Consider the following 68385-nt stretch of genomic DNA (forward strand, 5'->3'; position numbering starts at 1 on the left):
ATATTCAAAAAAAAAGCCTTGATGGCAACAGTATAAAAACAAGCCTAAGGAATGACAGACCTGGACGCGGAGAGACGGTCGCGCTGGCGTCCCCTGTCCCTCTGGCTTGCGGCTTCACCAAAGCCTTTGGTTCTCTTCTCCTTAGGACGTGGACGGCGCTTACATGAACAAGGTGGAGCTGCAGGCCAAGGCAGACGGGCTGGCGGACGAGATCAACTTCCTGCGCGCTCTCTACGAGGCGGTAAGTGGAGGTGGCGCCGGCCGCGCTCCCCAAGGCTCCGGCTGCCGTGCTCGGCGCTGCGAGCGGTCACGGAGAGCGCGGTCACCACCGTCTGGACACTGTAACACAGGCATTAGATAAGAAAGGGGAAAGAGGTAGAAACAGAGCAGGGAAAATGCAAGAAGAGGGTTTGGCAGAGGGGGCTCCCGAGCTGCCCCCGTCTGTGCAGGTTCTGCTCCAGATCCCAGAGCACTAACTCCATTCTTTGCACCTTCTGCAGGAATTATCCCAGATGCAGCAGCAGGTGTCCGACACCTCGGTGGTGCTGTCCATGGACAACAACCGCAGCCTGGACCTCAACAGCATCATCGCGGAGGTGAAGGCGCAGTACGAGGACATCGCCAACCGCAGCCGCGCCGAGGCCGAGGCCTGGTACCAGACCAAGGTGGGTGACCCAGCGCAGCGCGCGGCCCCAGCAGCTGCTGGGAAGGTTCCAGCATCACCCGCAGATGAATTCGTCTTTCTGCGCATGTTGCAATCACGTGCAGACCCCCGCTGCGAGCCTGGGGACCCCACGCTTGGCCAGCCCCAGAGCCCTTGCGGTGGAACCAGGAGAAAGGCGCTTTAATGTCTTAAGCCTGGGCTCACAAAGAGCCACCGGCAGATCTGGCCTTAGACATGGAGAGCTTCTTCTCCTTCCAGGTCCTTAAGAGCAGGTGACAACCCAGAGGTGCTCTAAGCAATCCAATTTTAGCATATACTGATAACTAAGGGCAAACGCTGTCATTCCATGGGCATGTTGCTCAGAGGAACTTTGTCCCCCACCCCTTAAGCTGCGCTTTGTGCCCAAGTCCCCTGCGCTGCCCTCACTGTGCTCTCCCCCTTCCCGCACACCAGTACGAGGAGCTGCAGGTCTCGGCGGGCCGGCACGGCGACGACCTGCGGAACACCAAGATGGAGATCTCGGAGATTAACCGGGTGGTCCAGAGGCTGCGCAACGAGATCGAGAGCGTGAAGAAACAGGTAGGAGGGGGACGCTCCCGCAGAGCAGCTGCGGGGCGGCGGGAGGTGACGGTGGCCAGGAGGCAGGTCCTGGCACAGGAGGACACGGCCACCTCGTCTCTGCCCACCAGAGAGGGTCCCTCCGGGCAGGGATGTGCTGTGAGAACTGCTTTCTTGCTGGGGAAGCAAATTGTGAACTACTAAGCTGCCCTGAAAAGGTGTGGAGCAAAGCGGAGACATGCAGAGGTCTCTCCGTTTCTTGGGGGACAAGATTATGTCACCCACCCTACAACACCTTCTTAATGGCCCATCATGACCTCTCAGTGCAATCCCAGGAGCCACCAGCCACTACCTGCAATCTCACAGCGATACTCAGGGATGAGTTTTGGGTGGCCAAAGTGAAATGACAATCCATTTTCCTTGTTTCTAGTGTGCAAACCTGCAAGCGGCCATCGCCGAGGCCGAGGAGCGCGGGGAGCTGGCGCTCAAGGACGCCAAGGCCAAGCTGGCCGAGCTGGAGGACGCGCTGCAGAAGGCAAAGGCCGACCTGGCCCGGCAGCTGCGTGAGTACCAGGAGCTCATGAACGTCAAGCTGGCCCTGGACATCGAGATCGCGACCTACAGGAAGCTGCTGGAGGGCGAGGAGAGCAGGTGGGGACGAGGACACGGGTCCTGGGCGCTGCTCCGCGGAGCCGCGGGCGTCTCCTGGGGCGCGAACAGCAGCTCAGCCCCGCGGCTGCAGCACCGGGCGATGGGAAATGGGCAGAGAAAGGGATACGTTCAGCTGGGAGTTTTGTAGGAAAAGATCAGTTTCTCCAGTTCCTGGCACCTGATGCAGATAAAAATGAGCATTTTTATCTGCGATACGGACGTAGCCCAGCTGAGGACAGTCCCTGCTGATGGCCACAAAGGCCTAAGCAGGTGCTCCAGTGGCGCATGTTAGATCTCGTCTGTACTTTGGCGTTACTCCTTATGTTCCCCTTTCCCTACAGGCTCGCTGGAGAGGGAGTCGGAGCCGTGAGCGTCTGTAAGTATCTCCCGCTTCCACCCTGCTCGCTCCCCCTCACCGCAGGGGTGATGGTGCAGGCCATAGAGTAATTTGGGTTGGAAAGAACCTTTCTGAGGCCATTTAGCCCAACCCGCTGCCAGGAGGTCCCCTGGGCTGGGGCAGCTGGCGGGACCTGACGCGGGTGTCGTGTCCCTGCAGCCGTGGTCAGCACCTCCAGCGGGATGGGCTACGGCAGCGGCGGCTCCCTGGGCATGGGCGGCGGCTACAGCGGCGGCTACAGCAGCGGCGGCTACAGCACGAGCAGCAGCGGCGGCGGCTTCGGCGGCGGGAGTGGCGGCTTCGGCGGGGGGCTCGGCTACGGCGGGGGCAGCAGCTTCAGCTCCGGGAGCAGCCGAGGTGTGGGCTCCAGCGCGGGCGGCAGCGTCAGGATCGTTTCCAAGACCACCACCAGCAAAAAGACCGTCAGATAAGGAAGGCGAGCCCGGGGCCGCCTGCGCGGACGCCACCGCGACCTCCCTCCTTCCGAAAGCAAGTGCTGCCCTACGAATCAACGGTGTAAATAGCTGCGCTAGACCCTCTCTCCTCCTCCGGCCGTCCCCCTCCGCCTCCGGGGCAGGGGAGGACGAGCAGGACCCCGTCGCGATTGCCCGGAGCACCTTTGGCCAAAGCAGAGGTTGTAGCAGGGCGCCGGCAGGGCTCTGGAAGCCGCCTGGCCCCCGCGCTGGCCCTTTTCCAGCACAGTCCTTGTCCTCCCCCGGAGTCGGGCGTTCAAAGCCACGTGGACGCGCTTTGCTGAGGGGAGCAGCCGCGCTTGGCCACGGTCCCGTGTCATTCCTCTAAAACCGGGGTGACGGCCTCGTGAAACCACAGGCCCAGGTCCTCAGCAAGGAAAAGAGCTCCACGGTGCTCTAAAAGCCTCTGCCTGCAACGTGTCACAACCTTCGCATCTCCTGCCTGCAAGTCAAGATTTCTCCCAGCCCCTCCTGTTTGCTTGGGCGCCTGCGGGAGCGGTTATCGCTTTCTGTGCACATCAATCGCCACCCCGACTTCCAAATCCTCGTCCTGGTGGCTACAGCCTCTTCGCCCCAGCCCCACCGCACTGTACGGTCCAATAAAGAGCATTTCTCATTTTTAAAAACCTGCTGCTTTTTTGGCTTTTCTTCTCCGCTGCTCTGGGTGCTGACGGGTTGAAACACAACTCGGGTTTAGCACTCGGGCTCCGGGACGGGCTGCGGAGGGCGGGAAGGCGGGCGGGATGGACGGAGACCTGAGGCAGGGAGGGGACGAGCTGCCGCGGGCCAAGCCAGAGGGTTTAGCCGGGACTCCTGACTAGCAGATGGGGACACAGCTCAGTTCAGTTCACACAAACAGGAGGAACCAGCACCGGCAAAGGGGGGCGGACACGGGGCAAAGTGCCCAAAATCTGCACGTGCAGCATTTGCGCATGGGGTTTTCCCCAGCGCACACAAACCCCGCACAGAGCTGCGGCTCTGAAGGGCCCTTTGGGGCCTCAGCTTCATTCTGAATGAACCTGAACCTGAACCGTTCCCGGGCTCCCTGGTCCCCGATCCCGCTGGGAATCCTGGGAGGTGGGAGCCCGAGCCAGCGCGCACCCAGGAGCCAGCGGGTGTCTCCAGCAGGTGGGGGCCCAGAGCAAGAGAACAGCCCCGTGTCACCCTGCGAGGAGTGGGACCCCCAGGGCCCACCCTGCGAGGAGTGGGACCCCCGGGGACCCCCGCGGGGCTGGGTGGGGGCACAGCTGGGACTGCCCCTCCAGCACCCGGGACGGGCAGACACGATGGATTTGGACGGTCGGGACACCCGCTGGCCCCCCAGGAGCGCTTGCGAAGGGTGAGGGGGTTTGGCTTCATCTGTTCAACAGCTTGTGCCAGTTTTCAAGCACCTGACCATGTTTCTTGGACTGTCTTAAGGAAATAGGGTGCAGCTTGCAAAGGCATCCCAGCTGGGCTGCTGGTGCTAAGCTATATGTGTGTTTTATTTATCAATCAAGGGCTTGGGTTTTGTTTTGCACAGAGCGGACACTGCAGGCTGCTGCGCCATGGGCTCCAACAGGGGCCCCCACCAGGCCTGGGCGCCGCTGCCGGTCCCGCTGCGACCGTGGGTCCCCCTGCCACCGCGGGTCTCCCTGCCACCGCGGGTCCCTCCGCCACCGCGGGTCCTGCCAGGAAAACCAAAGGGGCTCGAGCAGCTCTCGGTCTCGTGTTTCCGCAGCGTGAAGAGCCCACCCCGGCGCCTCTTCCCCTTGGGATCCACAGGGAGCAGAAAACCTCACTCACTCCACTCAAACTCAACCAGTGGTTTTAGCCAGGAACTCAAACGTTAGGTGAAGTACTTTTCTAAACCAAACACTTAATTTCAGCGTTTCATATGGGAATGATCACGCCTCTGAAATGCTGAAACATCTCCCCTCCACATTTCCCAAACGAAACTTTGCAGCTTTTGGACTCAAAAGCAGAATTTTCATCAAAGAAAATGATTTTGTTTTAATTTGCAAATGGTTTCCGCAGCCTGCAAATGAAATGAGACACAAAATGGCTGCAGGGGGGTAACGCAGCAAAACCAGCAGCAGAACAATACTCCCAGCTGCCACCTGTCTGGACCGAGCTTTGCTATTTAAGCCGAGCAGCGACACGGCGCTGCGCTCCCGGAGCGGCTGGGGACGGCGCTGTGGCCGCGGGGCTCGTGTGCCACACCGCGCCGTAAACCAACACCAGCGCTCGTGACACGGCCGCGGCGTGGCCGGACACACTCCCCAGGACAGGTGAATAATCCCTGTTTATCTTACCGGCTCTGAGCACGGTGCCGCGCACGTCCCGCTGCGCTCAACGCGGAGAAATCAAACCTCCCGCTCCGGCTCTTTGCCAGCAGAGCGGCAGCAGCAGCAGGACGGAGCGATGGAGCTGGGGGACGCGCCACGAGCAGCCACAGTGACCCGAGACACCGGGACCTTCCAGGGCTGGATTTTCTGTATCGGAGGAAAGACACACCCTGGGGCCACGAGAAAGGAGGCGACGCTGCAACGCTGCTGCGATGACCTTGCGGAAGATCTTTGCTCTCCACGTGAGCCCCAGCAGCCCTACTCGGGGATTAAAGACAAAGCATTACAACGCAGTTTGGGGTATTTAGGTTTCTTTGGGTACGGTGCTACATATAAAATAGAGTAAAGGATACATCAGCTCATACCCACCTAGAGCCAGAGGCTCTTTCAAGATGCACCAGGGAAACGAGGCCTCCCCGCTCCGCACAAAATGCCTGGCACCAATGGCACTGGTGCAGGCGAAGGTACCGGCTGCAGCGGTGCCCCGCGCTGCCAGAACACCATCATCTGCACAAAGCAGCTCACGCCTCCACTTCAAAGCATCCCGCAGCCAGAGCTGCCCGGCCCGCGGACACTGCTGGGAACGGCTCCGGGGGCTGCGGGACCCCCCGTTCACCCCGGGAACCGTCCCCGAGGCCCCCGCGGCGCCGGGACGCTCCGAGTCGCGCGGTTCCTCGTGGAAAAGGCTCAGGGTGACCGGCGGGACTTCATTAGCTTGGGATGAAATAGTAAATTACGGTCAAAATGAGTAGGGTTTGAATTTAGGTTAGCAGCCCAAGTTTAACCCAAAGGCTTTAATTTAAGCAATTAACCTAAATTACAGCCTTGACTTTGCTGATAATTAAACTGAGATTAGGTAGCACAGGTGAACCGACCCAAGTTAGTAAGTCACACTCTTATTTTGCAAGTAAATGCACTTTTTCGCAAACAAAACACACAAGAGGCACGCGTGAAAACTCCAGCCCAGTCTGACCAAGGGCGCCCAGCACCGCCAAGGGCTCCCGCTCCGTCCCCCTCGCCGGCTGCGTGCACAGCAAGCGCCTCCGATTTCTCACTAAGGGGCTGGAGCTGCCCTGACAGAGCCAGAACTCACGTTCCCGCTCTCTGAGTTATTACCTTGATATCGGTGTGATGTCAGAACCAAACCCGGCCAAGATTCTACTCCTGGGTTACAACAGGGTGCAACGGGCCCTCCTGCCGCTGGGTCGGGGACGCGCATCCCTCTGCTCGGCCTGGGACCACGAAACAAGAGGGGAAGGGAAGAGCCTTTTGGCATCGGTCTGACCTCGCGGACGGACCCGGCCCGGGGGACCTGCCCAGCCGCGGCGCCTTTTGTTTGATCTGGAGGAAAAACTACGGGGGAGCGGCGAAGGAGGAAGAGTTCGTATCGGAGCGAGTTATCTGCAGCGGAGCAGCAAACCCGCGGCGTGTCTGGAGCTGCAGGTGCAGGGGAGACGCTCCCGGGAGCTCCCTGGAAACCCCGTGTTGCGCCAACAGAGCCGGGCCCCCCCATTGCCTGTACCCCAGACCTGTAGCTGCAGCTCCTGTGCTCACAGTCCTGCCTTCGGTAATTACCTCTAAATTCCTTCCAGATGAGTGACAACCGCATCACCTCCGCCCTGCTGCAAATGTGAAATGGAAAGAAATTAATTTCTTTTCACTCGGTTGGAGGAGCTGCGTTATTACTATTATTAACAATGGACTCCAACGCAGTTGGCGTATTCTTTAGCCAAAAAAGACAAGTTTCATATGTAAAAAAGGAGCCCGAGGGGGAAAGGGAAAGTACTGACGCATCACGCTGTTAGTAAGCGCGGGTGGGTTTCAGCACCCTGAGTCAGCTCTGCCCACGCCGGAGCCGCGAACCTCTGCAGGGGCTTCGCGGCCGGGGATCCGCTGGGATCCACTGGGAGGGGATCCCCGAACACACGGGAACACGGGACAGTGCTGGGGACACAAGGATCCCCTGAACACACGGGACAGTGCCGGGAACATGGGGATCCCCCAAACATATGGGAACACAGGACAGTGCTGGGGATATGGGGATCCCCTGAACACATGGGACAGTGCTGGGGACACGGGGATCACCCCAAACACACGGGAACACAGGAAAGCGCTGGGGACACGAGGATCCCCCAAACACACGGGAACACAGGAAAGCGCTGGGGACACGGGTCTGAGACGAGCGCGCCCCAGGAGCGACTTCCCGCGGAGCTGCCGCAGCTTCAAAAGCTGCCACCTTGCAGCACCCTTCCAATGCTTTTCTCTCTGAGACTTGTGTCTGTAACATAAACCCAGCACGTTGCGTGGGGGAAATCAAGTCGTGACACCTGTCGATCGGAGGGGAAAACCCTCAGGGCGATCGACAACCCGCTGCCTTTGGGCGCAGAGCCGCTGGCTCCAACCCCCCCCGGCTCCCACGGGCGCAAGACCTGCAGGATCCAGCCCTTAAAACGCCACCAAAGTGAACTCACGATTGCTATTTACCGCCCCCCCGCCCTTTTTGTTTAGAAACTCAACTGCAGCGCTGGAGCGAGGTGCTGGGGAAACAAGGGGGCACATAGAATATCTGGGAGTTTCCTTACCCGGCCACCTTGCGAGACGGGGGAGATGGAAGCACAGATACGTTCCTCAGTGTCACGTCATTCCTCAGTATCATGTCATTCCTCAGTATCACGACATTCCTCGGTATCACGTTGTTGCTCAATATCACGTCGTTCCTCACTATCACGTTGTTCCCACACCGCAGCAGCCGCTCGGACGCGCACACAACCCGGGGAAGCTGTTTGGGGGGTTGCGTCTGCAAGTTCACTCTCTTGGGTAAATAAATCAGGTATGAATCATCCTCTCCTGCACACCCCGAAGCACACGAGGGCCACAAACACTCGCTGGCCTGAAAAATGAATTGTTTTTCATGTTTTCCTATTTGACTCGTTAAACTACCAGCCGTGCTGAGCGCACAGCAAAGGGCTGCGCTGGCACCTGCAGCCGGACCGTGTGCGCGACCGGGGACCTGCACGCGCGGCACTGACTGAGCCGGTCCCATCGCTGGGAAACTACGGGGTGTTTGTGAACGGGGCGAGGGAGCAGCCCTGGAGCGCCCATTGCCATAGAGCCACCCCGGAGTGCCCATTGCCATAGAGCCACCCTGGAGCGCCCATTGCCATAGAGCCACCCTGGAGCACCCATTGCCATAGAGCCACCCTGGAGCGCCCATTGCCATAGAGCCACCGCATGCGGAGCAGCCCCAGAGCGCCCATTGCCATAGAGCCACTGCACGCGGAGCAGCCCCACAGTGCCCATTGCCATAGTGCCACCGCACGCAGAGCAGCTCCTGCTCCCACATCCTTCTTCCTATTTTGTCTGTTTGTTTCTGTCCTATTAAAACACCGACATCCGAATCTTCACAGCTGAGTTAGTAGCACAACTATTTGTGACAGAGCTCAGTGGCAGCTGCCAAAATCCACAGGTGAATATAGACCTTGTCAAAACATTCCATTTTCATTCATATATATCTATATATCTATATCTATATATATATATATATATATATCTATTTGGGGATGGAAGAAGCCTGCAGAAGCAGGATTTTCAGAAGAGAGCAGCTCAGGGAGCTGAGCTTATCTAGGGATGGAAGTGGAGCTGTTTCTGCAGGTACATTGGGACACTGTGCGGGATGGAGGGAAGCACGCAGTATCTATCACAACCACCAGGATGAAGTGCAGGGCTGGCTGTAGACCACGGCCCTGCCCGACAGGGGTTCCTTCCTACAGCACCGTAACTCGTTAACGCAAACAGAAAAGGAGCAAAACCAATCCCCAGGGATGAAGTTTCGCGGTGCCGGGCGCTGTGAACGGTGTTTTCCTCCCGTGCGCAGTGACTCACGGGCACTTTCCAGCGCTCTGCCGGAGTCTGCCTGGCTCCAGAGGCGGCACGGGGCGACAGTTATTCCCCAACAATAGCCCTGTTGCTCAGAACCCGGCTGCATTATTTCAGCAGGGCGTGTGTGCGGAGTGAGTTCACCCTCCAGAATGCTGTTGGACATGCCAAGCTTAATTAATCAGAAGGATGATCCAACCTCATCAAACCCATCCCAGTCTCACAAATGCATAAAAGGGCTCTCGGAGCCCGTGCAGAGCACAGGTTCATCTCTCCTGCTCCCTCCTCCTCCTCCTCCTTCCAGGCCAGCGCCGCCGCTCCTGTTGCGCAGCATCCACCCGCCCGAAGTGCCAGCCATGTCTCGCCAGTCCACCGTCCGCATCCAGAGGGGGAGAAGCGGCTTCAGCGCCGCCTCGGCCATCGTCCCCAACACCTGCCGCACCAGCTTCAGCTCCCGCTCCGTCACCCGCGTCGGCAGCTGCAACGCCGGCAGCGGCTTCGCCAGGGTCGGTGGTGGCTTCGGAAGCAAAAGCCTCTACAACGTGGGGGGATGCAAGAGGATCTCGGTGGCTGGACGGGGCGGCAGCTTCTACGGAGGTTTTGGCGCCGGCAGCGTGTATGGCGGTGGCTTTGGCTACGGCGCATTTGGTGGCCCTGGGTTCCCAGCCGGGGGCATCCAAGAAGTGTCCATCAACCAGAGCCTGTTGAAACCCCTCAACCTGGAGATCGACCCCAACATCCAAAGGATCCGAAAGGAGGAGAAGGAACAAATCAAAACCCTCAACAACAAATTCGCCTCCTTCATTGACAAGGTGAGACATGAGCTTCCCTAATCTTATCCTGATTCTTTTTGACGAGGACTCTTTCTTTAGCTGTTTCTGAGCACATAAGCTGCTCAAGGAGGAAAAGACGCGAGGAATGAGCCTGAAGATGCTCGGTCCCCGGAAACCCCAGGGAACGGTACCTGCCGCGTAGCGGTTGCTATGAATTAATCATCCGGTACTCGGGGTTCTCCTCCTTGGCCGCCTGACGCTGCGCAGGCAGCGCAGAACGCGGACAGCACCCCGTCCCCCCGCAGCCGCCGGGCTCCCTCCCCCGGGCCTGGGAACGGTTTCAGAGGGTTCAAGTGAGATGCGAGCGATGCAGAAGGGAATCCCGTGAATTGCGGGAGGGAGATGCAGGCTGCTCGTTCCCTGAGTTCTCCTCCAGGGCACGTGAAGTTATCGCTGCGACAGCAGCGGCACGTTCGGACGGCTGGTTCAGAACGGCAAAGCCCAGCACTGCCTGCACGGCACTGCCTGCACGGCACTGCCTGCACGGCACTGCCTGCACGGCACTGCCTGCACGGCACTGCCTGCCCGCTTCACTGCCTGGGTATTTAGATGCTCGGCTTCTGTTCTGGTCAAGCAGCTGCTCTGATTTCAAGGAAAACACTGCACCATTTGGGGTTCTGTGGGGTGGGGGAGCTGTGCTGAGGGAAGGGAGAAATGGCATTTGACTGTATTTACTGAAAAAAACGAGAGCAAAGTGCAACCCTGTTGCGCTCCTCACCTGATTGTGCAGGCGCTCCTCACAAAACGCAGGTACCTCGTCCTGAGTTAGCAAAGCAATCACGCAGGGAAGTCCACGGTCATTGCAGAGTGTTTGCAGCACTGAGCAGGGTCCCCGCAGCCAGGTAGCCACTTGTTTTCTTGTACCAGGTGAGAATTTGGCTACAAAACCAGCTGGGAAGAGAAGTTCCCCCTCGGCTGGAGCGCGACGCCCCGTTCGCACGGGAAGCGAGAGCCCCCGTCCCATCCAAACACCTTCGGGATATTTCTGCTTGCAGGTCCGATTCCTCGAGCAGCAAAACAAAGTGCTGGAGACCAAGTGGAGCCTGCTGCAGGAGCAGGGGCTCAAAACGGTGAGGAACAACGTGGAGCCGCTCTTTGAGACCTACATCAACAACCTGCGGGTGCAGCTGAACAGCCTGCTGGGCGACAAGGGCCGGCTGGAGGGAGAGCTGCTCAACACGCAGTACCTGGTGGAGGACTTCAAGAAGAAGTAAGTCACTGCCCTTACCTGGCCAGCGCAGCAATTTCCGCCCAGCACCCTTAACCCAAACCGGGCAAGTCCGGAACGCGAGAATTCCCGACAGCGAAGGCTGTGACATTTTCTCAAGACAAACGGTAACGAAGTAACAGTTCCAAATGCACAAACATTCAGGGAATAATTTGGAATATGATCAAAGGCTTATTAACTAAATTACCTACCGAGAAAAAGCAATGACACGGCAGGTCTGCGAGTCTCAGGACAGCTCGCTCCATCCGCCCGGGACGGGCACAGCGAGCACGACTGATGGCTAGAATAGCAGAAAGAGAATAGACTCTATAAAACTTTTTGATGTACTTGTTTTGACTAGTTTAGCCCAGGAACACGCTCATGGTCTCTTATTCAGATGCTCTGTAGGAGAAAAGAACATTGTATGCAAAATGCTCTTAAGGAAGTTCATTCCAGCACACTCAGATCACCCCCGCCTGCTACCTGCCTAAACAAATGCTGCTCCCGGCTCCCTCCTGCAGGTACGAGGACGAGATCAACAGGCGCACGGTGGCAGAGAACGAGTTCGTGACACTCAAGAAGGTGAGAGCGGATCCCAGCCCAACACCTCAGCGTTATTTGCAGAGCTCTGATCACAATTCCAGCCCTTTGTAGGCCAAATGCTTTTTGTTCCGTGCTTCCTCCCTGGCCTGTCATTGCAGAGATCTGCACGTTCCCGACTTGCTAATAAGAGTTTAAAACACATTCCCTAAATGTCTCGTCCTCCAGGACGTGGATGCTGCCTATATGAACAAGGTGGAGTTACAAGCCAAGGCGGACGCGCTGGTTGAAGAAATCAATTTCCTGAGAGCCCTCTACGAAGCGGTGAGCACAACCCCCCGGCTCGGGGCTCCCCTCCCTCCGTTTCTCGGAAAGCCGGTAATTTCTCCCCCCGGGAGATGCTAAATCCTTTCGAGCTCTACCAAGCGTCTGAGCTGCCGCGATAACGATCTGCAGCCTCTCCCAGGTCTGCACGTTCATGGGGGGGATGAAACGGCATCTCCCGGGCGGGTGAGCTCACCCGGCCCCGGGCCCCTTGCAGGAGCTCTCGCAGATGCAGACCCAGATCTCCGACACCTCGGTGGTGCTGACCATGGACAACAACCGCAACCTGGACCTGGACGGGATCATCGCCGAGGTGAAGGCGCAGTACGAGGACATCGCCAACCGCAGCCGCGCCGAGGCCGAGTCCTGGTATCAGACCAAGGTGAAGGAACAGGGGGGTTCCCGGGCTGTTATCTTCATGTCTTGTCTTGAACAGATCAAGACCGACTGTTCCAATAAAACCTTCTCGGATGTTGCACCGCGCGCCGCAGCTGCCGGGCGGGGGGGGCCCCGCGCTCCCGGGCACCCGCCTGACCCCAAAACGGTGGGTTTTTCCCTCGGCTGACGGTTCCTCTCCCCTGACAGTACGAGGAGCTGCAGGCTACGGCGGGCAGGCACGGGGACGACCTCCGCAGCACCAAGCAGGAGATCTCCGAGCTCAACCGCCACGTCCAGCGCCTGCGCTCCGAAATCGACAGCGTCAAGAAACAGGTAAAGGGCAGCAAAGCCCCCACTTTTAACTGCTTTACCCCTAGACTTGCAACGGAGAGGAAGGAAAAAGACCAGAGGCAAGTTATGCGAGTTCTGCTCAGTTTTGCCCTTTTTATCTCAAGAACAGAGCTGTCGCTGGTTATGCTGATGGTGCTGGAATAAAGCCGTGTAGTTTCAGGGCAGGCCAAGAACAAACCTGGGTCTTGTGTGGGGAATCTGAGCAGCGGTTTCTCCTCCGCAGTGTGCCAGCATGAAAGCGGCCATCGCCGAGGCCGAGGAGCGCGGGGAGCTGGCGCTCAAGGACGCCAAGGCCAAGCTGGCCGAGCTGGAGGACGCGCTGCAGCAGGCCAAGGCCGACCTGGCCCGGCAGCTGCGCGAGTACCAGGAGCTCATGAACGTCAAGCTGGCCCTGGACATCGAGATCGCGACCTACAGGAAGCTGCTGGAGGGCGAGGAGAGCAGGTGGGTGGGAAACACGACCCCTCGAGTCCCGGTTTAAGCCCTGGAAACACTCAGCGGTTTGGAAACGCTCAGCACGGCACCGGGGACGCGGGAGGGAAGGTCGTCCCAGCTAAAGGACGTCATCGCACAAAGCGTCCCTGAATCGCACCAAGTTTATCTTCTCCCCAAAGGAAATGTACCCTAGATTTTCCCCCCGGTATCAGCAGACGATGATTCTATCGCTCTGTGATTTCTCACCCTCTTCCCTTGTCTGTCCCCTACCAGGCTGGCTGGAGACGGCGTCCCAGTGAATATCTGTAAGTCTCTAAGCTACACGCAGTTACGTGAGTTGCGCGTTAGCGCGTCTCTGCGCCAAGGAGCCAATGCCCACAAAACTGAGCGCTTTCCCTTCTCCTTCCCGCAGCCGTGACCAGGACAACGGTGGGAACGGGCTACGGAGGAGGCAGCAACCTGAGCATGAGCGGGGGAATGTGCGCCATGGGGAGCAGCTTCGGCTGCGCCGGCGGCCCCGCGGTGGGCAGCGCCGGCCTGGCGGGCGGCAGCAGCTCCAGCGTCAAGTTCGTCTCCACCTCCTCCACCAGAAGAAGCTACAGAAGCTAAGAGTTTCCCTTCCACTCGCCAGAAGCCACCTTAGCGCTGGTCCTTCGCTAAAGCAGAGCGGGCCAGCGGCGCGGGGCCGCCCTCGCCTCGCTTTAGGAACGCTCCCTGCGCCGCGTTGTCTGGCACGTGTCGCACGGGGCTCTGCCGCCCAACACGAGTCCCGCTGCTTTAAATTCGCAACTTGCTTGTCACAGCTCAGCATTTTTTTGGCCAGATTTTGTATATAAAGCGTGTCCCATGACTGTTTGTCTCTCTTCACTTTCTGGTGTTCGTCTAATAAAAATGCATATGTAATTTATTCTATTGCGTGGACCTTTTAATTAAAGATGGGGAACAACAAATGCAAATGCAGATAACAAGCACTTTTGCCAGGACCCTGCCCAGTTAAAGGCGCAGACCTTTGCTCCTCATTCCCATTTCCTGACCGTGTCCCGCGGCAGCCAGAGCACACGGGCACAGCGCAGCTCCGAGGGAGCTCGGCACATCATTCCCGTGTTCCCCCCACTGTAAACACCCGAAGCCAAACACGGGGCACGCCAAGGCAGGACCGGCACGGGGAAGCGGCCTCGGACGCATTCGCTCCGCGGCAGCCAGCAGCCCGGGCTCCCGGGGGCACGGGGCCGTGCCAGGTGTCGTGTACCTGCACAGACTCCTGACAATAGGGAACTAATTACCAGGGGAGTCAGAGCAACCGCCCGACTCGTTCAGGTGATCAGCCACCCCCAGAGCCCTTTGACCGCACCCGGCTCACCTGAGCACCGGTGCTGGGCAGCGACCAGCAGCCTGGGCGGGTTGAGCGTCCCCTCCGCTCCGAGCGCCGGCCACGCAGGTTCAGGGGTTTATCTTGGCTCTTGATGCCGATATTCCGCCTTCTTCACTATCAGTGGAGGGTCAGGTCCACGTGCGTTCACACACTCCGCTGAACGCCATGTCGCCCTTCCAACAGCTGTAAATAACATCCAAGAACAGGATACCTGTTGGAAAAGGAAAGATATCAAGATCCACTCTTCACAGTCCCAGAATACGCTGGAGACAAGACCTTGTTTAGGGAAGGTGGAGAAGCAGGAGGCGCAGCAATTTCAGACGTGGTTCTGGCTAATCGGGAGAAATTAAGTGAGAAGGAAAAGCAGGCTGGGGGCTCGGGAGCGACTGAGCCCACCAACAGGCGCCATCGGGAGAAAGTCCCAACCCTCGCCCCGTGTACCTCGCGAGTCCCAGGGACGGCAGAGAACACAGGGCAACGGGCAGCGCCCGGACGACACGCTCGGGTCAGGTTTTCCTTCAGACCAGCAGTTTCCCATCATTTCCGCTGCCCAAACACTCCCCAAGCAGAGGATGCACCGCTCGCAGCCGACGGGCACGCGGGACGGATGCCATCCGTTGCGTCAACGCCCGGGTCATAAAACTGAGATTACAAAGCCCTTCGTCTGGCACGGGAAAGGCTGGGCCCACAACATTTGCTCTCCCAGGGCATCGCTTTTTAAGCAAAATACAAGAAGCCACCCTGGCAAAGGTCCGTGTGTCTGTACGTGAGCAGCGCACAGCCGTCCGGTCACCGCGGATGTCACCTCCTGCATACCATCCCAACAGCCAAGTTCAACAGCCGCGGCCGTGGCCCGGGGCTGGTACTGCAGTGGCACAGGACGGTCCTCGTTAACTCCAGCACGGCCCGGATTAAAACCTCAGGCACAATGAAACGGAAGGTGCTTGCACTCAGGGGCTGGGATTTGCAATGCATGGAGGGAACTGATTGCTAATTGCTACCCGTAATGTTTTTACAGAGCTCTTTAGGACAGACTTAGCCGTAAGCCTGAGCTCACTTGCACAGCTCAGCCACAGAAGCTCCTCTCTTGAGAAGTGCTGCTCGCTGTAACTTCACCAGAGAACGCGCCGTGGGACCGGCCCCGGTGCCGTGCGGATGAAGAGCACGGGGACCATCTGTGACCCACGGCCCAAGGCTGCGCCCCAAGGCCTGGGCTTCTTGTGCATAAGAGATCTGGGGGAAAAACAAGAGGCGTGGGGAGGGCAGCCTGGGAACGGACTTCACTCCCTGAGCCAGGAAACAGCTCGAAACCTGCGAAGGCGAAGCTGTGAGAAATCGCCAACTCACGTTTAGTGTCGTCACGGCCAACGGTATCTCCCTCTGGTCACTCTGGTATTTCATCACTTCTCGTCAGCCTGAATCAGAACGACACGTAGACACTTTTCGCACAAAGGTCTGAAAATGCCATTCATGAAATTACTCTCCGTGTATTTTCTGCTCCCCAGCTGGTTTTTGACAGCTGATGGTTTAAAATCCTCCTAAAGCCCCATCACCCCTGTGCCTTTCCCTCCATCTCCTTTCTCTCTTCTCCACCAGCCCTGGTTTAAACGACTCCTGTTTGGGCATGAGAACAAGAGTCCAGACCTCTGGCAAGCCGCGGCCTGCGGCGCCGCTGCCCCGCTGGGTTCGCTCCAAACCACAGCAGCAGGAACAGGGACCCGCGAGAGCGGCGCCGCGGAACAGCCTTGCGCAAGGGCATTGATTAATCCGTGAAACAGAGATGAGCGAGCGCTTGCCCACCGTGGGAACCATCTGCCTGCAGAGGGGAGCGCAGGGAGCGGGCCAGGGGTGGGCAGGAGTATTCAGTGTTTTCTCAGATTATTTCGACAGCCAGATTGTGACTGTCACAAAAAAAATGCAACTCCTGCACTTTGCGAGTGCCTCATCGGTGCTCGCGGTGAACTCACCGTCCGCCGTGCTGCCGGGGGTGCCGAGCCCGGTTCATCAGCAGGATGAGCAGTGCGGACCCATCCCCGGCTCGGGGAGCTATAAAAGGGCCGGTCGCAGCCCGGGGAGCACAACTTCACTCCTGCTTCGTTCTTCCTGCCGCTCCCCCTGCTCCCATCGGCTGCCATGTCTCGCCTGTGCGCCGCGAGGAACCAGAGCAAAACCGGCTTCAGCGCCGCTTCTGCCTTCACCCCGAACGCCGGCAGCACCAGCTTCTGCGTAGGCTCCGTGTCCCAAGGGGCAACCTGCAGCATGGCCGGGTACCGGAGGTTTGCCGGAGGGTTTGGAAGCAGAAGCCTCTACAGTCTCGGGGGATGCAGGAGGATCGCGGTGGCTGCAAGAGGTGCTGGCTTCTACGGACCCGCAGCTGCTGGTGCCTTTGGGTTTGGTGGCGCCGCGGGCGGCCCCGCGTTCCCCGCTGTCCCTGCCGGGGGCATCCAAGCCGTCTCCATCAACCAGAGCCTGCTGAAACCCCTCAACCTGGAGATCGACCCCACCATCCAGAGCATTCGAAAGGAGGAGAAGGACCAGATTCAAACCCTCAACAACAAATTCGCCTCTTTCATCGACAAGGTGAGACATCTCTTGGCTATGCTGTGTTGACTCCTTGGTGGGCTGGCACAAAGAAGGGCAATTACATCTTTCTCAGCAGTTTTGCTGCTCTTGTCCCATAATTTACAGCATCAGCAGCTTGGGAATAAAACCTGAGGGGTTCCAGCTTTGAGCCCATTCAGCCCTCACGCTGGTGCTGAGGGGAGAGCAGCCAACGGGGAAGATGGTGCCAGAGGGTGAGAGGAAGCAGAGTTTGCAAAGAGAGCAGGAATGTGAATATCAGATGTGCAACACCTGTGTGAAGAGTCCTCGCAGGATCGCACTTTGCCTCTCTAAGGAAAACCCTCCTAAAGTCCCTGTTTCTGAACCATCCCTCCCTATCCAGGTCCGATTCCTCGAGCAACAAAACAAGGTCCTGGAGACCAAGTGGGCCCTTCTGCAAGAACAGGGGAACAAAACGGTCGGGAACAACATCGAGCCCCTTTTTGAGACCTACACCAGCAACCTCCGCAGGCAGCTGGACCGTCTGCTGGCGGAGCGGCACAGCTTGGCCGCGGAGCTGAGCAAGGTGCAGAGCCTGGCCCAGGAGCTCAAGAGCAAGTAAGTCTGTCCGTCTGCGCCCTGCTGCAATAAGCCCTTCTTGCTGATAGCATCTTCTGAGTAAGGCCCAGGTTAAGCTTAATAGGAGACACATTCAGCCTCACCTCCCCATGGCTGAAAGTCACAGGGAGAAAATTTTAACACTCAGAGACCAAAGTACCCAACTGTGCACAGAAAAACATCAGAGCGGGTCCTGAAAACACAAAATAACTCTGTCCGAGCCCAGAGTGCCCGTGCGTTTCCACCCCGCAGGTACGAAGAGGAGATCAACAAGCACACAGCTGCCGAGAACGAGTTTGTGGTGCTGAAGAAGGTGGGTGCCCAGGCTGCGGGAACAGCCAGAAGCGCCGCCGCCAGCTCTGCGTGAACTGTGGCTTCGTGGTGTTTCCCGCAGGAGGTGGACGCTGCCTACACGAGCAGGACGGAGCTGCAGGCCAGGCTGGACTCGCTTGCGGAGGAGATAGATTTCCTCAGAGCCCTCTACGAAGCCGTAAGCACCAGCACTTGCACCCTCCTCCCAGTTTCCAATGCATTCCTTTCCCCCCTCGGATGCTCAGGACTGATCATCCCCCACTCTGTTGCACTCAATAATTCAATGCTTTCCCCTTTCTGCCTGCTGCTTTAACCCTGCCTGAAACCTGCTTGGAAAAATCCCTTTATCCACCCAGATTTAGCCTCTAACTCGGGGCGTTTCCTCCCTCCGAGCGACACTCGCGGCTCAGGACTCACGGAACCACGCGCTGTTTCGCAGGAGCTGTCGCAGCTGCAGAGCCAGATCTCCGACACCTCGGTGGTGCTGAGCATGGACAACAGCCGCAGCCTGGACCTGGACGGGATCATCGCCGAGGTGAAGGCGCAGTACGAGGATGTTGCCAAGCGCAGCCGCGCCGAGGCCGAGGCCTGGTACCAAACCAGGGTGAGCACCCGCGCAGGCTCCGCAACGGGAACCTGCATTCCCTGCCCTAAACCCCAAGGGAAAGCGGGTCCCACTGTGATTTGTATAACACCCACATCCCCCTGTTCCACCTGCTCCAAACCCCGTGTATTCCCCTCTCCCCTGACAGTACGAGGAGCTGCAGGCTACGGCGGGCAGGCACGGGGACGACCTCCGCAGCACCAAGCAGGAGATCTCCGAGCTCAACCGCCACGTCCAGCGCCTGCACTCCGAAATCGACAGCGTCAAGAAACAGGTAAAGGGCAGCGAAACGCCCAAGACAAAACCCTGAGCGTGGTCTGACCGCTGGGTCAGCGCCGGGGAACGAAAACAAGGGCATCTCAGGGGGTTCTGCTGGAATGAATAGGACAGCACTTCTCTCAGTGCAGTAACATCACTAAGAGTAACTTCACGCAGTACCAGTAAACCTAAGGAGATGTGAAGAGGTGTGGAAATGCAGGCTGGGACCTGGCCCGGGACTTGCATCAATTCAACGATCGTTAAGATCACACCTAGGGACATTAACCCAAATTCTTCTCATGTAGACCGGGCATCACAACCTCAGGGGACACAGAAGTGGTCTGTGCTCTAGGGGGGGAAGGCAACCGCTGTTTTCCCCGCAGTGCTGTGGTTTGGAGGCGGCCATCGCGGACGCCGAGCAGCGCGGGGACGCGGCCGTCAAGGACGCCAGGGCCAAGCTGAACGAGCTGGAGGCCGCGCTGCAGCAGGCCAAGGCCGAGCTGGCCCGGCAGCTGCGTGAGTACCAGGAGCTCATGAACGTCAAGCTGGCCCTGGACATCGAGATCGCGACCTACAGGAAGCTGCTGGAGGGCGAGGAGAGCAGGTGGGCGCCTCCCATCCCCGTTCCCAGCGCTGTCACAGACCCTTGGCGGGTTTAGAAGAGACCCCAGGGCTCCCACGTTCCCAAGCCTGTTTAAAGCCAAGCGATTGCCCATGAAGACAATTGGGAAATTCACCTTCTGTGCAAACTTTCCACTAAAAACCTTCCAAGGAAACTCTCCTGCCTTTTCAAGCAGCTCCTGCGCACGGGTTCTCCTCGAATCCTTACTGTGCCATTTTGCTCCCCAACAGGCTCTCTGGAGAAGCTGCCAGCGCAGTCAATATCTGTAAGTAACTCATAAAGGGACTCTGGTGCCCGGTGCGTGTACCCCCGGCTCAGGGCCCGCTGCCCGCGCCGCCCCTGCACAGGGCGCTTCAGGGCCCGCTGCCCGCGCCGGCCCTGCACCGGGTGCTCTCCTCCCACAGCTGTGACCAGAACGGCCGCGGGAGCCGGTTACGGAGCCGGGAACTGTCTGAACTTCGGCCTCGGAGACGGAATCTGTGCTGCAGGAACCGGTGGACAAGGCGCCGCCAGGTCCTGCGTGGTCGGTGGAAGCAGCTCCAGCGTTAAATACGTCTCCACCACCTCTGCAAGCAAGCAGTGCTATTAAAGCCGGACACCAGCACCGCGCCGAGTTTCCGCGTGTGTTGTGTGCAGTCCTCACCCTGTTACTTGCACCAGATTTGGAAGTCAGAGCTGTCTGTCCTTATTTATATAAAACATCTCATGCTCCTGTTTATTGTCTCTGAAATCCTCATTTCCCAGGGTTCACCCAATAAAAGGCACGTGGAGTTAATTCTGTCGCATCCTGCTTTTAATTCCACTTTCCAGGAGCGGTTGGCACAGCAGAGCAGAGCTGAAGGAAAACAGGAGTCAGACACGGACCAGCTGAGGCCTTTCCTTCCTCCGCACCCCGGACACCTCATACCCAACAGGAACATGGATGTTCCGTTCAGATTAGTGTGAGCCAAGTTATTTCAGCATCAGCATCTTCCACGGGACGGGCAAACATCTGCTCTTCCTCGCAGGCACTAGAGGAAACATCCTGTGTCTCAGTCCCCGCGGTGCTGCACCTCCGCCTTTTCGCACCCAGACCCCTGTAGTCTTTCAAGGTTTAAGGAAATAAAGTCATTTAAGGAAATAAATCTGTTTTTTTCCCAAGAAAGCAAGAACTTCAGCTCACACTGTTCTGAACACGCATGAGGCGCACAGACTAATAAAGTGCCATCACTGCCATAATTAGAAATGGAAAAGACTCATTAAACCCCCAACTCAACCTCTTTGGGACTGATAAGGTCCCCAGGCCTCGGACCTCGGAATCTGCTCTTCCTACCTTCCTACCTTCGCTTATTGTAAACGCTGGGGATCCCAAAGTCTTCTTCCTAACGCTTCGCTCTTCTGAGTCAAACACTAATCCACACGGCAACAGCAATTAGAAATCAGACATATGCCAAATTAATTTTGCCCTTCTATGTGGCTAAGAGCTTAGAGACCCACAAATCTATATACGGGCTGGGACTCAATGGAAATTATTTTCAGGGTTGGATATTCCTGATGTGAAGAAATCTTCCCCCATGAAAGGGCCATGAAAGGCTGATGTTTCATTAGCTGCACGGACTCCTGCCTTTGAACTCCTGCCTTTCATCTGCCCGTTTAATGGTTTCGCTGGAGCCGGGCATCGCTCCGCGGCCAGCGCTGCTCTGCAGCCCTTCCCAGGATACAGGATCACTGAGACCTGTATGTAATACCACCATGTACAACCCACGCACTGAGCTAGCAAGGACAGACGTGTTGTTAGGCAGCTGTTTTGTTGTTTCCTCCAAAGATCGGTGGCAAACGCCCCTGGGAACCAACTCTTTAGGGTCCCCATGAGCGCCCTGCGATGAATGCAGGAGGACGGGGGGCTGTGGTGCCGCGGCACCTTCATCTCCCCTTCCCAACACCAACAAAGAGATCAAGGAGATCAACAAGCGCGGGACTGCAGAGAACAACCTGGTGTTGCTGAAGAAGCTGAGGCGCCAACAACAAAGGAGGGACACACTTTTTAAAGGCAAAAGGCATTTGAATGCAAATAAGCCTTTTCATCCCGCAGTGCCAAGCTGGGCAAAGCACTTAGCGAAGGTGGAGTCATCGCTCCTTGAAGCAGAAACACGCGGCTGTGCCAGCGTGCCAGCCCTCGGCAGCTCCTTCTCGCTGCAGAAGGAACTTCCATTCAAAAGCCAGAACCCAGGCGCGTCCTGGTCCCCTGGTCCCAGACGAGATCGGGGTTCACACACCTCGCTCCACTAGATGCTCTGCCACCCTGCAGCCCTTCTCCATCTGTCCATCTGTCCCCAGCGCAGGCCCCTGCAGACGGGCAGATTCAGGAGCTCAGAACCAGTCAAAGCACATGCAAATAGCAGCAGGAATGAAAAGCTCCCACCCGCAGAGATGCGAAGGGAAGAGGCATCGCTGAGGCTGAGGAGCACGGGGCTGTGGAGGATGCTGAGCGCAAGCTCCCCGAGCCGCGGCTTTCCCTGCAAAAGCTGAAGCAGAATGTGGTTGGCGAGCACCGGCAGCTCCTGAGCGTTAAACGGGCCCTGGACACGGAGATCGCGACGCACGGGGAGCTGCTGGTGGAGGAGAGAGCAGGTGGGTGCGGGAACAGCCCTGCGGGATGCGTGAGGAGGAAATACAGTCACACAGCGAACCCCCACCCCGCGCAGTCTGCGCCCCTGCAACGCAGCCAATGCCACCGGGAGCCCTGTCCTAAAAGGTGACACTTCCAAAGCGCTTCCCAGCACTGATGGACCCAAACGCCTGACAAAGCCAAATCTCCTCGCACACCCAGGCACTTGGGTTTCCCCAACCGCAGACCCCAACGGATAAAGATGATGCCTTGGGAGCCTCAGGGCTTGTCAAGCCAAAGGCTCGGCCACCGTCACCTTTGTCAGCCCAGTGAAACGCCTGGTCCCTATTCACACGTGAGTCAAGTGAGGGGACCGAGCAACAGCCCTTGGCCAGGACTCGTTCACGCGTCCGCACGCACCCAAGGCAGCTCAAAACATATTTCTTTTGCGTCAGTTCACCAACATTTTCAGCCGCCTTCCCTGCTGCAGCTCTACCCGCCGCCGCTCTCTCCTCTGTCGGCTTTCTGCAAGCCCTGGCCTCAGGTTTCGGCCCAGAAGAGCTAAACAGCTGCATCTGGTGTCCGCCGTCCCATCCAAAGCAGAACGCGCTTCCTGGGGTGACAACGTGGAGAGAGGAGACGCAGCCGGAGAGCCAGAAAACGCAACTACGGTCTGGAGCAACGTGCTCTGGCACACGAAGCTTGAGGAGAATCACCAGATTAACGCCAGACCTTCCCACGTCCCGTTCCTCGAAGGATGTTTGCGAGCCCTGGAGCCGAAGCGCCCGAGAGTTCCCACATCCCTCCAGCAAAGCTGTAATTTTGCTTTGCAATTGTAACCAACCACCGAACAGGGAAGAGGAAAGAAACGCTGTAAACAACCCCAAATCACTTGTTTGAAACTCCTACCCTGCCCCTACCAAACGCGCCGCCCTCCCACACGGCGCCGCGGGCCCGCGCCAGCTCGGCCTTCCAGGAACGGGGACACGCGCGCGAGCGGCTCCGGCGCCGCGGGGAGCGCCACAGCCCAGCCCCGAACCGGCGGGAACAACCTCCACGCCGAGGGATGGGAACGGGAGACGTCGCTTTGCGGAGGATTCGGCTAATAAGGGTGTCTGCAAAAGCTACTGCGTGCCAAGCATCGGTTTCGATTGCAACTGATCGGCAACTCCCCCAATAAATGATTGTACCATGTTGGAAAACACATCAGCAACCTGCACAGAAATCCGCTTGAGCGGGAGATTTGGCCCCACCGGCATTAAAATGTGTTGGTTTTCTATAGACAGAACCAACCACACTTGGTCATTTCCCACTGACCTGCCTGCAAGCCTTGGTTCAGGAGACCCACGTGTGTCACTGCTGGCTCGTGTCAAACAGCAGGTTGAGTCGCATCCTCCTCCACGGCTCTTGCTTGCAAGCTGAGGTACCAGCAAACATGAAGCTCCTTGGACAGAGAAGCAGTTTACACCCCCGAAGTCTCAGTCCCACTTCACGCAACCTAGAAAAAGGGAACACACAATTTTTAGCGTCTCCTGGAAATTCACCCACACAGCTCCCCTAATTTCTGCTGCTGTTACGCAAGACCCAAACATGATTCTTCTGCCTGAACCGCATTCTTCAGAGCTTTCTGGGGCAGAGCAGCTCCGCTCTCCCTGGCGCTGAGCGCGGCGTATGCTAAGCAGCTCGCATCCTTTGCATCACGTTCATTTTGTGGAAGTTTCACGCAGCCTCGCCCTGTTTTCCATGCAAATAAAAGGAAGCAGGTGCTGCAGTGTGGTCAGAGGAGCTGCACCCCGAGCCCGCTCCCAGCACCTCGCCGGCACCGTCCCTCTCCCACCAGCACCATGTCCCGCTGCTCCCGCAGCGGCGGCTCCGGCCGCACCGGCAGGAGCTTCGGCTCTTCCTCCGTAGCTCTTCCCCGGAACCGCCGCAGCTCCAGCGCTGCCTCGTGTCACCGCGGAGGTGCCGTGGGGAACTGCGGAGGTGCCGTGGGGAACCGCGGCGCGGGCTGCTCCAGCAGCCGGAGCCTGGAGGGCTGCAGGCCCGCGGGGGCTGCTGGACGGCGCCCTGCTCCCAGGGGCGGATACGGCGTCGGTGCAGCCGGCGCGGGGCTGGGCTGCAGGAGCGCTGGCTTTGGCTGCAGGGCGGGGGGGGCGCCCAGGCCACGCACCATCGCGCCCGTCACCAGCAACGAGCAGCTGCTCCGGCCGCTCTGCCCGCGGCTCGATGCCAACGTGCAGGCGGTGAAGCTCCAAGAGAAGGAGCAGATCAAGACCCTCAACAACAAGTTTGCGTCTTTCATCGACAAGGTGAGCGGGGCGCCCCGGCCCGGCTGCGGCACCGCGGGCCAGCGCAGGAGCCCAGCCCGGAGTCCCTACGGGACAACTCAGTTTAGGCATTGAGGGCAACTCACATAAGTGCCGGTTGAGCCCCACAGTGCACGCGCATAGGAAATGCTGCTCTGATCTCTAGGCCTGAGCACAGCTCAGGAACAAACTAAAGCCAGTTCCATCAGCCTCCTAGTTCCATCCTGCTCCTCTCTGCACATCCCAAATTTACTTCAGATCTCTAATTTTTGGAAGTGATTAATTTTTGTGCATTTGGACACAGGTGGCCCAGCAACAGCCCCCGCAGCCGAGCGGGCTGGAGTAGGAGACGCTGCGCTCACACGCAGCAGGAACAGGGACGCGCAGGTCACCACTGTCCACGGGCACCGGCTCTCTCCTAACCCTCATTGTTTCCTATTTCCCTTTCTGGGATTCAGGTTCGGCTCCTGGAGCAGCAGAACAAGGTCCTGGAGACCAAGTGGAGCTTCCTGCAGGGTCAGAAGCGCCGCGGGAGCAGCGCTGGGCCCGCGCTCCGGGCCTTCATCGCGCACCTGCACGAGCAGCTGGAAGCGCTGGGCTGCGACAGAGCCCTGTTAGAGACAGACCTGAGAGCAGCACAGCAGCTTCTGGAAAACAACAGGAACATGTAAGCGAAACCAGAGAATGGGGGTGCGGGGCTCAAAATGTTTGGGACTTGGAAAAAGGCAGGGAGCGTGAACTTTGTGTGGTAGTAAATGGCTCCCAGAGAACCAGTAGGTAGATGGAGAGACCTACCAGGGCTTCGGGATACAGGATTAACAGCGAGATGGAGGAAGCAGAGGGTGTCCCTCTTCCAGTTCTCCTTCTCTCCTTCCTAATCCCTTTGGAAACGTTCGGCAGCTCTTTGCTGTCACGCGAGTTCAATGAAAACAGTTCTGCTGCAAATTCAAAAAGATGCAGAAGCCTCTGCAAACATGTTTGCTCTCCCATGGGCTACGAAACAAACCAAAGCAGCACAAAACATCCTCTGGGGAGAAGGAAAACTAAGATGAGGAGTTTCACTTCTTGAAAGAAACCCAAACAAAGGCGTAATTGTGCTGAACTCCAAGGAAAATCTGCCGCTTTCCCACGCAGGTACAAGGACGAGCGCAGCCGGCGGCCGCGCGCCCACAGCGAGTTTGCTGCCCTGAAGAAGGTGAGCAAGGGGCTGTTTGAACTCCCTGGGTTCAGGTCTTCGGGGTGCACGCGGTGATTTATTTCCCTGAAGCCGCACACAAAACAAGTACGAGCAGGAGCTGCTGCTCGGGTTTGCTTGAGCTCAGATCAGCAGCAGCTGCGTAATTGGGAGCTGGCGCACGGTCACGGCACCAAAAGTCCCTCACCCCAAGGGGAGCCCCGAGTCGGCTCCTGCTAACGAACTTCCTCCTTCCATCCCCAACGCGTCGCCAGGACGCGGGCTGCTTTGTCTTACACAAAGCGGAGCTGGAGGCCAAGCTGGAAAGCCTGAAAGCAGAGGTTGGATTCCTGCGAACGCTCTATGAGGAGGTAAGAGGCACCCCTGGTGCCCCGGCCATCATTTCACCTCCCAGCTGCATTCTGGGATGGGCAGCGGGGGTGACACGGGGCAGCAGTCACCGCTTGCGGTGTTTTCATCTCTGCGTGGTCCCTACAAAGCGGGACAGAGCTGCACAACGTGGTCGCAGCAGCTCGGGGCCGGACCAGCATCTCCGACCAGTTCAACCCCGTGTCCTCACCAGGAAAGCCGGCAGCTGCGGGCGAACGCCTCGGAGCCTTCGGTGGTGCTGCAGATGGACAACAGTCGAGATCAGGACCTGGGCGGCATCGCTGCAGACGTCAGGGCTCAGTACGAGGACATCGCCCGCAGGAGCCGGGCGGAAGCGCAGGCCTGGCACGAGAGCAAGGTGAGAAAACCCGGCACAGCGAGGGGCTGGTGCAGCCTCTCCCTTCAAACCAACTGCAGACCGATAGAATGACCCCCACTCTCCTGATTTGCTCCGATTGTGTGGGTTTGGGATACGCAAAGGTGTCTTTTGGGCTTGTTTTAGTTTGAGGAGCTGCAAGTGACTGCAGGCAGGAATGCCGCTAGCCTGCAGGAGACAAAAACCAAGATAGCTGAGCTGACACGGAGCATCCAGACCCTGAGCAGAGGCCTCCGCGGAGCCAAGGACCAGGTGAGCGCAGCCGGGACCGGTCACTTCCCAACCACGCTTTAAACCCAGCTCTTGATGGCACGTCACGTTTGAGGACAGCAAGAGGCAGCCAGGCCTGACCCCGTGTCGCTCCCGGCAGCGCCGCAGGCTGGAGGACGCACTGGCCACCGCTGAGCGGCGCGGGGAAGCGGCCGTGCAGGACGCGGAGCGCAGGCTCTCCGAGCTGCGGACGGCGCTGCAGCGCAGCAGGGCAGAGCTGGCCCGGCAGCTGCGCGACTGCCGGGAGCTCAGCAGCGTCAGGATGGGCCTGGACGTCGAGATCGTCACCTACAAGAAGCTGCTGGAGGGCGAGGAGAGCAGGTGGGTGACAGCCCAGGGCTGCATGTGCTGCAAGAACCGCTGACCGGGCAGCGCTGCTTTGGAGCTGCCAGTCCCAATGCGGATCAGTTCTTCCCATCAGTCCTAACCCACCCCACCAGCACAAACCCGCCCAAACGGCCTCCAAACAGCAGGAGATGAGCTCCCGTTTGAGGCTAGAGGGCTTTGCATTTGAGGACAGGCTGACCACGTGCACCCTCTTCCCGTTCTCCGCAGGCTCCGCGCAGAACGCGGCTGCCCCGCCAGCATCTGTAAGTTGGAGCCTTCACCTCCTACCAAACTCAGGCACCCGCTGCCTTTTCTGCGGGAATTCCCCAAGCTGACGCTCAGCTTCGCTCTGCTTTCCGCAGCCATTTGCCGCTCGCAGGGGGGTCTCACCCTCCCTGAGCCCGGCTTTGCGAGCGCCCTCATGTCCCTGAGCAGACCCCCGTGCCGGAGCAGCGCGGGGCGCACGGCGCGGAGCTGCGGGGACGGCGCGGGCGGCAGGAGCACCGCGAGCTCACTCGGGAAGGCGCCGTCCGCGAGCCAGGCGGTCAGGAGCACCGCGTGAGGAGCCTCAGAGAGAACATGCTGGAAACAAAGCAACGCACGCGCTTTTCTGCCAACACACAGCAACGACTGGGCTGGAGCCGCAGCGTCTGCTCCCCAGGCTTCATGCCCATTCTCCACACCTGTGGATCTGAACACAAAAAGGGCTTTTCTATGGTCAAGGGTTTTGCTGTTTCTGCTGGGGAGTCCAGGAGCGAGAAGGGCTAAAATCTCCCTCACTGCTCCAGCTGCACAGTTCAAACAAGTCGCCTTTGCTGCCGTTCCCTGCTCCTTCCTCTCCTACAGATTGAAGATTAAAATGAAGTGTGCGAGAGGGCACCTTCTACCTAAGAGTATTTTCATTAGAGCTTTATCCAGCCCAGTTGTCTTGGCAGCTCCCGCCCTGGACCCACCTGGTTCTATCAGCCTCTTACATTACCATACACCCCTGGCATCAATTTCATTGATTATTTGCCCCAAAGGACAGACTCAAGGGCGGTTGCTGTTTGAGGGCAGTTCGCCTGTGTACGGGTGTTACCTGCTGTGACGCTGATCCTCAGCTTTCTCTTCCCTCGGGGTTTTTAAGGGTCAGGCTGCTCTGCCGCCACAAACGCCGTCGCAGCGGAAGAGTCTGGAGCCCAGTCCAGCGTCAGGCGAGAGGGACCGATCCAGCGGCGTGTCGGGCCCTAGGACACAAAGCTCCTCTGTGACCGCGCTCGCGGCACCCAAACCCAACCCTAAGCGCATGGGACCAGCACCAATTGCTTCCCCAGTTGTTCCGCCCCTAGTGCACTGAGCTGCTAAAACCCTCTTTGGGAAGGAAAAGGGGAAGCAGGGATTTCTTTCTAATGATCTTCTATCTTATCAGCAGCTTTCATCCTTTCATCTTGCACCTCCAATAAACTAACATAGCAACTCAGTTACCTTCATTGGACTCCTTCGTTTGGGGAAAGGACGGTTAGTTCTTGTCTCTGCTCCAGGATCACGAAGCTCACAGGGCTCTAAACAACCTGAGCAGCAGTGCAAGGAGAGGGTCCTGACCCCTGTCCAGAGCAGCGCGGAGCTGGAGGCGCAGCTCTCGCCGTCCCACGAGGAGCAGGATCCACAAGGAGTTTGATTCACAAGGAGCAGGATCCGTTCCACCGCCACGGCAAGGCAGCACAAACAGGCGCTTCCCAGGTTGTGTCTCCATTAGGACAGGGAGGATCTTTTCCCCAGGAAAACCAAACCAAACCAACTCAGAGGGCACCGACTGAGCAGAGACGCTTCGGCGACCTGCACAAATCTAACTGAAACTTTGTGCTACTATTAGTGATTGCAAAATCCCCCTAAAACCGTCCCGAAGCGCCTGGGGCTGCCCGGGCGCTCCTCAAAGCTGCGCAGCCCGCGCTGCTGGAGCGTTTCACGTCCCTTGTCCTCGCTGAGCCCAGGACCAGCTCAGGACCAGCCCCGGTCCTGCTCGGGCCTCGGCAGCGCTCCATCGCATCCCCCAGCAAAGGGACCCGGCCCGTGTCACCCGTTCCAGGCCGCGGCCGCCCCGGCACAGGGGCACAAAGCACCACAACCGCCAGCCAGAAAACCTCTTTTCATCTCTCCTGTATGGGGTGTTGTCCTTTGTAACCTCATCAAGCCAATTAGGCTTCCCATCAAGCTAATTAGGCTCCTCAGGTGGAAGCCTTCCCAGGATAGGAGTTGCCCCCCCAGCTTGCTCCTCCCTGCCCAGTGGGGACTCAGCCCATACTGGTTTTGTGCCATTTCATTCCTTTTCAGCGCGGGAGGACAGAACATCCCTCGGGGGCCCGGCAGGCGCGTCCTGCGCGGTGGGAGCATCTTCCCGCCTCCCTCCACAGCCCCGGCCCCTCGCCTGGCGCTGCCTGGCCTGGGTTTCTCCTGGAGAAGCTTCTTGGGCTAAACCAAGATCTGGGATTGACCTGGGGTGCTGGGCTACCTGGCCTAGACTGAGCTTTTGCCCAAGAAAGGCTGGACCAGACGATCCTTGTGGTCCCTCCCAATCCTGTGGTTGTACAAATGGCACCTGGTGTCCGGCGCTGCGCTCCCCTCTGCTCGGGGGAGGACGACGGTGCTCGGTGAGGGGCCGCGCTCAGGCCCGAGCTGAAGCCAAGTGCCCGAACAAAACCAGGCCTATCAGCCCGCCGCAAAGACAGACTGTGCGGGCAGCAAACCCCAAACGCTGCCCGAGCCCGTCCGGGGACAGCGGGGCCCGGGGACAGCACGACGGTGACAACGGGCCGTTCTGCAGAGCTGCCCGCGCAGCACACACAGGAACTCAGCAAAGCACGAAATAGGGAAACTTTATTAACGGCCTCATGACAAGGTCTCAGACCACAAAGGCATCAAACGCGAACCAAAGACACAGCGCTAGGACACGGCTGAGCACGCACTACAATTCTGGGCAGTTTCTTTGAGTTATTTACGGAACGATTCTTCCTACTGCAGTAACGACATAACTGTTTTCCCTGGCACGTGTAAGCTGAAGACACATTTTGGCAGAACGTGTGGTTATTGTAAGGATGCATCACCCAAACACGCTTTTCCCCGGCTGGAGCAAAGACACCAGACACCACTGGATACGTTTGCAACGTGGGGTGGAACACAGGCCCGGAGGACGGTGAGGGGCACCTCCCACTCCACTGCGCTACTGACTTCATATCCCTCAAGCTTTGGGCTTTCAAGGAGAGGGAAAGGGAATGGAAAAGGGAACGGAAAAGGGAACGGAAAAGGGAACGGGGGGTTGTTTATGAGTCACTTTGCTATAAGGAACCTGAAGGGAAATCTGCCTGGGGTAAGAAATCGGCTTCATCCAGAGCACTGTTGAATTCCACTTCCAAAGACAACATGGAGAAACCCAAACCAGTTTCACTGTTTTCTGCTTGGTCTACTTACAGAAAACAAACCCAGGCTGAAATCTTAACAAGGGTTGGCGCTCTTCTGAGGAGCCCAAGGGAACAAAGTCTTCCAAATCATATTAAGATGGAGATAATCCTCTGGTCTTTTTTGCAAAACCACAACAGAAATGCCACTGACATGATTGCTTTGCCCTTCAAAGGGTGAAATGCAGCCCTGAGCAGGGGGTACCACGCACACGAGTCACAAGAGCGTTATCCCTCCTGCTTCACCGGATGAATTTCACCCCGGGCTGGAGCGTGCGCGGGGCGGAACGGCTCCCGCCCGCTCCGCAGGGCAGGGCCGAGCCTCAGGCGCCGTGCGGCAGGGGCGGGTGCTCTGGGATCTCTTACTCCAATTCATCACCGCAGAAATTTTGCAGCCAATTTGTCCTATGGAAGGCAACAAGACTTTTCTTTCTAGGGTTTCCCTCCTCCCGTGCGGCGCTGCGGCCGATCTCCGCTCCGGGGTTACTTCCGGAAGCTCCTCTGGCTGGTCGAGGTGGTGGTGAGGGTGTAGGATCTGGAGCCGCCCCCCGAGGAGAAGCCGAGCGCGCCGCTGCCCATGCCGGCTCCCAGGCCGATTCCTCCTCCCAGGAACGCGCCGGGGCCCGCGTGGCCCCCTGCGCCGCTGGAGCTGACCACGGCTGCGGCAGACAAAGCACACGTGAGCACCGCGCTTCTCCACACCCGCACTAAAGGGCATTTTCAAGTTGCAACCTCCTGCAAAACTGATCTAGTTACACGTGGCCCAGAGCACTTATCCTCTCGAGGGCTGAGCGGTTCAGCCCCTTCCCTCTGTCTGGCTCAGAACCCCCTGATCCGGACCATGTTCAGCCCATCTCCTGCAGCACCAGGGGCTGTGGGCATGTGGTTCCCCAGCTCCCAGTGGCAATGGAGGGGATGAAAAGTAGCGCCACTGCTTTAGAGCTGCAGATGGCAACTGAGACACCAGCACCTGCCCAGTGCTGGGCAGGGTGAGAACCCAACGCTTCCCAAGCTGGAAAGCCACCCTCTCACATCAGCTTTGCACCAATTTCCAATCCAGGCAACGCATTTGCTCATTAGGACACTTTTCTCCATACAAAAGTGGGAAGGAAGATCAATATTCCCCCCAAGTTAAGTGCTGTGCAGATGACTTAGAGCTGAACTCGGCCATGGAGCCACCAGCCCCACCAACCTCTGTCCTAAGGGGTCTCATTTAAGGAGGACATTGATGGGCGGCAGGAACCGCGGCAGGAACCGCGGCAGGGCACCGCGCGGCCCCGCTGCGCCCACCTCCATTTTCTGGAGGCATATGGGCTACACGTAACGGCCATAAATTATAAACTCAACTCACAGATGTTGATGCTGCCAACTCCATCACCAGCCAACCTGTTGGAGAAGGAAAACATCAAGGTGAAAAGGAAGAGGCCGGGTTAGACTCCGCATTACTCAGTGTTCCCCCGGGGCCTCGGGTGCAGACAATGGCAGTGAGTTATTGCCGCTGTTGTAAATAATTCAGACACGATAAGTGTGCCATCCAGCGCTTTGTTCTGGCCCTACATTCACCAGCTCTGTTATCACCTGGGGGTGCTGCAAGAGCAGCCGAGCTCTGTCCTAATCCCACGGGGATTTGAGCCACTTGGAGGTTTTCTGCTACAGCATCAAACATAGGATGGAAAACAACTTTTTCTTCTTTGCTTATTTTCACTGAAAGCACCAAATTTTCCCCAGAACTTGCCAGTTTGGCTCTTCAGCCAAAGCAATTTTCAGGGCCAAAAACTGGTTTAAAATGCAAGGTCTTCTCTTCTGTGTTTCCTTGCAGAACCTGGAATCGGGCCCCCGCGATGTCCCCAAGCAAAGGGAACAAAGGGCCGGACCCTTCCCCAAGTAAAACCCGCCGGTTGCCCCACCTGCTCTCCTCGCCCTCCAGCAGCTTCCTGTAGGTCGCGATCTCGATGTCCAGGGCCAGCTTGACGTTCATGAGCTCCTGGTACTCGCGCAGCTGCCGGGCCATGTCGGCCTTGGCCTGCTGCAGCGCGGCCTCCAGCTCGGCCAGCTTGGCCCTGGCGTCCTTGAGCGCCAGCTCGCCGCGCTGCTCGGCCTCGGCGATGGCCGTCTCCAGCTTGGCGCGCTGAGGGACAGAGCGAGAACGTCAGTGGCTTCTCACCTCAGCGGAGGACGCTACTGCCCGCGGGCTCCTGACTTGCACCGGCCACGCTACCTCTGTATCTGCAGAGCCCGGCGCCACCTGCTCAACTCACATCCCCAAGAAGTTCATGCCTACGCATTATCTTGGTGCTGGATGGAGACCAGCCGGCAAAGGAAGCTCGTCTCGGCCCAAGATACGTTCTGCTGGAAAGCAGACCCTATTTCTCTCCACTGGCGACATTTTCGGAAGACTTTCCTCGGGTGATCCTCAGCCTCTCTGCCCACCCACGCCGCACTCGACAGCACAACACGAGGGCTCACGCGAGCTCGGGTTTCTCTCCTGTTAATGCCTCAGAGCGTGTTCAGAGCCCGCTGGTCTCCGGGGAGCTTTGATGTGAGGCGAGCGTGGGCTGGAGCAGACCTGCAGCTAACACACCCACACCTGCCCCAAAACCATCCCTGTGGGGCCACAGCGAGCTGCCAGCCTAACGCAGCCTCGACCGTGCCCCCCGCGCCTCCAAAAACGCCCCACGTTTGGCAGGAAGGGCTCACAATGAACGCGTGCGCTTTATATTCTCATTCATTATTCAAGGGAGCTGCACTGGGTCAGCTCTTTGCTCGTAAGTGTGTGTTGAAGCCTCCCTGCCCTGAAACCAAATAAACACAAACGCATGAATCACGATGGCTTATCTCCAGCTCTGGCTGTTCACAGCCGGGTTTCAGCCCCAAATATGGTCTGAGCCGCTCGCTGGTCTGGCTTCCACCAGCCGTTTGATAAAGCGATAACAGCTCCCGCAGAAAGCAAACACAACTGCCGTGTGGCTGGAAAAGTCTTTCGTGTGCCCAAACATGGTGTTCCCTTATGCAAAAAGGGAGTGGACAGAGAGCCCAGAAGCAAGATGGCACAAGAGGGTACGAGGAACGCAGGCGGCTGGGATGCAAGGCCGCCCGCAGCCTTGTCCTTTGGGAGCTGCATCCCCCTGTCCTGCGCTCACCTACAAATCACCACCTCTCAGCCTGACACTGCTCACAACAGTTTGTCCTCCGGCAGGACGGAGGAGAGCACCAGAGCCACCCCGAGCGGCTGCTGCACGCGCCGTGCTGCCCTCGGCTCCGCGCCCGGCGCTGCAGGAGCCGCTGCTCCGCAGCTCCTCACCTGGGCCTTTGCGTTCTCAATCTCCCCCTGCAGCCTCTGGATCACGCGGTTGATCTCCGAGATCTCGTTCTTCGTGTTGCGCAGGTCGTCGCCGTGTTTCCCAGCAGTGACCTGCAGCGCCTCGTACTGCGACACGAAACAGCGCAAAGAGAAGGATGGAGTCAGGCTGGCAGTTGATTAACCAGCTAAATGGCGCACAAATCTCTCCCACTCACGGTGCACAGACTGACAGAAGCTGGAAGTGCCTTGATCTCGCCCATAACTCACCTTGGTCTGGTACCAGGCCTCGGCCTCGGCGCGGCTGCGGTTGGCGATGTCCTCGTACTGCGCTTTGACCTCGGCGATGATGCTGTCCAGGTCCAGGTTGCGGCTGTTGTCCATGGACAGCACCACCGAGGTGTCCGAGATCTGGGCCTGCAGCTCCTGAAGCTCCTGCCAGATGCATAAAAACAAAATGATTAATCACTGGTCTTTCTTTTGGAAGCCAATTAAAGAGAGAATCTGAGACAAAAAGGGAAAGGGAGGCAGATAAGTATTGGATCAAAACATTCATTAATTAGAAGGAAACCAACGCAGTCACATCAGCCTTGCAAAGCACAAAGCAACAACAGCAGGAATGGAGCTACTCCTTATCACCACGTTCTGACAGCAAGGTTAGTTTGCCCCGCTGCCGAGATAAGAACCCAGCGTGCAGCTCTAGGCCAAGCTCGAGCATCAGCTTCACAACAAAGCGAGGGCCAAATTCCAGCACCTCGCCCAAGGCACCTCACCCACGGATGAAACGTGTCCGGTTCAGCCAAACTCTTATCTCGCAAACAATGGGGAGGATAAAGGTGTCTGGGACAAGGAGCTTTCCTTTCTCTTGCACAGCACACAAACACGCCCCAGCACTGGCTAGAATATTCTGGTTTTCCTCGTTTTCACACTGACAGCATCAAAATTACTGGCTGCGTGTGCAATCAGTCCCTCTCGGAACCCAGGCAGGAGAAACCCCTGTGACAGGTCACAGGACGTGCGCTTCACTGCAGGCTCGTTCCCGCTCACGCGAGGGCAGACGCCGCGTCCCCATTGCCCTGTCTCTGCAAACAGCACGTTCATCTTCCCCGTCACCGTTCACTCTTGCACATCGCAGCAGCCACGAGAAGCAGAAGGACCTTACCGCTTCATAGAGAGACCTCAGGAAGTCGATCTCATCTGTCAGCGCATCCGCCTTGGCCTCCAGCTCCACTTTGTTCATGTAGGCGGCATCCACGTCCTAAAAGAGAGTGATAATCCCTTGAGATTGCCAGGGCTTTGATGACTAAGTCCACCCAGCCTCTGATGCCTTCCCAAGCAGGCACGAGCCCATCAGGCTCCCCAGGCTGCCTCTTCACCTCTGTCTGCCCAATGACCCACCGTGTCCTAAAAGTTATCTACCAGTGCACTAAATGTGGCTGGTGTGCAGGACCCCGTGTGTTCTGTGGGGTCTCCCGGACTGTGTCGGTTTGGACAGTCGGGGAGGCCGTAGGAACTGTCCCAAAGGAAGGTCCAGCCGCAGCCCAGGAGACCCGCGGGGTCTGAGGCTCCTTCCAGCTTCCCACAGAGACTCCAGCGCCTCCACCGAGGCGGCTCCGGCCAGGAGCCAGAGCTCTGACTCCTCACCTGCGGGTCCCCGGGCATAGCTGGAGCAAAGGGAGCGTGGGGGCAAGAGAGGGAGAAGAGCCGCAAACAGGCACCACCAGGCCCAGCTAACACCCCTGGCACGCACCTTCTTGAGCACCACAAACTCATTCTCCGCTGCCGTGCGCTTGTTGATCTCGTCTTCATATCTGCCAGAAAAAAGAAAGGATTGGTGTGAAGGCAGAGCCTGGGAGGAGAGAGAACAAATACAAACGCAGAAGAGATGCGAACAGGTGCAACAAATCCCTCTCTGCTGATGCGAGCACCTGCTGACGCTAGGGTCGCTGTGCAAACCCTCAGTACAGACACCTGCGACCGCTTTGCGGGCGTCAATCGCACACCAGCGTCCTGCTGAGAGCTGAGTGTAACTGTTCTCCTTCTGCAGGGACATAAAGTCCAACCCGGGATGAGCAGAGAGGAGAGATAACCGAGCAGGGCTGGGGGAAACACCATCCCGTGCTGCTTCTTGGGAATCACGGGCTATTGACTTTCCCTAAACACACCCTGGCTATTATCAGATCTGTTTGTTTCCAGTTCCTGTTTGATCCAGTTTGCCAGCTCCCTCTTTTCTTTCTTTATCCCTTTTTTTCTATCAAAGGCATTCCCCTGCAAGCTGGGTTGGGCGCAGGCGGGGACAAAGGCTACTTTCTTCATGGGACTCCTCCCAGGTGACACGGTTTGGACTCGAAAGCCGCTGAGAAATGGCAGAAATGGCGCACGAACCAGCAGCAGCTCGGCCACCTGCGGAGCCGCCCTGGGGCTCCCACTGACCCAACCGGGCACATCCTGCCCAGAGAGGGCCCAGCGCGAAGCGGGGAGGATGGAGCCACCAAAACCAGGTGGGAACAAGGTGCCAGGAATGAGTGATCTGGGCAAGAAGAATCCCTGGACTACACACCCAGCTCTTGGCTGGAATAAAACCAACTCTCCCTCCCTAGCAGAAAAGCCGGGACATCTCTGGCAAGCTCCTGAGCAACCTGCCAGCGCAGCGACACCGTTACATGGGAACATTATACATTACTTGGTCTTGAAGTCCTCAACAAGATCCTCCATGTTCTTGAGCTCGCCCTCCAGCCGCCCTTTGTCGTTGAGCAAGCCGTCCAGCTGCCGCCGCAGGTTGCTGATGTACGCCTCGAACATGGGCGCGATGTTACTCCGGGCCGTCTTCTGGTCCTGGAGGAGGCTCCACTTGGTCTCCAGCATTTTGTTTTGTTGCTCCAAGAACCGGACCTGGAAAGCAACCAAAGGGTCATTTGTGGAAGCGGGAGGAAGGGGGAGCTGGCACTACAGCGCTGGGAGCTGGGGGAAGGATGGGCCGGGATGAGGCAGTATCTGAAGAATTTCGATTGTTTGTACCAAGAATGTAAGCTCTGGGGGTCATAAAGGCCATGGGGGAGCACGGTTGCTCTGGGGCTCCGCTTGGGCTTAAAGGCTCTGTCTGAACTCCAGATAAGCAGATTCTGCTCATCTGCCACCTGCCAGAAGGCACCCAGACCGCCAGGCCAGGCCTGACCGGCTCCAGCCCTGGATTCCTTGCATTTTGAGGATGCCAGAGCTGAAGTTTACACAGGTCACAGGATCGATTAGCACAAGAGAGCAAAGCTGCAGAGACACAGCAGTGCAAACCCACACAGCAAGCCCTGACGCACAGCAAGGTCTGTTCTACGGGGACGATTCCTCTCCAAAGGCCCCCTCCTTCAATTTGGTGATCTGATGCTAAAAGCTTGGTAATACCCGCTAAATACAGGGGTACAACACTGGCCTAAGTAGGGCAAACCCCTTTACTGAGGGCAATGCAAGCAGGGCCTTACTAAGAGCTACTGGACGGAGGCAGGCAAATCACACTGTGGTTAAGGACCTGACCCTGAGCACCCCCGGGGTTAGTGAGCTTTGGGTCAGAGCTGCTTTCCAGCAGGTCCAAAGAGCCACCAGCCTTCCCAACCGCTCACCTTGTCGATGAAGGAGGCGAATCTGTTGTTGAGCGTCTTGATCTGCTCCTTCTCCTCCTTGCGCACCCGCTGGATATTGGGGTCGATCTCCAGGTTCAGGGGGGTCAGGAGGCTCTGGTTGATGGTCACCTCCTGAATGCCCGCGGGGCTGGGCACCCCCCCGAAGCCTCCGTAGCCGTATCCAGAGCGAACGCTGTGGGAGCTGCCCCCGCCATAGGAGATCCGCTTGCTGGAGCCGAGGTTGTAGAGGCTGGAGCTGCCGAAGCCACCTGCCCTGCTCAGGCCGGCGCCCCCTCCGAGTCCCCGGGTGGAGGAGACGGTGCTGACCCGCACTTGGCTGATCCCCGGGACGGCCGCAGAGCGGGAGCTGAAACTCACAGAGCGGGACATGGCAGCTCCAAGGGTGTTCTCGGGATCCCCCGCCCTTCCCTTCGAAAGCTCTGGGCAGCTGTGCTGGAGAGCAGGGAAGTGAGCGAGCTCCCCTGCCTGCTTCTCCTTTTATCCGTTAGACAAGCTGGGCTTGGCCCCAGGGCAAAGAGGGATCGTTTTACTGCCTGGAGAGCTGGGTGTGCCCGCCTGCCTTCCCACCCTCCCTCAACCTGCTGAACGGAGCGGCGGCGCAGGGAAGGGCCAGCAGGGACAGGACACACCTGGCACTGTGTCCCCACTCAGACCTGCTTTGTTCGCTGCTCCCGTCGCCTCTGCTGCGCGTGCGGCCGAGGGACACGGGGCAGGGGCTGTGCTGGGCTCCCGGGCAGAGCTCCGAACAGGACGGCACCGACCCACATCTACATGAGGCTTCTCCATTCCTCCCCCCCGCCCAAAAAGATGTTGAAATGAGAAGAGGGGGAATTGGCATCAATCTCTAATGCTGAGCAGGCAGCTCCCCTGTGCAAACTGCAGAAAGGAGATACAGGGTCTCAGCACCAGGTCCAGCCTAGTTGAACATAAACCCAAGCAGCTGCAGCCCTGGGGACACTCAGCCCGTCCTCTGCCTGCAGCACCGGAGCTGTGCCAAGAAGGGGACCAAGGGGGCAGGAGACCAAGGGGGCAGGGGACCAAGGTGGTGCAGCTGCCCACCCCTGGACGCCACGGTTTTACTGTCTCTCTCCTGTTATTGCTAAATTAAGGTGGTTTAGGCGCACTGCACCCTGCACATGGAACCACCCAATGTGCTGGTCCACACTCAAAAGCAGACAGGACAGGTTTCTGCTTAAATTTCTGGGTTCCTATGGAGAAGCAGCAGAGACAAATATTAGCTTTATGGGCTTTCCGCATGTTCAAATAGCCTTGGAAGGACAGATCTCTTTACTATCAGGTCGTAAATCCTCCGTGAGATTTCAAAGTCTGGCCTGAATGTGTGACGCTCCGGCTCTTCCCCTCGTTGGGACAGCACGACCGCGCTGGCCGCACACCCCGGCCACAGCCCACTCGAAATATGCGCTTCCTGCTCTGCGGGGAGAACGCGAGCCGGCGGGAGATCCAGCCACCAAAAGGAAACTCTTTTTGAAGGAGGGAGAGGGGGAGATTGAGCCCGACAAAGTGCACGGGGCAAGGTTCCTCCGTGCGCTGCACGCTGGGCTCTCACCAGCCAAGTCAAACAATCCACTGAGTGGAAAGCAAACCTGCGCATTATGCACACCTAGCTATACCTGGCCCGATGGACAGGGCTCGTTTGAGCTCCACACAGCTAACGGCCCAGCGGGAGCCTCCAGCTGCTTTCCTCAGCTCCAGGTCCTCCCGAGCTCCCCGCCGGGCCGCTCGCTCGCACCAGCGCTGGCCTGTCTGGCACAGAGAGGAATTGAATCTCAGAGGGTGATGCAGGGTCCGCAGTCAGGCGGGAGCAGCCCCGGCTGCGGGTCCAGCAGCCCGCGTTCCAGCCCCGCTCTCCACCCGCACACCGGGGTTTCACACAATGCACCGCGCAGCCGGTAAACCCGAGCATGCCGCCAGACCGACTGTCTGACAGGCAAAGCTGCTTCCGGCAGCACAAACTGCAGTTCAGCGTCAGAGAACCAAACTTCACCCGCTTTGCGCTATCAAGGGCCAGGCCGATGAAAAGCCATTTTCTAATCTTAATTACTGCTGTGCGGCAACACTGATTTTAGGTATGGATGAGTCTGTCTCCCATTCAAAGTTCAAGCTTTCCCTGCTGTGCCTTAACAACCAGCACAGGAGACTCGGGAAAAGCTCATTTACCTTCCTGCTAACGCTCCAGCCCATTCAGAGCCCACCCTGCAAAGTGACCGTTCTCCAATTCCACCTGGTTTCAAGCCAGGCTCAGCCAGAGCCAAATCCAGAGGTGCAAGGAGCAGAGTTTGCTTGTGTTGTTAGGACGCCATGGTAACCCGGGGGAGTTTCACAACCGCACCGACCGGTAAATGCTTCCAAGCTCATGTGAATGACCCCAGGGATTCAGGTTTGGTGACAATATGGTGTGGAATCGAGCGGCTGAACACGCACACCCCCGCAGGGAAGCAAAGGCTGTGACGGTGTCACAGGCGGCCCAGTCCCCACACACCCTGACAGCCAATAGTCACAAATGAGAAATCCTTCCAGAAACGTCAGGAAAATGAACCAAACTCTCAATTTGAGTCCAAAAAGCACCAAAAAAAAACCCCTTAAAAAATCAAACATGGCTGCACGCTGCTGGAGAGGAAGAAATCTTTGCAGGTGAGCAAGATGTGTGCTAAGAACACGTCCTGCGGGGACGGCTGTGGGCTGGCTGCTCATCCTGCCCACGTCGCGCTGTTTGCACTGAGCCCGGGCAGGGAGCGCCCGTCCCGCCGTGAGTGCGCAGCGCGGCCCTCGGTTGGGATTACGGCTCCAAAGTGTTCAGCGCTGCGTCATTAATTAATTAGTGTCCTAACGACCAGGAGTGCTTGGGTGGTCTCACGACTGGGGTGTTGCAAGAGCCAAACGGGGCCCTCGTGGGGCTGTGACAGTGACACCGTCACACTGTTATTCTTGTTAACACCCAAAAGCGACGCCAACGCTGCGGCACCTGCACTGACACCTGCAGCTGAAGATTCGCCTGCGCTGCCATCAGGATCTAAGCAGCCTCATTAATAAAAATGTCCAGCTCATTTTCCTGTGAATACGGAGGTTGCTCCAGGGGAACCTGTTCGCTCAGTGTCCCAAGCGCAGGCACCGCACGTCAGCGTCCTGGTGCGGGACCGAGCCCCGCAGGGATGAGGTGGATATTTATCAGGCAGTTTTATTATTTGTTTAGTCCTGCACTGCCTGTGTCGCTCGGCTGTAAAGCTCAGCGCGATGACGCGGCTCTGCAGCCCCGCGTCTCGGCAACGGGAAAGCGGCTTTTCCACCCTCCTAGTCCTGCTCTGCATCAACGGAAAGGGCTGAAATCCTCACGCCTTGCACAACCAAGTGGCTTTTCTGAGGACTCGAGATGACTCCTGTGGCCTCTCTGTTCCAGTGCCCTTGGGACATGGAACCGTACTGTTCATGCTGCCACTTCACGCAGTTTCACATGTGGAAGCTGCATTTTGCTCCCCATGCAAACTGCCCCGCGGCTGCAACAGCTGCAGCTCTCGGTGCTGGAGGCCGGCAGGATGTGTTTTACCTCAGCTACGCCGATCTCCCAGCTACGCCTCCGCTTTCTGCAACGGAGCAGAGCAGCCTTGGTGCTAACGGGACGTCACGGGAGCAGGAACAGCTGCGGGCAGCTCTTCTGGGGTGACAGGGCCAGCTCTGTGTCCACGACAAGGCCTTCAGCTTCAGGAGCCACGTGTCGCCTTCCCTGCAGAATCCACCTCGGGCTCGGGACGGGCCACGCTTGTCAGCTGAAACTCACAAAGAACAGCGGCGTTCAGGTAACAGCACAAAAGCACTCGGCAGCGGCTCCAGGAGCAGCCGAGGCCCCTGGGAGCCGCTGCCGTGGAGGCTCCCGCTCCATCGCTCTCCCACTCCATCGTTCTCCCGCCCCACGTGCCCCCGGCCTGTTTGCACAAGGAGAGGGAACCTCTGGACGTTGCCATGAGCTCCCGGACAAACAAAGCGGCCCAGCCCACGGGATCCTTCCCGGGGACACGGCGCATGGACCGGCGGCTGGAAAACCGCCCCGGCCTGACGCACGGCACAGGCATCCCGGCTATGGACGCCCTCCCTCACCAGCCTCTCCTACACGCACCAAAGGCTGCTTTCTCTCCCCTTTCCCCCAAATTACAAGATGTTATGATTACAAGAAATCATGAAGGAATAACTATAAATATAGTCATAATTATGTATAATCATAATTACCCGGATAATTTTTACATGAAAGTTGAGACTCACTCCCACGGCCGAAGCCTGAAGGAAAAACAAACAAACAGATGAAACCACCGCGATTCTCAGGGCAGAGGTGAAACTGCAGCGCACAACGCTGGGCTCCGTGGTTCTGGAATGGGCACGTCTGGGAACAGAACGGACCGTTCATGTCCCCCCAGAATCCCCGCGATCTGAGTCCCGCTCGCCGGAGCTGTTGGTCTGAGCTCCCAGCAGCTGATCCGGCCGCAGCGCTGCGGACACATCCAGCCCGCAGCTCACACTGCCCAGCCCCAAAACACAGGGAAATCGTACAGCGATCCCTCCACAGGCCACGTGTCTCCAGCCAGGACCTGCTAAACCCTTCCCGGGTTGGGGGCTGCACCTCGACCAGCGCGTTTAACCGCGGCTGACGGTCCTTTCTGCCCACAGCCCATCACTGCGGTTACACTCATCCCTGCTCGCTCCAGCCAAGGAGATCGCACAAGATCTTCCCTGATCTTCCTCTTTAATTAACTCAGTGCGAACTCAAGTGCCCCATTCAGCACTGGTGGAAACTGGGAAGTCGTTTCACTGCAGTCAGGAAACACCATCAGTTTACAGGACCCGAAATCAAACCAGTGCAAGAGAACGCGGCCTGATGACAGGAGCCTGCGGGTCTGACTCACTCCCAGATTAAAGGAGAATGCCCCAAAGTGAATGGAGCAAGGCCGGGGAGAGCTGATCTCACCGTCACTGATAAGAAACGCTCTTATCAAAGTGCGTCTCATCCGACACAGCTCGGGCAGAGTCAGTGGCACGATGCCACTTGCCACCAACTGCTCCTCCACCTCCAAGGTGGGCAGGATCAAGGTCCTACGTCCCCCAAATACTCAGCATCCAACACCCGTGTCCGTACGGCCCTTGTGGACAGGGACCGAGCTTCTAAACCGCCACCCGACACAAAGAACCAGCTTCACCCTAGGGACCAAAACTGCTCTGCAACCTCTGTCCCCAGTTACGAATTCCGAGATTTGCAAAATCAAAGCTGTCCAAACAGAGCTCTGGCCCAAAAGATGCTCCCAGGGAAGAAAAATAACCAAGAAAAGCACAGATCTGCATGTGGTGGTTTAGAGACAAACTGTCCTGCCGGCAGGGGGGCCAGGCAGCAGGAAAGCAAACCTGCGTCACCTCCCTCGGCACGGAGCGACACGTCACCAACGGGGCCTGAAGGTTCCATGGAGTCTCGGGGCCATTGGGTGGCAAACGCTCCATCAGGGCCGGCTCCAGGCTGCTCCGGCCCAGCCCCGGCTCCCGGGCGGTTCCTCCGGCCCCGCGGCGGATGCCCAGGGACATTTCCCGTGTGCACCTGCAGGAACTTAACGTTCAACCTGTAAACACGGGAGTTTGCAGCTCAACCTGTGAACACGGGGACGATTTTGTGAAAGGCAGAGAAGCAAAAAGGCAAAGGCAGAGGGGCTAAGGCAGAGAGGCGCAGGACCAACCCCGCTGAGTCAGCCTCCGGAGACGGGAAAATCATTCCAATGATTGATTCGTTACAAGTATTTTATTACGGCTATAATCACCGAGCTGAGATGGTTATCTCTGCTTACAGAGGGGCCAATTCAGCTCTCAGAGAGAAAAGGGGTTTTTCCTACAATTGCAAACACGGGAAATACAGAAACAAGGGGAATCTCGCTCCCGTGACCAGGCTGCGCTCGCTCCCACCAGGCAGGTATCTGATCTCGGCACTGACGCCTCAGCCAGCAGGACACGCAGAGCCAGGCCCAGGATGAACCCAAATGCAACAGCCGGAAGCTTCCAGATGAAAATCAAAGGAAGGCGCAGCCCGCGCCCTGCTCCGCTCCTCTCCCCGCTCGGGCCGCGCTGCCGGGTTTTACAGCGCGAGCAAAGGGCGCGATTGCAGCGCCGGAGCCGCCGGGGCGCCCAGCCCTGGGCGTGTGTCCGGCTCCGGCACAATCAATATGTTCAGCGATGACAATCATCACAATTATCATTATCCTGCACCTGCCCATGCTGCCTATGACATGAATGACGCTCGCCAGGTGCGTGGGAAGGGAGGGGGCGGTCAGGTCCAGCTGCTCAGAGCAGCGTCCTCCGTCCCAGCACCCACCAGCACCCCAGAGCCACCCTTGCGGCGGTTTCCGTGAGGACAGTGCGGGCGGAGAGCGGCACGGAGGAAAAGGAAACAGAAGAAATGAGGGCCAAGAGCGAGAGGAGCTCCCCAGCACGCTGAGAGGCTCCTCGGTGCCCGGGAAGAGCTTTTCCCTGCATGGGAGGAAAAGCATCAGGGCCCTGGGAAGCCGGACGGAGCCTCCAGCTGTCCGCACGCACCGGGAATGAACCAATCGTGCAGTTTAACCCCAGGAGTTAAAAAATCAGGATGAATCAGGGTGGCAGCTTTACGAGGGATTACGGGCTCACTCCCGGCTTAGTGCTGGCGTGGCCCTGACACACACACACATACACATGCGCGCGCAGGGTCGGTCGGGGCCGCCGCACGGGCACACGCAGCACACACAGCCCGGCACACGCGGCCCGGCTGCACCGCGGCGTCGCCAACCCCGCGGAGCCGCGACGAGCGACGCGAGCGGGCGATTCCTCCCCTCGCCTCGAGGTGCCGACTTGCGCCGGCGCCCGCTGCCGACCTGCCGAGCTGCGCTGCGGGGCACGGCGCTCCGTGCCAAGCGCTTCCCTCGCAGACACGTCGGGACGGCAAGCGGCTCCGACCGCAGGCCTGTGCCGCGCGCAGGAGGTGGCAGGAGTTCACCGCTCCCCGGGGGTAAAGCCAAAGCCACGGACACGGTCACTGTGCCGCCATTCGGGTCCTGCTCCACTCTGCTGGCGGGCGGCACAACAACGCGCACGGGAGAGCTGTGCCGGGGTGCCGGCACGGCCCCGCACTGCCTTCAGCCACAAAGGGGGCACGAGGCGGGAAGTGGAAGAATGAGATGCAAGGCCCCCTCCAGCGCCTGCGCTCGCTCCCGCTGCGCTGCTTTAGGAGAGAAGCCGCTGCAGGCGGGGATCGCTCCGATCGGCCACTGATCCCCATCTTGGGGCAAAACCACCCATTTCTGCCACTCCCAAACGTCCACCCTCTAACGGCCACTGCAACGTCATTGGTCTTTTTCCCCTGCAAAAAAGCTCCCTGTGTATTTTAGCCGCAGCACCTGCACGTTGCAAACCAGGTAGGCGGCCTCATACATATCCATGCAACCAACCTCATTAAGAGCGAAAGGTTCCAAGTGCCCACTGAAACACAATACACCATTATTTCTGCTGCGAACCACGTGAGAATGACACACAATGCAGAAACAAAACGCCTAATTAAAAGTGACACAAGAGCGCGGAGGCAGATCCTAATCGGGCGCTGTCGGAACGGAATGAAGTCATTTGCTCGCTGTGGGTTGGGAAACACCGAGCAGTAAATCCGCACACGGTGCGCGTCTCATTTATGCTCTTTTCATGAGATGTTGGGAAACCAGAAGCCATTTGCCAGAGTAACAGGACAGGTTATTAGAAATAACCATTAATAGAAAGGGCACTTCCAGCACTGCCGGCGCGGCTGACGCGGGACGCGCGGGGCCGAGGGACGTTCGCGGGCTCCGGGACAGCCTGCGGGGCTGGACATCGAGCAGCGGTTTCCAAGGCGAAATGACGAGGATGTGGGAGCCGATGCGGCTGCCCGGGGCAGATCCGGCGCTGGCACGGCCGGTGGCTCCGGCACGAAGGGAAGAGCCTGCAGCTCCCAGCAGGAGCAACCGATGGCACCACCACTTCATCGGCCCCACTCGGTTCTTTGCTTTTTTCCCAATACCTGAAGTTTCCTGTAAACCATGTGAGCAAAAGCGCAGCAGATGGGTTGGAAACCGTCCTGAGTGTGAAGCGCATGTGGACACGTCCCGTCCTGCCTCCCAAACCCTTCTATAAATTCTTTGCGAGTGACGCCTGGTTTGGGGGAAGCGATTTTGACGGCTGCTCGCTGTTCCACCCCGAAAGCAGCGAGCAGGAGAGGGGCTGGCGGGGGGCGCGGGTGGCGCCGGGCGGGCGAACAGCTCTCCTGTCGCAGGATAGGGGCCCGCAGCCAAATTTGTCAAAAGCAAAGCAAACATTTAACAAAATAGGTCATCGCCTTCTTTTCTTTTCAAACCCAAAGCGAACTCGGTGACCGAACCTGGCAGTGGCACCAGGAAGCAGCCGCTCTGCCTGGTCGCACCTGCGGCCGCAGTATCAGCCATTCCCCCGCCATGTGTCACTCGCCCGGCGCGCTTGCTTCCCGCTGCAGACGCTGCTCGCGTGCCCGACGAGCCTGAAATACGTCCTGCTGATGTCCAAATGAGCCCTGCTGACCCACTCATTGCCTCCCGGGCCCTGCAGCCCCGTCTCTGTCTTGCTTAACCTTAATCATTCACATTCCTCAGGGCAAACGCTGATTCCTTGTTTATGTTTCATACATTACCCATTCTTTATAAACAGCAATTACTTATGGAACCTTGATAAATAAACTATTCTACTATGCATACATACACTGAGCCAATCACCCCAAAAGGTGATTTTCCAGATGGCTGGAACAAATCTCCATGTATGGAGGGAAGGGTGACAAGACTCTCTTGGTTGGTCTGCAAAGCTTAAGCACCCTCAAGCCACCCCGTGAGGGTTTAAGCCACCCCGTGCCCACCCCCTCACCTCAGCTCACCACCCAACCTCACCACAAACCCAAAGCAACACCTCCACTTGCTCCAGATGTTCCCCGAATGGGAGCACCCAGAGCTCTCAGCACCTCTGGATGGTGACAGCTCCATCCGAACGGACCGGGGACAAGCTGGACCAGGCTGCCAGGCCACAGCAGCGCAGCCGGAGGTGAGCGGACCCTTCACCGCGTCCTCCAGAGCCGTCCCCACCACGTTACCGCCCTCCTCTCGTCCCCAGCCGTTTTCAGCTTGTTCTGCTGTGGAGCCCAGATGGTTGGTGCCAAATCTTAAGGCCCAGTTTGGGAGAGCAGCCCATTTCCAGTTGAACCAAATACCGGGCCAAGGAGGAACATCGAGAACATCAGCAGGAAGGGAAGGGAAGGGAAGGACTCCCTGACTCAGCGCCGCCTCTCCTGTCGGGCAGGGAAGGCAGCACGTTGCGAGGCTTTGGCTGCCATCACATGAGCAGCTCTTCCTTCTCCGTCCCTGAAAAGCCAGCGCGGGGTGACACATTTCTGCACCTCCGATACCAAAGAGCGGGTTTATTCCCGCACCGGGCCGCCGGGCATCGCCATGCGCCCAGCACCACGAGCACCAGCGTCTGCTCTCGGCGCTCAGCCAAGCGGTAAAGGCAGTTTCACCCTAAGCCATTGTCCTCCTGCATCTTTCTTTGGCAGAATGGTGCTGTCCCCGCCTCCAGCACCCAGCGGAGGGGATGCGGGACACAGGACACGGTGCTATGCAGGAGCTGGCACTCAAAGGCACCAAGCAACATGTCACATTAGATCTGATCACCAAGAGGGGTTTTTTGAGCCATTCTGCGCTGGGAGATGCCATTTCAGCCAAACCGGACAAGCTCATGGGCCGGATCCAGCGTTACACGTTTCATTTCAAGGAAAAAAGAGAGAGCAAGAACTGATACTTGGAGCAGGGAGCGATGCTGGGGCCGATGAGCAGCAGAGCTGGCGCTGCAGCAGCGCTTCTTCCTGCAAAGTGTAATCGCACAACATCCAGCCTGGGTTGGTGCAGAAATCCCGGCCGCTGCTAAACCCAGCCTGCCCGATCCCCCCCGTGCATCCTGCCTGATCCTCCATGCATCCTGCCCGATCCTCCCGTGTGTCCTGCCTGGTCCCCCGTGCGTCCTGCCTGGTCCCCCGTGCGTCCTGCCCGATCCCACCGTGCGTCCTGCCCGATCCCCCGTGCGTCCTGCCCTCGGGAGCCACCGCTACCCCGGCACCAGCCGGAGCCAGAACCCGCCAGGCGACCCCGTGACCTGATGCTAATCGGGAACAGCCGTGCGCCTGCAGCCACACAGAGCAGCCCACGCGGGGCTGAGTCGCAGCTCACCGGAGCCCTGAGCTCCCTTATCTCCCAGCTGCGGGGTTTTGTTTCAGTCCTTAAAATAAACTCCCAGGATTTAATGGAAAAGTCCTGACAAGGATCTGTCGAGTGAGGGACTTGGTGTTCAAGTGGATCATCAGGGGAAACATTTTCCCTGGACAAGCGTTTGGTAGGGTGTGCCAGCACACTGCGGGGGCAAACACCGAGATATGCTTGGAGGAGCTGAACCCCGGCGGAACGGGTCTCCTTCCCTCCGACGTCCTTCTCGAGACAAACTCCCAGCTCCTCCGGGGTGTTCCTGGGCCAGACCCAAACCCGCTCCCTTCACCAGCAGCTCCCGGCTCGTCTTCCAAGCAAGAGCAGAACCAGCCCGGCAAACAGCGGCTTTCCCACAACACCGAATCCTCAACTCTGGCCAGAGAAGATCGTCCCCTTTCCTGAGAAAACTCAAACGCAATCCAGAGGCACAAACAGGTGCTTTTCTGTCCTGAGTTTTCTCACGAGAAACTGCATTAAAGCAGAAAAGCACTTTCCAGAAGGCCACGTCCAACACTGATTTCTACCCAGGCCCAAACAGGTCCGTAAGGGTGTGCCACCCGGGCAGCCCACACTTCATTACAAGACGGTGGTTTTCGGTGTCTCCAGCCCCGGCTTTCAAAGGGTTCCAGGGAGCGCATGGTCAAGGCTGGGCCGCTCTGGAGACCAAGCGGTGCCCGTGGTGCCAAGGGCTCCGCTGCCGTCGCACCAGCCGCCTCGGTAACCTCGGTAACCTCAGGACTCGGTCCCCGCACCCGGGGTCTGGACACCGGCCGCACTGGCCCTGAAACACCCAGAGCACCAGAAGCTTCTGTCACCTGCCTGCGTGGCCAAGGGAGCCCAGAGCAGCTCCAGGCACTGTGAGCTCGAGATGCTTTTCTAAACTCCCGCCCTTCGCCAACTCGGATTCTTTACGATTTTAAACACTCGCCCACCAAATATTAAGACTCCAAGTTCCCTCCTGCAGCCTTTGGCGGGGGAGCAGCAGCGGCCGAGCCGCCCGCGCAGGCCCGGCGCAGCAGGCGCTCCGAGCCGTCCCGCCGCAGCCCGGCACCTCGCGTTCCTTTTTCACCATTTAAGGCTGGGGAAAGCAGCCGCTCGGGGCCCGGCGAATTACCTGGGAGTGATTTGTTTTGCTGCCTATGCCCTCACCGCACAAACAAGCTCCTGAAGAAAGGAGGGTACAGGGAGAGGAGGGAAAAAAAAATACAAGCCAACAGGTTGATCTGGATTACATCAACGGTTACACCCTCCTCCGTTTAATGAACATAGGAGAACAGGTGCTTGTAATTCATTAGCCAACCCACGAGCTGAGGAGACGGGAATCAAGCCGACAAACTCCTCTGTGTGCCACTACTCTCCTGCCCTTCGAGGCGGCGGCAGCAGGAAAACTCCATCTCTTTTCCTTCCTCCCCTCTTCCCTCCTCTCTCCTCCCCTGCAGCTGCGGGGCCGCCGCCGAGCATGACTAACCCCTGCGCAGCCTTCAGCAGCGGCTCCCTCTCCTCCTGGGAGCTGGCGGGGAAGATGAGCAGAGGCAAGGCAGCCGGCACGTCCCCGGATCGCCTGGGCAGCCCCAACGGCTACGGCGACGGCGGGTACCGCTGCTCCTACCCCTCGCTCTCCACGGACAGCAGGCTCCTGGCCCCCGTGCACCTCGACATCGACCCCGACTTCCAAGCCGTGCGGCAGCAGGAGACAGAGGACATCAAGCTGCTCAACAACCAGTTCGTGACGCTGATTGAGAAGGTAAGGTGAGCTGCTGAGGACCACGGGGACGGTGGCGGGGACACACACACCACCCAGTCTCTCAGGAGGCCTTCAGCTGCCCATGGCCAGGCTCATTACCCCATTAGCCACTCCTTCAGTGCTATCACAGGGCCAGCATCCTCTCTAGGGGAAGCTGGGCCACATCCGTGGGCAGCGCATCAAGCAGCCCCTGCAGCTCCCTCGCTGCGCCTGTCACCCTCGTGTCCTGCGGGGACGCTGCTCCACCCGAGCGGTGACAGCAGGGCCACACGGCAGGGCCAGGCAGCCATGGGCACTGATGCTGAGCAAGGCAGCAGCTCAAATTCTCCTTCAAGTGCTCGAGAGAGCTGGAAATTCAGCTCCAGAGCAATGGGGTGGGCAAGGGAGACCCCCCGCCCACCCCCGCGCTGGGGCTTGCAGCGCGCCGGCTTGCGTGCGGAGCCAACAAAGTGTCGCTTTCATCTCTTAAGATCCATGAGAAGGCAGGAGGTTTTCTCAAAGGAAAACAACTCCTCCAGCCGAGGCAGGTTCCTGCAGAGCCCGGCGCTCTGTAAACAGATGGTAATCTCACAGGATTGCTTCACTGCCGTCTACAACACCGGCACCCAACGCCAAGCTGCTACGGCTTGCGAGTGTTTTGTATTTTAACGCTACCTCTTTGAGGACCTGAATTCACACTGGGAAGGAGAAGGGTGGGGGAACCATCTCCCAGAGCATCTATCCAAAGGGAGCAGTTGTGAACCAACCACACCTGCGTGTGCAAGCTGGCACGTGGCGGTACGGGGGCCGGCCCGGGACGGGGGGCACGGCCGTGGCCGTGGTTTGCCAAGCGCAGTTCCTGGCAACGTGACTTTGGGGGAGGAAACCACCCGGGCGGGCTGTGTCCACACACTGCAGGACCGGCCCTTGGACCATCCGAATGGCGGTTTGTGTGGATGGCAGAACCCAGACCTCAGCAGCAAGGACGGGGACAAGACCGCGCAGCACAAGGCCACACGCGCCGGCCTGTTCCGTGCAGAAGGGAGAGAGCACCCAGGTCTCCCGATAGAGCCGAGCGGGCGGCCCGTTGATAAGCGTGCGCTGCAGGGCCTGATGGACGGAAGATACAACACCCCACCTCAGCTGGGCGGCTTCGGCGTTAGCAAGTCCTGCGCTTCGCTTTGAAGGCTGGAGCTTCAAGCGGCAGGTGAAGCGGCGAGCTCCGGCCGCCTGCCTCAGGCCCGCATTCCAGAGTAACGACACTGCCCTGCAGAGAGAACTCGCCTTTTTAATCAGGAGTTCAGATGGTCTCGAGCCTGAGCAGCTGATTCCTCGGGGAACTGACCACGCGAACTCGAGGAGTTTGCTGCTGAGGGTTTCCCAGCAGGCTGCTCCGGATCTGCTGGGACGCATTTTCCGTCCGGAGACGTCCGGGCAGGGAACAGCCAAGCGATGGAGCCCGGTCCGAAGGCGTTTCTTCAGCTCGAGCACCGCACAGGCCGCCGAGGACCAACCTTTGCTCATGTTTCCAGTGCTCAGGCACAATTTTCCAGGAAATGTGGCCAGATCCGGGTCATCCTTCTGCTGCAAACCTCATGCTAAGAGACTTTGCAAGGAAGAATTTCTGCTGAGAGGGACGCTGGGTAAGAAAAGCAGAAGTGAGCAGGTCAGCCCTGTGGACGGGTTTGGTTTGGGAGCCCAAAAGAGACTGAGGAGCTATCGAGGGGAAAAAGAGCAGCTAAAGATGAGGAGCAAGGCCAGGAGCTGAGCCCTCCAGGGTCCCGCATGGACTCAGAGCACCGACACCGCCCGGGCCCGCAGAGAGCTAAAGAAACGGCTAAAGATCACTGCAGAAGGTCAATGTCCAACAGCATCGGCACCGCAGTGTCAGCGCTGGATCACCTCTGGGACAGAGCACAGGACACGGTCACAAACGTGACCAAAGGAGCTTGGCTTTGTTCACAGAGCAATAAGAGTAGCAATTACACAATTAATTGAAGTTAGCCAAGAGCTCTGAGGAGGGAAGCTGCTCAGCACTGAGCATGACTGTTACGATTGGCAATATTAGGGAAGGAAAGTGCCGATTGAAGCGGCGGGTGCTGCAAACGCAGAGAACCCTCTGGAGCAGCCAGGCACACACACACAGGCCTGTAATTATTTTTGCTTGTTCTCTAGAGTTCCCATAGGCCTTGTCTCTGTTGCTTTGCAATACAAACCAGGAGTCTGATTCACTAGGCAAAGCTCACCGTGGTGTGATCCCAGCGACGCGGTGCGGGTGGTCAGCCAGGTCGTCGTCCGCCTGGACACACGCGGGTCACCTGGGCTGCGTTTTCAGCCTTTACTTCCATGTGTTCGGGGCAAAGGGGACCAGCATTGAACAGTTCTGATTTTTCAGTGACAATAACAGACACTCATTCATTTTGATGTGAGCGTGTTCTAGCAGGAAATTCGTAAGGCAGCAATGTGTAAAACTTCTAGAATCCCCATCAGTCTCCGTCCTTCGGGAGCCGCCGGTGCCCGCCCGGGGCCGCTGCCGGTTCCCCAGGAGCGGCCGCCGTGCTGCTGGCACTGACCCCCTCAAACTTCTCCCGCAGGTCCAGTCCTTGGAGCAACAGAACAAGGTCCTGACGACAAGGTGGAACTTCCTGAAGGACCAGGACCACTCGGACTCCGAGTCGGACATGAAGGCCATCTACGAGCAGTACATGAGCAAAATGAGCCAGGAGATGAAGGCGCTCAACTACGAGCAGGAAACCCTGGAGTCGGAGCTGACGAAGGTGCTGAGCACCATGGACAACTTCCGAAGCAAGTAGGTGGCTGGCGTGCGTTTGAAAGGTATCGGTTGAGCTGTGTGGGCTGATGTAACACAGACGCCTTGTCATTCCCAGGACCAGATTCCTAGCTTGGTGCACACAAAACTGTATTTGAGAAGTTAGCAACCTGGCCTGTTCCTGATTAACTAGAGATGAAAGAAAACCCATAAAAAGCAAATACCAAAGAGTGCTGGGCATCTGAGAAATTCCTCAGGTCAGAGGGCAGCTCTGGGAACAGCATTATCAGGAATGACAGGCACTAAACCAGAAATATTTATTCTCCACAGTGTTATCACAAGGCAGGACACTCTCCCACATCGGTTTATGGGCCTAGGCTGCTCAGTACTAACAGACACCCCTTCCCTTCCCCTGCACCCCACAACATTTAACGCAAAACTCTGCTTTGACCAAAAAAGTCAGACTTTGACCCAGAAAAGCTCCTGACAGAACATACTGAGTCAGCCGCAAGGTGAAGGGAGGACCAGCTGCCACGTGCTTATCTCATCGCTGCTTTTGCCAAGAGCTTTGAGATCTTCAGATAGGAGCATCTGAGATGTGCTGTGCCTCATTCGAGAAGACAATGCTTTTCTTATTATCAGCGCCATTTGCATACCGCAGACAAATCCACAATGAGATCCCTTCCCCTGCAGTTACACCCGCTGCCTACACTAAATCTCGGGAGTCTTGAACAGCGACCTGCGGCACAGGCGCACGCAGGGGACGCGGCTGCAGGGAGAGCTCAGACCTGCTCCTGGTGCACGAAATGACGCTCAAATAACACCAGTGCCCCCTCCAGAGAATTTAGTCTGAGGATGTTAAAGCTCTTTGCAGGCTTTGATTAAAGCGGCTACTCAACGTGTCTGCAAATTGGGGGAAGGGCCGATACCCCACTTTCCAGACGCCAGCGCACCAAGCGAGCGGCTGGCGGAGCAGAACAGGAGCTGGGGTCGCAAATCGTTTTGGTTGGATCATCGAGTCCAGCCGTTGACCCAGCTCACGCTGGGAGCTGCAAGGCACAAACCCAGGTGGGTAAAACCACCGTGTCGCTGGCACCGCCGCAGCCAGCGCCCGTGGATCGCTGTGACAGTGACAATGCCAGCGCTGCTCCCAGGGCTGAGTGATTCACGGGGAGAGCACGGCTGGTTCTGCCGAGCCTTCTGCAGGCAGCGATCCAAGCCGGCCTAACCCACGCCGGCTCTGTCGAGTCCTGCACGCCACCTTCCAGAAGGCCGCCCCAGCCCAGTTGCTTTTCTGGAGCTAATGGTCTGCCTAACCATGCAAATTTGGGAGGTTTCTTTTCCCAAGGGAATGTTTTTGGGGGAAGAAGAACTAATAACTTCACTGGCACACGTACCTGGTTACGTTCCCAGCCAAGCTGCGGCACTGCGGACAAAACACAGTGACCGCCGAGCAGGTTGCTGCCCAACGCGCCACCAGAGTGTGAAACGCGCCCGTCCATGCCCCTCCGTGTTTGTCTCATCTATCCAGCGTCTGCTTTCCTAAAGCCATCCAGGTTTAACCAGCACTTTGAGCTTCTTCTCACATTAGGTTGCCATTGAGCAGCAATTCCAAACGCAGAGAAGCACGAGAGGGGACGCGACAGGGCTGGAGGCTGGCGCGGGATCTCAAACGCGGCCGCTTTAGGGAGTCAAGCTGAAAACCAAACACTGAGTAGGGACGGCTGCCCAGAGGTGCACATCTGCACAAGCGCGCGCTCCAGCTCCCCACACAGCCGGTTGCACGTGCAAAGACCCACTGGAATAAGACGACGGGGAATTTTGGCATGTGCCGACCCACTCTGGTGTGGTACCGGGGAGATACCGCAGGAAAACACGGGGTGCGTGGCCTCCGAGGCCCCACTTCTGAGACCAGGGATTGCGTTGGGCACATCTTGCCACCTGAAGACCAGACACCAACACCCTCTACCTCCAACCTCGGCACTGGGTTTCCAGCTGCTTCCTGCCTCATGTCCTCGCCCCACAAGAGGAAGACTGACTTAATTTCGTGCCGCCAGGCTCAGATCCATCCCACCACTATATCTTTACCCTAAAGTAGTGTTGAAGGCACATCCAGAGAAGATCACAGCCCACCTGAGATCTGGTTCACCTCTGGTTTTGCTCCAGTGCCTATGGAAGGAGCCCAAGGCGACCAGACGCCCGTCTAAGTGTGTCTTAAGTGCAGGAACTGAGATGGGATGGATTTACGCCTTCACGCACGACTGCTAGAGGATTATCTCTAAGGAGATAAACGCTGTAATGTGTTTGTGGAATGCTCCATCCCCGTGTGAGTCACCTCCGGGTCCCCAGGTCCCTGCGGAGCCGTGCGCTGAGCACGTCTGGCTGGCTGGGCCTGCTCTCCTCAGTCAGGAGCGTTGTTTGTGCAGAATGCAGGATTATGTCAGCGCCCGGCAATGCGCGAAGCTGCTTCGGCAGGCTGGGACAGCCTGGGATTGGGCTGAGCTGCAGCGAGGATGAAGGCAGAGTGGCAGGCTGTAATTAAGCTCAATACATAGTTGCTGGCAGCATGGTTCACATTCCAGCTAAAGAGCAGAGAAACCAGACAGGTAAATCTCGTTAGCTGCGCTACCTGGCCTTATAAAGGCAGGCGAGGAAAGGGCGAGGTGAACAGCATGGGGGTACTCAAAAGGAACCTCAGAAGTGCCAAAGCGTAGCGCCTGTGACCGCCAGGTCCCTCCCTGCCCTCGCTGCTCCCTCTGGCAAGGAAGCAACAGCTCCATGGAGCTGGGCTGGTGTTTCGGGCCAGCTCCGCAGCCTGGCGCACCCCCTGCCCCGCCACGCCGTCCCCTGCGCTGCCTCCACAACACCTCCTCCTCCTCCTGCTCCTGGCACAGCTCCTCCGGCTCCTGGAGCTCTGTGCAACAGCAGGGAAGGCTCTGGAGATAACGGGAGTGATGACGCACCAGACCACCAAACAACAGAGCATGGCTGTCATGCCCAGTTTTAGGGAATCTGTTAGGAAATGACATTTCACCTCGTTCCCAAAGGTCTCAGCCCTCCCCATATCAACTTGGTGCACTTGAAGGTTTCATTTCACAGCCTAGACACACACTACATGCACATCAGGATAAGAGGGGCCTGTGGTACCGTGGACGAGCAGCGAAGCCGCGACCTCCCTGCGAGCGCAAGCCGCTCTGCTCCCTGTGAGCGCAAGCCGCTCCGCTGCCAGCAGCAGAGCCAGCGCCCCCAAAGCGTGCCCAGCAAACACATCCCGTAACGCTCCTGCACGGCAAACAAACCACCTGCTGCTGCTCCCGCCAGGCCCGGAAAGGGCCGGCGCGTCCCCCAAGCTGCCGGCCGCCAAGAACTGCACTTGCCCTGGACTAAGTCTTTGTGATCCTGGTCCTGCCTTATCAGACCTGGTTTTAAACACCTGCGGGGTTGGTTCCTCCACTGGATATTTCACCATTAGGACTCCACCTGGCCCGGCCGGGTTTTGGTACCTTCTGCTCTGTGGCTGCTGCTTTCCACAAACCGCTTTGCCAGGTCCTGCGTTACTTCACAAACTGAGCTGCATTTCTCCCTTGAGAAGACTCCGGGAATTAAGTGCTGAGGATACCTGAAAAAAAGCAGAAGCGGAAGGGTTAGGGTGCTAATTCAGGAGTCTTTGGGGGTGCGATGGGTTTCACAGAGAACTGACCGCCCCCACCCCTCCATGCCCGCTCTCTGTCTGGGGTAACGTGAGGTAACCTGAGGGTGCTTGGCCCTCCAATTAATGAGAATTAAAGCCACCTCATCTCTACTCCGAGGCTCCTCAGAGCTGCAACAGAGCTGCAGAGCAGCTGAAATGTGGCAGCTCATCATCCTACTTCTCCCACATGGTGCCCACTCCTAAGAGCTCTCTCTCCTTGGGCACATCAAGGTGGTGGGACATCATAATGAAAGCAGAAAGCTTTTATCCCAACACTTTTTGGGGGCAGCATGGCAACCTTAAGCATGCCAGAGGCTCTCACCACGTGCAATTTCTTACTGCTTTTTCCACTCTCTTTAGGTACGAGGATGAAATTCGCCTCTGCAGCGGCATGGAATACACCTTCATGGAGCTCAAAAAGGTCAGTGGTGAGAGCAGCTCTTCCTCGAGTGGGCTCTGCACCAGAGCTGGGAGGCAGCACGGCCCAGGCCCAGCCCCTGGCCCATGGGACAGCGCGGTTTTGGGGACAGCGCGGTTTTGGGGACAGCGCGGTGGCGAATGTGGTCACAGGCTCAAGAGGAAAAGCACGAGTGAGCCTGGGCCACTGCGGGCACAGAAAGGCCCCGGGGCCCTTGGCAGAAGCAGCCGGGGCTCGCAGCGCTGGGCTGGCGGGTTGTGCACCCGGGACACCTCCGCTCCATGTCAAACGACAGCAGGGGCTGGGAAAGGCTGCGAGCTGATAAACGTGTTTGCTTTTGTTTCCTGTCGCTTGGCTACACCCTGTTCAAACATCCCGCCCCAGAAGGAGCTGCATTTGAATATCAGCTGAAATGGGAGGCTTTGACATAAAAATAAATCCGAGGCACAGGAATGCAGGGTATAATTAGGCAGAGGAAACGTTCCCCGCAGATGATCGTTATGGGTAATTGCATGTTTTCCCTGACACACTCATCAGGCAGCAAGGGCAGTTCTGGTGACTTTTGCGGGCGGCATCAGAGTTTTCAATAAGCTGCACCTTCTGCGGTGAACAAGAGCTGAGTGGGTCCGGCCCAGCCCTGCCCGCTTCCCTCTCACCCTGCCACCAAAACACCCGCGCGGGGCACAACCCACGCCAAGCAGCCCCACACGCGCTGGGGAGAATTCCTTGCTACGAACTATTGATTAACACACTTTCCATCTCCTCCAGGATTTAGACGTGAGCTCCTTGCACAGGACCGAGCTGGAGGTGAAACTCAATGGGCTCCGAGAGCTGATGGAGTTGAAGAAAACCATCTATGAGCAGGTAAAAATGGAGCTGGGAGGGTGTTCCCACACCCCAGCGTTCTCCATCCCGTGAAACGCGAAGGGCGCGGGGGGCGCGGTGGCACCGGGGGCAGGAAGCGGAGGCTGCAGCTCTGCAGACAAACCCAAGGGCTGCAGCGCCCGGATCTGCTCGGGGATTCCAGCCACTTACTCAGCGCCTCTGAAATGTCACCGAGCAGGCTCGGCAGTGCTTGGGAATACTAATGATTTGTCTGATTCTTCTACCAATACAAACAATTAAGATGCTTGATAGAGGAATGTTACATTCCTCGTGGGGAAACTGAGGCACGGAGAGGCAGGAGGATCCGCATAATGTCAGAATCACATTAGAACACATACCCTGCTGGCAACTAAGCACAAGGCCTTATTGCCTCCGGAATAAGAGGATTCCTGGTGCGAGGAGCTGTGGCACCCGCAGGTCCCGCACTGCTGTCCTGCCGCAGGGCCGCCCTCGTGCCTGGTTTGTAGCCGTGCTTCACGCACAGGAACGCTTTGCCAGCTCCCTCTGCCCTCCCCTCTCCACAGCTCGTTTTCGGGTGAGTCATTTTCTCGCCTGTACCTGTTGATTTGACTGACATCAACTCACAGGCACACGTACCCAGGGCGAGGGCAAATAAGGAAAGTTCTGCTCCCCAGCTTTGCTCCCAGCACGCTGGTATGAATCAGAAGAAAATCTCAGCCTTGATGCTCATTAATAAACCACCAGGTTCAATCTTTTTTTTCCCCTGGTAGAGGATGCTCAAGTATCTGCAATAAAGGTGCATTTTCTCATATAGCTCTTAACCTGCCCAAAGATTAACAAAGAGGCTCGAGGATTAAACACCAGTGGGAAAAAACACACTGATAATCCCGCTCTTTGGAAGAGTGGTGAGGTCTGTTTCTGTTATTCGTGAATCACCCCATCAGGGTGCCCTTTGTTTCCCAGGCAGGGGAGGGCAAGGCAAACAAGGTCCACAAATGTTTCTCTAAGAGATTAGAGTCCTCAGCACAAAAGGGAAGCACAAAACCAGGGAGATGAAAGGCAGGAGATGGGGAGAGGTGTGCGCCGCGCTCTTTGAACAGCGGTGGCACCCTGCACAGCCAGCCGGGGGACGCAGGCACCACCTGCTCAGCATCAAGTCGTGTCTTTCTCCCTTCTTTTACCAGACACAAAGCAGACTATAATAGCAGAGCTGGCGGCCACAGCCTCTCTAGAGAGAGAGCTCAGCAAAGGCACTTTCCAGCACCACGAGCCTGCACAATGATTCACACCACCCCACTTCTTGCCCAAGGCATAACTGCCCACCATCCGAATCCTGACAGAGATCTGATCTGCCCGGGTTCAGCTCTCCTCTGGCACGCAGCTGTTGATCACTTGGTGTCTCAGGCCTGTTCTCTCTTTGCTATTCAGGAACTCGAGGAGCTGCTGACAGAAATTAAGGACATTTCTGTCGTGCTGGGGATTGACAACACGTGCAAACTTGACCTGAGCAGAATTGTGGAGGAAGTGAGGGCGCAGTACGAAGCCCTGGCGCTGCGGAGCTGGGAGGAGGCCGAAGCCCTTACCAGGAGAAAGGTATTTGAATCCCTGTCTGACTGACGCTGGGGAGAGGCAGCGGAAGGAGAGAGAGCGGTCTGGAAAGCACAGGAACGGGCAGAGCTGCGGGGGGACAGAGGGCACCGGGGCACGGAGGGAGGGCCGCGGCGCTGACCCAGAGCGACTCCTCCCTTGGCTGCAGACATGAGCGGCTCCTCGGCTCTGGGCTCTCCACACCACAGTGGAGAAAGGCGCGGACATCTCCTGGTGGCAGCTTGGCCACCTAAGGCACAAATGACCTCCCACTGGTGCCCCCCAAACAGAGAAGAAAAGAATGTGATTAACCCCAAGAGACAGCGTGTTCCACCCCGGGCGCAGCTTCCGCCAAGGACGGGGCAACGAGCGCTAAATCCTTCCACAAACCCCCGTGTTTCCCCAGTTCAGCGTTTCTCCTCCAGGACGGCGCGGATCCTCAGCGATCCCTTTGCTGCCGTGGGAGACGTTCAGATAACCCGCAGGAAACCCGCAGGTAACCCGCTCTCCGTCTCCCGCAGCTCACCGAGGGCGGCAGCCAGGCGGGCTCCTACGGGGGCCACCTCCTCGACAGCCGCCGGGAGATCGCTGACCTCAACATCAAGATTCAGAAGCTGAGGTCCTGCATCGTGTCCCAGAAGAGCCAGGTGAGCCCTGGGGTGGGTGACAAAGCTCCGAGGTCTGGAACCCTAACCCAGGTCTCCACACCTAACGCCTCCATCCCCTTCTCCCTCTGCAACACCAGTGCCTGTACTTGGAGGAGCACATCAAGGAGGCAGGAGAGCACGGCGAGCTGGCCCTCAAGGACGCCAAAGCCAAACTGAGCAACCTCGAAGAAGCTCTACAGAAGAGCAAGGAGGACATGGCGCACCTGGTGAAGGAGTATCAGGAGCTGATGAACATCAAGCTGGCCCTGGATGTGGAGATCCTCACCTACAGGAAGCTGATGGAAGGCGAGGAGAGCAGGTGAGCCGTGCCTGGAGGAGACGGGGTGCAGCCAAAGCCCTTGGGAGAACGCAGACACCCCAAGTGGGAGGCTGGTATTGAAGGTCTGGTCAAAGAACAAACAAATCCCAGCAGTCCCCACACCGCTCAGCCCTGCTTCTTGCTCGGGGTTCCAGCACTTCTCTAGACGCTGTTGATTGAGCGTCCATGACCCAAACGCGCGCTTGGCTCTACCCAAGCGGCCCAGCTCCAGCCCTCCACATCGCTCTATGTTAATCAATCTATGTCCTCACACTCTGCCCTTGCATTCACAGCATGGAGCAACCAATACCCGCAATCATCAGCACCGTCCACTCCAGGCCGAAGCACCGTAAGTGGTTTTCATTTGCCCGCTTTGGTGAAGCAGCGTGTGAACGAGCGTTTCTAACCTCCCTCTCTCATTCCCGCTCCCCGGCAGTTTCCGCCAGCACCCTGAGGAACTCCAGGCTGTTTGCGAGGGGAACGGGCAGCGCTGAGCCCTCCAGAAGCCACAGTGACCAGGCGGTGCCACCCAAAGCAGACGCGCCCAGCAGCGCCCGGGCCCAGCGCGGCTCCCTGCCCGCCCCGCAGCGCTCCTAGGGGAAACGGAGCCCCGGCGCCGAGCCACGGGGCCCTGCGGCCACACCAAGCCAAAGCACTTTCTCCCGAACTCAAGCCAACTTCCAAGGGACAAAGGACGTGAATCCTCCTTTCAGTTTGTCTTTACAACACCCCCGTTAACATCTCTGCTACCGGTTCCAAGCAGAAGCCAGCCTAGCACTTGAGAGACTCTCCCACTCAACACCCATGCACCATCGTCTTCCTCTCTAGGTCTGTCTGCCCCGAGGGTTTGCACTCACAGCCTGTGAGATCTGCCTGCAGGAAACCTGGCAGAAGGGGAAATTCTTACACAAGCTTTTAACGCAGCAGCCAGAAGCCATTTTAGCAGTATTACAAACCCCTCCCGTGAGCGGCCCCGGCTCGGGCGGGCGCTGGCTGCCGTGCCTCTCGCAGGAAGGCAGCAGCGGCTTCCCAAAGCGAGCCAGCCGGATTTGTGATGCCCAGATTCACAAACCTGGCTGTACTGGGGAATCCTTGGCCACATCAGAGTATCTAACCCATCTTACTGCCTTTTGGGTGGCCCCTCACTCATTTCCATGCTACCAAAGCTGAAACTCCTTAAAAGCTTTCCTTTGCTAAGGCAGGTCTCCAGCAGCGAGCACGCCTCACCCAAAGCCGCTCCCGGCCCCGCACACAGCGGCGTGGGGCCTTGAAACGGGATCTTGGGTCCCATTTCACCTCAATGAGCAGGACTTGCCTTCGTATTTATTTTCACTGACAGCTTTTCCCTTTCCGGCTGACACCGGTCGTGTTGCACCGAAGCTGCCACAGCCAACTCTGCAGATGCCACATTGCCCTGCGAGCGAGGGGGGACATTCTGGCATTGCCGCGTCCCTCTCGCACAAATTAGTACCCTGAGGTATCTTCCTTAGCGAGGCCGAGCTCTGGGCTCCGCCACTGCCACACCAGCTCCCGCCTCTTGAGTTCCAGAAGCTGCCGACCATCTCTTGGCACATTCCTGCTGAACACATCGCAGCGTTTCCAGGTTTCTGTAGGACAGACAACTACCGCAGCATCCATGTAACCAGAACACCCGCTTCCCAGGGTTACGGCTGTTACAATAAAGTACTGAGTGTCACAGAGAAAGCATTGTATTGTTTGTTTTCCACATTTCTTACCACAACCCATCGGAAACAGCAGCTCTTGCCCCAGCTGCCAGCAGCTCTCTGGCTAAACTCTGGCAGCCAAATGAAGCTGAACTGAGTTTGCAGGTAATTTGTTGGGTCTGTGTCCCCAGCAGGAAGCACCCGGGGCTGAGAGGCAGCTGCGGAGCCACTGACCGAGGCTCCGAGGAGCTCCCGCGGGCAGAGGGACCGAGGGGAGCCGGGGGCCAGCTCCCAGCCGCAGGAGCTGCTCCCAGCCGCAGGAGCCGGCGCTTCAGCCCAGAGCTTCCCCTGGAGCCAGGACCCGGCAGGGCCTCTCCAGCCGCAGGAACAGCGCGGGGCTTGTGCAAAGCTGCGCCACTCCAAAGGCCGCGAGGCCCTGAAGATGAGGAGTGACGGCTCCCAACAGCCCGGCGGCTCCGTGAGGTTGGGCTGGGGCTCTGGGAGTGGGAAACACAGAGCTGGTGGTGTCCACAATGAAACCCGAGAGGAAAGGGAGAGCCTGGGAGCCCCGAATGTTCACCCTGGGGTACTGGAGGACAGGATGGCCACGGCCAAGCTGGGAAGCAAAGGCGCTCAGCAGCAGCCCCATCCTGCAAGGGGAGAGTTTCTCGCTGTTTTCCTTCCCTGCCGTATGGGGGTTTGGGGTGCTGTTTTGCTGCTTTCAAGCCTTCACCACCCAGGGGACTGAGAGAGCCCCAAGGCCAGAGCAGGGGCCAGGAACCCGGACTCCTGGGTTCAATTCACTGCTCCAGGACCCTGGAGAGAAGGACCCGACTCACTGAGTCGCTGTCTCAGTCACTTCACTGCTCTGTGCCTCAGTTTTGGAGCTGCTGCTGGGGGGTCGGTGGAATAAAGGCAAGTCCACCCACGATCTCTGGCAAGCACGGCCATCTCTAGGTAACGCCGCATCAGTTTCAACTGCAAGAGGCTTCCCAAAGATGATCTCAAACCCCATCTGGAGCCAAAGACTGGAGCATCTGCCCCAGCACGGGGAAAGGAGGCATCAGATGCCCACGACACGGCCCAGCTGTGAGACAGAGCCCAGGGGCAAACCCCGGAGGCAGAGAAACCGTGTGCTCAAAGCAGAGCTGATCTCGCTGGGGCAGCCTCCGGCACCGAAACATTCCCATCTGCACAAACGGCGAGCGGGCTGGGGCCCAGAGCGCGGCCAGAGCCGGCGGAGGGAGGCGGCCGAGCTCCTCCGCGGCCCTGGAGAGGGGAGAGGGGAGAGGAAAGGCTGAGCCCCGGCGCAGCTCTGAGGCACCGCGCTCCTGAGCCGCTGCCCCGGGCCGGGAGCACCAAGTGTGAGCTCCAGGCTCCCTCTCCTGGGCAGGTGACACCACTGCAAACGCCTCCAAAGAGGCTCAGAGGCCTCCAAGGCCTGGAGCCGGGAAAACATCCCAAACCACCCCCTCCTTTCCTCCAGCCTCCAAAGAGAGGGAAAACAGCTCCCACGCAGCCCGAATCAGGACACCAAAGCGCGGTCACAATCACTGCCCGGACAGAATACAGAGGAGCGAGGCCCAGAGCGTGTTCCTCACCCACCAAGAACTCATGTCCTGGTGGAAATCAGGCCTGTAAGCCAGCCTGGCCGGCCCAGCTTCACTTCACACACAGACCGAAATCTTGTTCCTTTGCAGCCCACACGCACTTCCAGTCAGCCTGGGGATCTGCAGGGAAGGCGACTCTGTCCCCAGTGGCGGCACCCGGAGTGACAAACACCTCGGGCAGATCCCACCAGGCAGGGAACCAACCTGTCACGTTCCCCTCCTCGGTGTCCGGCTTTGGGTGGCACCGAAAGCTGCACTGGGGGTCGCGCTGTCAACCCCGCACTGAGAAAGTCCATGGACCCTCTCTGGCCTGCAGAGACAAACCACTTCTCTGTCCCCTTAGGGCTAAATCCTGCAGGAAACACCAAAAATAACTTTATAATGACATTAAGCATGTTTTCCTTTGGAAACTCAGCTTTCAGCCCATCCACTCCCTATGGAACAGGCAACCAACAGCACGCAGGAGCCTTTCTGGCTCTTCTCCCTCCAGATCTGGTCCCAGTGAGGGCAGTTGTGCTCTTCCAAAAATGCCTTCAAGCCCGCTCCGATTTCCAGTTTAATCTGCTGGTCCCGCTTCACCCGTGGCTGCTCCCCCCGTTCCAGCTCATCCCCAGCCACGGGCACGGGGCAGGAGGGGACAGACGCTGCAGGCTCAGCGCCGGCTCCGCCGCCTGACGCAGCCGCCGCCGGGGACGGGAGCAGCTCGCCCCAAGAAATCAGACATTAGGAAAAGGAACTCGCTCCGTCCTGGGCAAAGACAAGAATTTAATTTTCTTTCGCTGCACAATCTTGGACAAAACTGTGCCTCAGTTTCTCCTACTTGTTTTGCCCCCAGGCTAAGATGGGATCCAGTTGGGGGGTATAATTTAGTGTTCCTAATCAAATTTTCCAGCCCAGGAGGGAGAGCAGGGAGTTCAGCAAGGAGAGAGAATTAACCACCAGGCAGGCAGTGATTTCGTACTGCCCGACACCAGCATGAAGAGACCTCCAGCCCCAGCAAGGGACCCCTTGGCTTCCCACCCCTCCCCTCCCTGGCTTTCGGGGACACAAAACCAGCCTCTTCCAAGCCTGAGGAATCAGCCACGCTGGCTACGGAGCCAATGCCGTAATTGTCTCCAGGGCACCTGGAGAAAGGAGGGGATGGGAGGGACACGGGAGGGAGGGTGGAGGAACACCGCCGCCCCAGCAGCCCATGCACACCTCTCCACGTGGCGCACGGGAGGAGCAGCAGCAGCTGGCACCGGCTTTTTTGCCCGTATAAGGCCAGGTTTTCTCTGGGTGGCCAATCCGGGGAGGAATGTGAACACCTGAGCGTGCAGGGTCTGCGCAGCCCGGCCCAAAACGGGAAACTCTGCCCCGTCAGGGCTGTTCTCCCCTCCAGACTCCCCGGGGTGCCCAGGCCGAGCACAGGTTGTCTTCTGCAAGGCTGGGTTGCCCCTTTCTTTCAACTGTTTCCAGTTATTCCCCAGCCCAGCGGTGTGAGGCGCCCCTTGGTCTGTCCCGCAGCCGTCCCTCCTGCTCAGCTGCCCCCTGCGCTGGCTGGGCAGCCCTGGGGCTGCGCCTCCCAGCCAGCACAGACCTGCTGAGGCGGCTTCACCTCCGCGGTGCCCTGAGCCCGGGAAGCGGGTCACGGGGACGCCAGCATCGCCCGTCACGGCTGGGACGGGACTCCCAGGGTACCAAAACCAGTGAGCAACAGGGCCCAGCGGCTCCCAGCGCCGGCACCACATGCCACTGCATCCGAGAAGGAGCAAAGGACGAGGGTGGCCCAGCACTGAACGCACCCACATTAGGGGGGAAAAAAGACTAGACCCAAGCTGCTGCCAGCCAGCAGGGGCACAGGAGAGACCCTGAGCTGCCAAGCCAGCCCGCGGCCCCGCAGCCCTGTCCCCAGGCCCCACCGCAGCGACGCACACGCCAACTCTGCTGTGACTCCACACGCCAGCGCCCTGACCAAACGAGCCCAAGAATTTCAGAGAAACCGGCGTTCCCTTGTTGTGCTGCCAAGACTCGGTGCCCGCCTGCCAACAGCCCTGGTTAGAGTGGGCCGCATTCCAGCGGGTTGTGTCAGCGCCGGCCTCGGGCGGGCAGGGTGGGAGCGCCAGCAGGTCCCACACCCCCGGGCACGCCAGCGACTCACGGGCAGCAGCTGCTGCCTCCACACACTCCCGCCCAGCCCAGATTCCTGCGTCTCCACAAGGCCTCGCGGGAAGCCTCACCTGGAACAAAATGGCAGTGAAGTTGCCATTTGATGCTTGGCCGTATTTAATCCGGCACAGCTCTCCAGGAGGACAGAGCCCAGCACGGGGGCAACCAGGGTGGGGACCAGCGTGTGTGGGATGGTACGTTTGGTTCCCTACAAGGCAGGAATTGAAACATTTCTCAGCAGCTCCTGACCTGCTCTCCCCTCACTCACACACCATTTCTGTACAAAGCAACATCACCCTGTGGGAACCTCTGGGAAGAGATTCTGTTTTGCAAGCAGCAAAGGGGCACAGGGAAAAGCAGCAGCTGTGCCCAAGATGGGGACACGACCGAGCCCGTCCCCGCCCGGTGTGCGCGTTGTGGCCCACGCCAACCTCCATCAGGCCGTGGCAGACAGGGCAGCCTTGGGCTTGGAACAACCAGCCTGTCTGGAGCATGTGGGTCCGTTCTGGTCAGGCCGCAGCAGACAGGGACATCCTTGGGCTTGGAACGACCAGCCTGTCCGGGGCACGGGGCCCATTCTGAGCACACAAAGGAAAACCAAAACAAAGGTCTGGTCCTGCTACTCCTGGCCATCAGGACTGAGACTCTGCAGCCCAGCTCAGGGTCTGTCTGGGCCAGGTTTCATACGCTCCAAGCTCAGGATGGTCCAGAGACCATTTCCAACCTCACACCCACCATCTCCGCTCGCACAGATGCCCCTGAGTCCCAGACAGCTCTCAGAGCTCCGCTGGCGGCTGCACCTGCTGTCGGCACCGCCGGCACCAGGACCTGCTCCCTCGGGCCTCTGCAGACATCGGCAACCAGAGCTTGGAACTGGGGGTCAGGTTTGCTGTCTACTTGAGAGGTCATGCTGAAATCTCAGCTTCTGCATCCTCCCTGTTAGCTTCAAGCATGGCTACTTAAACACCACATGTGCCCCAACACCCTCACCCGGAGAAACAAGTGCTTGTGGGGCGTTTGAGGCGGTGGAAGAAGCCTGACACACGGGCACCCTTGGGAAATGGCGACGGTTTGGGCCCAGAGAGCCCAGTTGATCCTCCCAGCCCGACAGATGCACCGGCAGCCCCCAAAGCGGAGGCGGCACACGGAGCTGAGCTCCGCGGAGGGGCCCGGGCCAGCGGGGCAGCGCCCAGCGCGTAGGGCAGGGCGCAGAAAACACCGAGATCGCAGGCTGGACGGGGTGAGTCACGCGCAGGACGGGCAGTCCAGCTGCTCAGCTCTCCACCCCTACCAGCACCCTGGGAAGCTGCGAACCGTGGGAACCGGGATATCGCAGCAGGCCAAGCGACTACGAAAACACAGCTCTTGCTGAGAGGAGATTAAAACTGTCCCTCTCTGCAAAGCAATGACTTAGCGAGAGGAGCAAAACCCCAGAGCTCAGCAGGTCTAGGTGCTCGAGATTGGCTGCTCGGCCTGGCAGGATCCCCGTGGCAAGGGGCCAGGTATTCATAACATAATGGGAACGGTGCTCACCCATTCCTGCCAGGGCCTGCGCCTGTTTGTGAGATTGCAGACACACCCTTCAATTGAAGGCTTTGGAAAAAAGCTCCGCACCTGGGGAGGGGGGGAGGAAAAGAAAGAGAAGGAAGCACTTGAGGGCTGAGGAATCCCAGCTGTGAGTCACCGCGGGGGCTCTGACGCAGGAGCCAACGCTGGGCGCTGGGGCGCTGGGCCGGGGCCGGGCGGGCTGGCTGCAGCCCTGCCGGGGACCCCCCGGGTCCCCCAGCACCAGCCTCCTCGTGCAAAGGGGGCCAGGGCCTCCAGGGCCCAGCTTCTGCTCACACAAACTGCACTGCCTGCTTTTTAGCATTATGGGTATTTTTTAGCATAACAAATGTGGCCTGCACCTTTCCCAGCCTCCTAATGCCCGTGTGCCCAGTTTTACCCACTGTAATAGAACTGAGATCAGCTCCAACAGTCCCCACATCTCCTTTTCCTCCAACAGTTCCCAGGCTGGTAACAACCCAGTGCAACGCCAAGACCTGTGCCCTGGCCAGCAACCTCTGCCACCCAACAAGCGTTGGCCCCTTTGAGCTGCCCCACCAACACGCACAGGAAAAATATTCACACTTCAAAAGGGAACATAAAACATCTGGGGCTCGGCTTCCAGCTCCTCCAGAGCCCCATCGTGCAGCCCAAGTGACCTGTCAGCTCCGGAGGCAGGAGAGGAGCAGCAGGGCTGAAAGACACCACCATGAGAAAGCCCATTTGGAGCCTTTCATAGAGTATGCAGGGGTTAGAAATACAAGATGAGGAGTAAGATGACACCAATTCAGATCCACAGCTACAAATCCACTCTGGATTAACACCCGCCTGTCCCACTGACCCCAAGGAGGTGTAAACCCAGCAGTCCCTTGGCCCTTCCCTGGACAGACGCCGGTCACCTCACCAGGCAGCGATGCGCTCGCACTGGGTGACACCGTTTCAAGTCCAGCTCCTCCAGCCGGGCAGCATGGAAGAACAGTTGCTCTCCTAAGCCAAACTAAAGCTCCAGCCGACCAACAACAGACACCGCTCAAAACCTGGGATCCCAAACGGCTTACAAACCAGACAAGGGGGAACAATTCCAAATGTATTTTTGTTTTAACACTGTGGACCACAAGGCACTAAAAGAAATCCCGCAGCTCATTCAGCCTCGGCTTTGCGCAGGGGAAACCTCAAACATCAACAAGTTCACTCCTCATAAGGCCAGAGCAGAGCCAGCATCAGAGAAGGCATTTTGCTCCCACAAATGGATGGCTGTTAACCTCCGTGTCAGTGCTTTCCCCAGCCTAGTTCTGAGTGCACCAAGGTGCTGTGGAGCGTCTGGATGAAACCAAAGGGCTCCATCCCTACGTGCTGCGCTGGCAGCTTCCTGGCAGCCAGCTCACACTCACAGCAACAAACACCTACGGGACGTGTCCTGACCTGAGCGCTGAATTCAGTTCTGCCCGGAGGAATCGCCCACGTACGTATCTGGAGTGTGCGCTGCAGATTATACAACACTTCTTATCTAGGGCAAGAGCGACAAGAGGAGCCAGAGAAAAGCCCCCAACGCCCCGCGGTCCTGGGGGATCCCAGCTGGGCCGCGGCGGAGGATTCAGCGCTTGGTGGGGATGAATTTCAGTCCAAAATGGCAGACTGTAACCCAGAAATATGAATGACCACCTTGCCGGAAGCTTCTCAGTCCTTGATGAGAGCTTGAGTGGAGTAAGAAGCAATTCAGGGTCACACTTTTTAATCTATAAACTGCCCTCTGTACTTGCAGCTGCACTGAGGATGCTGCTGGCCACAAGCAGCAGAGCTGGCGAACTAAGGCTAACTGCAGCCTGTTCTCAAGGCCACACTTCACCCTGCTCCTGATTTACGCTGCTAATAATCAGCATCAGCACCGGCCCCTTCTCTGCCACCTCAATCCTCAGCAGAATAAGCGAGATTTCAGTGAGTGTTGGCTACAGCGCTACAGTGAGACCAGACT

General features: G+C 58.3%; 5 protein-coding genes across 5 annotated transcripts in view; 4 read left to right on the forward strand and 1 right to left on the reverse strand.

The window, feature by feature from the left end:
- LOC308050519 (keratin, type II cytoskeletal cochleal-like) overlaps positions 1-2701 on the forward strand; it is a gene marked incomplete at its 3' end in the record, with an annotated part of 6024 nt that extends 3323 nt beyond the window's left edge. The window contains exons 4-9 of the mRNA XM_080360663.1: positions 146-241; positions 501-665; positions 1118-1243; positions 1653-1873; positions 2215-2249; positions 2430-2701. Of these exons, the coding sequence (XP_080216789.1) occupies positions 146-241; positions 501-665; positions 1118-1243; positions 1653-1873; positions 2215-2249; positions 2430-2701 (915 nt within the window). The remainder of the gene's footprint in view (positions 1-145; positions 242-500; positions 666-1117; positions 1244-1652; positions 1874-2214; positions 2250-2429) is intronic.
- Positions 2702-9302: 6601 nt separating this feature from the next.
- Positions 9303-13623, forward strand: LOC308050516 (keratin, type II cytoskeletal 75-like; the record flags this gene model as incomplete). The annotated part of the gene is made up of 9 exons (XM_080360658.1): positions 9303-9758; positions 10775-10989; positions 11508-11568; positions 11755-11850; positions 12068-12232; positions 12436-12561; positions 12803-13023; positions 13288-13319; positions 13427-13623. The coding sequence occupies 9 exons, from the start codon at positions 9303-9305 to the stop codon at positions 13621-13623; spliced, it is 1569 nt and encodes a 522-aa protein (XP_080216784.1).
- A 3022-nt stretch (positions 13624-16645) lies between these two features.
- On the forward strand, positions 16646-23034 carry LOC308050429 (keratin, type II cytoskeletal cochleal-like; the record flags this gene model as incomplete). Its single annotated transcript, XM_080360544.1, has 10 exons — positions 16646-16966; positions 17331-17545; positions 17798-17858; positions 17940-18035; positions 18297-18461; positions 18610-18735; positions 19103-19323; positions 21749-21951; positions 22419-22599; positions 22905-23034. The coding sequence occupies 10 exons, from the start codon at positions 16646-16648 to the stop codon at positions 23032-23034; spliced, it is 1719 nt and encodes a 572-aa protein (XP_080216670.1).
- A 6679-nt stretch (positions 23035-29713) lies between these two features.
- Positions 29714-37787, reverse strand: LOC308050515 (keratin, type II cytoskeletal cochleal-like). The gene is made up of 9 exons (XM_080360657.1): positions 37112-37787; positions 36184-36392; positions 35251-35311; positions 34663-34758; positions 33771-33935; positions 33504-33629; positions 32110-32330; positions 31554-31588; positions 29714-30861 (listed from the first exon to the last, which is right to left on the reverse strand). The coding sequence occupies exons 1-9, from the start codon at positions 37499-37501 to the stop codon at positions 30686-30688; spliced, it is 1479 nt and encodes a 492-aa protein (XP_080216783.1). The 5' UTR covers positions 37502-37787; the 3' UTR covers positions 29714-30685.
- Positions 37788-48904: 11117 nt separating this feature from the next.
- LOC308050430 (keratin, type II cytoskeletal 80-like) lies at positions 48905-60043 on the forward strand (the record flags this gene model as incomplete). Its single annotated transcript, XM_080360545.1, has 9 exons — positions 48905-49189; positions 51763-51977; positions 55990-56050; positions 56816-56911; positions 58322-58486; positions 59002-59127; positions 59226-59446; positions 59740-59795; positions 59883-60043. 9 exons carry the CDS (start codon positions 48905-48907, stop codon positions 60041-60043), a joined length of 1386 nt encoding a protein of 461 aa, XP_080216671.1.
- Between the last annotated feature and the right edge of the window lie 8342 nt (positions 60044-68385).

This window comes from Nesoenas mayeri (genome assembly GCF_963082525.1).
Source record: "Nesoenas mayeri genome assembly, chromosome: 28".
NCBI classification, from domain to species: domain Eukaryota; kingdom Metazoa; phylum Chordata; class Aves; order Columbiformes; family Columbidae; genus Nesoenas; species Nesoenas mayeri.

What these genes read in the sequence shown, in the direction of transcription:
- LOC308050515 (XM_080360657.1), bottom strand. Translation starts at nt 37,501, where the DNA reads ATGTCCCGCTCTGTGAGTTTCAGCTCCCGCTCTGCGGCCGTCCCGGGG. An exon ending in TCGCCTCCTTCATCGACAAG is followed by an intron (nt 36,393 to 37,111) that starts GTGAGCGGTTGG and finishes GTTGCTTTCCAG; the next exon opens with GTCCGGTTCTTGGAGCAACA. An exon ending in AGTTTGTGGTGCTCAAGAAG is followed by an intron (nt 34,759 to 35,250) that starts GTGCGTGCCAGG and finishes ACTCTCTTTTAG; the next exon opens with GACGTGGATGCCGCCTACAT.